General features: G+C 33.9%; 2 protein-coding genes across 4 annotated transcripts; one reads left to right on the top strand and one right to left on the bottom strand.

Moving 5' to 3' along the window:
• The first annotated feature begins 2,121 nt into the window (after positions 1-2,121).
• Positions 2,122-12,022, top strand: MS3_00007886 (uncharacterized protein). Of its 2 annotated transcripts, XM_051216228.1 has the most exons (10): positions 2,122-2,168; positions 2,214-2,269; positions 3,288-3,365; positions 3,408-3,444; positions 3,477-3,589; positions 3,626-3,751; positions 3,783-3,878; positions 8,663-8,934; positions 9,606-9,956; positions 10,954-11,072. In XM_051216228.1, exons 8-10 carry the CDS (start codon positions 8,686-8,688, stop codon positions 11,020-11,022), a joined length of 669 nt encoding a protein of 222 aa, XP_051066797.1. In that variant the 5' UTR covers positions 2,122-2,168; positions 2,214-2,269; positions 3,288-3,365; positions 3,408-3,444; positions 3,477-3,589; positions 3,626-3,751; positions 3,783-3,878; positions 8,663-8,685; the 3' UTR covers positions 11,023-11,072. The 2 variants fall into 2 exon arrangements, with proteins under 2 accessions (XP_051066797.1, XP_051066796.1); XM_051216227.1 differs by having other exon boundaries at positions 2,122-2,269; positions 3,794-3,878; positions 10,954-12,022.
• On the bottom strand, positions 11,986-32,511 carry MS3_00007885 (uncharacterized protein). 2 transcript variants are annotated; one of them, XM_051216225.1, is made up of 7 exons: positions 32,270-32,511; positions 24,645-24,732; positions 22,507-22,610; positions 18,405-18,481; positions 16,095-16,203; positions 13,186-13,287; positions 11,986-12,252 (listed from the first exon to the last, which is right to left on the bottom strand). In XM_051216225.1, exons 2-7 carry the CDS (start codon positions 24,718-24,720, stop codon positions 12,043-12,045), a joined length of 678 nt encoding a protein of 225 aa, XP_051066794.1. In that variant the 5' UTR covers positions 24,721-24,732; positions 32,270-32,511; the 3' UTR covers positions 11,986-12,042. The 2 variants fall into 2 exon arrangements, with proteins under 2 accessions (XP_051066794.1, XP_051066795.1); XM_051216226.1 differs by having other exon boundaries at positions 11,986-12,249; positions 32,270-32,363.
• Between the last annotated feature and the right edge of the window lie 28,437 nt (positions 32,512-60,948).

Raw genomic sequence — 60,948 nt, 5'->3', positions numbered from 1 at the left:
GAGGCAAATTGGACAACAACGACTAGCTTCAAGGGAGCTTCTACTATACTCCTGCCATGAAAAAGAAAATGTCCCACGCACACAAGGAGTTACATTGATGTTGTCCAAGCAAGCACAAAATGCACTTACAGGATGGGAATCCCATTGACCCAGGAGCATAAACCTACTTACTTACTCAAGCCTATTACTCCCAATGGAGCATAGGCCGCCGACCAGCATTCTCCATCCCACTCTGTCCTAGGCTTTCCTTTCTAGTTATATCCGATTCTTGTTGATTCCCCTCATGTCTGTCTCCATTTCTCGACATGATGTGTTGTTTGGTCTTCCTCTTTACAATGAACATCATCTAATGCTATGCGCCTACCAACGACAAAAATGAAGACGTTAAAGATTAATTCTACGATAGGCTGCGGTCAATCATCGAGAAGTGCTCAACAAAAAACCTGACCATTCTGATCGGAGATTTAAAGGCCAAGGTTGGGGGTGAACAGCAACGGATATGAAGACGTCATGTGACGACATGGACTGGGAGAAAGGAACGAAAATGGTGAGAGATTTGCAAACCTTTATGCCTTCAATAAACTGGTCAGTGGAGACACTATATTCCCACATAAACGCATTCACGAAACCACATGGACTTCACCGGATCACTCTACACAAAACCAAATCGACCATATTCGCATCAACAAAACGTTCAGGAGGACTATAGAGGACGTGAGAACCAAGAGAGGAGCTGATATAGCATCAGATCATCACTTGCTGGTCGCCAAGATGAGATTGAAACTCAAGAAGTATTGTAAAACGGGGCGGACAATATCACAAAAGTTCAATACGGCCTTTCTTCAGGATACTGACAAACTCAACAAATTCAAGATAGTCCTCAGCAATAAGTTTCAGGCCCTTCACGATCTACTGAATGGTGAAGAAACTACTATGGAGAGCAACTTGAAAGGGATAAGGGATGCAATCACTTCAACATGTCATGAGGTCCTAGGCCACAAGAAACACCATCACAAGTAATGGATCACTGTTGATACACTGGATAAGATTCAAGAAAGAAGGAACAAGAAGGCAGCAATCAATACCAGCCGAACAAGAGCAGAAAAAGCCAAGGCACAAGCTGAATACACAGAAGTAAACAGGCAGTTGAAGAGGATAATCAAAACCGACAAATGTAAATATGTGTAGGATTAAGCAATGACGGCAGAAAAGGCTGAAAGAGGAGGAAACATGAGACAACTGTACGACATAACTAAGAAACTCTCTGGAAATCACCGTAAACCGGAGCGACCAGTGAAAAACAAGGAAGGCAAAGTAATCACCAACATTGAAGAACAACGAAACAGATGGGTAGAACACTTCGGAGAACTCTTCAATCGACCAGTCACACTGAACCCATCCAACATTGAAGCAGCACCCACGGACCTCCCAATCGATGTTGGCCCACCAACAATTGAGGACATTAGCATGGCCATTAGGCAGGTCAAGAGAGGCAAAGCAGCGGGACCGGACAACATTCCAGCAGGGGCACTGAAAGCAATCGAATGTCGGAATACTTTTAAGTAACGAGTGATCATTAATTTAGTTGTCAATTTGTATGGTACTACTAAATTGGAAGGGAATGGCACAGAATGCTTTATTCTGAAATTTATGTATTTTTCGTGTCACGCCTCAAGGTGGGACAGATCACGCTATTGTAGTTGAGATTTTTAATAGATCTTCAGATTGCACTGTCATGTGCATTACATATATTGGCACTCTGAATACACCGGAGTACTTTAAACACTTTTGGGTAGATATGATCAATTAATTTCTCAGGTTTTTTTGTAATTTCGGGATAAAATGTTCTGGAACGCTGATCAGGTGTTGTGGATAGTTTGTGTAAAGTTAATTTCCACCTGACTACTCTTTATAATTAGCACTGATGACTGCAATGGAGTTCATATAAAAACTGTTAAGGTCGTTAAAGTTGCATGCAAACTTATCATAAGGTGTTTTTTGTGAGGTAACTTGGTGTATATTTAGTTGAGGGAAGAGTCTAGTGAATAACTATTCTATTTACCGTAGGGTTAGGTAGTTTTAGCTGTGTTTAAATCTGTTGTATCAACACAATATAACTTTACTCTGCGTATTTCGAGTCTGATGGTCAAGGCCATTTGGGTCTAGTGGTATTTAGTTAGACTATTTGAAAATGACAGAAAATATATCTTTAGGCAAACAGTCAAGGTCCACGCTGTTCAATCGTTTAGTGTCGACAGACTTGCATTCTGTGAGTTGTTAGATTGGATATATATCCTAGCAAATATCAATCTTTGCCAATTTGCTTGAAAGTTTGCTGAGTATTTAGGACCGAAAGTTTTATGTGTGCAGTAATGGTTTGCAATTTGACTGTATAGTCACTTATAGAAACAATAATCGTTGCACATTCACGCGTGGACATACTTGCGAAATCGTGAAAATTTTCACGATGAATCAATGTTAACATTGACTCATTCATCAGGAGATAAGCTTACATTGAAAGTACAGCGTGATAAGTGAAATGCTTAAAAAGAATATTTTCCGGAAAAGAAGACTCATATAACAGTTTTAACTTGACACAATTTGCCATGCATCGTTCAAAAAGATGTTCTTGAGTTGTAAATATTTTGTCTAAAAAGCAGAAATAAACTTCGTGACTTAAATGAACTGGCTAAAAGGACTATGATATATCAGAATGCAGCATGTCGAAGCAGAGTAGTTTCTCAGAACCACCTCATTCTGATCTCAATATATAAAACCGAAATGTTTATGTGGCTGTACTTAGTAGAATTGCTAATGAAAACATCGAAGTATCCTCTACAAGATCACTGAGTATGGGTCGCATGGACCTGTGAAATTCACAGAAGCAAGTGTCATTCTTCGGGATCTACAACACTTCCGCTCTTAACAGGAGTTTCACTATAAGAAGCTTACATGCATATTACAAAATAAGCTGAGATAAATATCCTTGCATGTCATATCTTCAAAAGTGATTACATGAAGGTAATACGAACTGTTGTAGTGCATATTGGTTTGCATTGTGTACACTAAAGATAACTTTACGTTGAACTAGTAATATGATTATTAGTAAGTAAATCAAAGAAAAATATTCAAAGCAGTGTGATGTACATGGTTAAAAAAACTATGACAGGTTCGGGAGTATACTATTTATATTCTAGACTACTAATCATAGTCCTCTTTTAGAACAATTCGTTTATTCGAAGTAAACATGTTATTTGTTCAAAAATTAATATTTTTTCGTTTTTCAGCAACGTTAAAGGATGTTCCCCAAAGGCATACAATTCGCTAATAAACCTTGGAAGTGTGCAGTTGAACTACTTCATCAGGTATCTCGTGTCCTAATATATGTGTATTAAGAAATTACAAAGATACTTAATCACCACCCCACTATCATTTCTTTAAGTGGTAATTTCTTGATAAAAATAATATATACATAGGTGTTCATGATATACCGAGTCTGACAAAGTTATGGGAAGGTTTTATCACGGATGTGAAACCTAGAATGGTACAACCGTCGACCGTGTACAAATTGATGCGGGAATTTTTAGATGTAGGTTATATTTTCTATGAATTAAGTAACTTCTAGACAAATTTCGTCGAGGCAAACATTGACTTTCATACCTGTTTATCCTCCCTCTTATCAGCAAATTTATTCATACGATATAATGAATTGGACACGTATACTCTGGGATTATTAATTTCGACTATCAAGGTTGGACTTTATGTCGTTTTGTAATTAATAGATTATTTAAAGGAAAAGTGTGATCATTTTGTAGCTCGACGGCTTTTCTCGCATTTCTATGAACCTATCCTATCTTTGAAGTTAAATATTTCAGAGGGTAAGCTACTTTGAGTATGATTGTAGATCTTTTTGTATATGCTTCTAAATATTTATTTCATTAAAACTATTTGACTTGAAACGCCTTTTAATACTCAGGTAGTTTCTCCTCCAAATCTATAATTCTCCAAAATTTCTACTGGTACTTTACGTTCCCTTCCCTCAGAAACCCAGTCTTCAGTAATAAGGATAGTAGGTTGATGAACCTGTATTAATCCTGACACACTGCTTTCCAGTGAAGGTCCAGCTTCTCCTTGAAAGTATTCACTGATGGGGCTGATACCACTTGTTCGGGTAAGGCGTTCCAATGACTGACTACTGGATGAGAAAAACGGGACCCCACTTTAAGTTTATTAGATCTTGGTTTATGAACCTTCTTGCTATGACCGCGGAGATTGTTAGTGCTGGAGGGAGCAAAAAGATAAGACATATTAACACCCAAATCATAATTAAAGATACGAAATGCCAGTATAAGGTCACCTCGTGTCCTACGATACGAGAAGAGGAAAAGATTTAGCCGTTTTAAACGCTCATCGTAAGGGAGTCTAAAAAGACCCTTCACTAATTTCGTTCCTACACGCTGGACACACTCAAGGGAGTTAGTATCCTTTACCAGACTCTCCCCACTCTCGGTCGTACCAGGGCGTTTGGGGGCCCTTTACCAGACACGGGCTAGCTGCTTGGATACAGTACTCTAGGTGTGGTCTTACATAGGTGGGATATAAAATTCGAAACGTTTCCTCGTCAAAAGATTTGAACGCTCGGCAAAGTGACCATAACGCACGAAAACCTTTGACAGGCTGCTTTGCAATGCGTAGTTGTTTTTAAATCATGACTTAATACTACTTCTAAGTCTTTATGCTCTTGAACGCATGGAAGAGGTTTACTCTCAATAGTGTAACGGTAACTATTACCGTGACCGATGTGCATTAGTACACTCTTCCTAGCATTGATTTCTAAGCCCCACTCTCGAGCCCATCTAACTAAATCGTCTAAGTCAGCTTGAAGATCCAGATGATCAGGCGCACTTTTTATTGTTCTCCAGATTTTTACATCATCCTCAAAAAATAATGTCGACGACCTAAGTAACAGCGGTAACTCATTAACGTAGAGAAGGAAGAATAGAGGGCCTAAGATGGTGCCCTGGGGTACACCACTTTTGACTGGCTTCCAATCGGATAGCGTTCCATTGACCCTCACTCTTTGTCTGCGGTCACATAAGAAATTTCCTGTCCACTCATGTACAGTACCTATTATTCCGAAGCTCGTGAGCTTCTGCATGAGACCTACGTGTGGAACCTTGTCAAATGCTTTGCTAAAATCTATGAATATTACATCGACTGACAGACCGTTATCTAGGGCTGCTGTTCAATCCTCCCTCGCAATAAGCAAGTTTGTCAAGCATGAACGCTTGTTACGAAATCCGTGTTGCTCAGGAGCTAACAGATCGTATGAATCTATGTGACTTAGCAACCTAACCCGAATTAACTTTTCAAGTAACTTAACGACTATGCTAGTTAGACTAACAGGCCGGTAGTTAGATACTATATGTCTCTGACCGTCCTTAAATATAGGACTGACTATAGCGTCCTTCCAATCTTTAAGGAGTTGAGCGAGTGAAAGGGACATGTTGAAGAGTGTCGCAAGCGGTTTTGAAATAATGTCCGCAAGAGATGACAGCAACCGTGGATGTAACCCATCAGGGCCCGGTGCCTTACCAGGTTTGAGGTTAGTTATCAACGGAAGGACAGTTTCGTCAGTCACCTGTACAGATTCCATGGTTGGTATCTCGGTGTGAGTGGGACAAATATTTGTTACAATAAACGTAGAGAAGACTTCGCTAAAATAGTTTGAAAAAGTCTCAGCTTTTGCTCGATCTGATTCAGCTAGTAATTCTGAATTTTCGTGTAACAGTAACGGGGAATACAATCACTACGTTTCGTCCGCCGTTTAACATACGAAAACAATCGTTTCGGACAAGTACGGCTATCATATACTAACTGTCGTTCTTAAGTGGTACGGGATTTGGCTATGGTTTTCTTACAGATATTACGGGATTTTTGGTACTCACGCTTAAATGGTTCATGACCTGTCAACAAGAATAAGTCCCAGAAATGTTTCCTACGCTTTAACAGATTCTGGGTTTCCTTATTAATCCATGGAGGGCAGTGTGATAGCTTACGTGCTGACCATGGGATAAACGGCGACGTTACGGACTCGAATGTAGCCTTAAACTTATTCCATTCATCTTCGATCAATCCATCCGCGTCGATCGACCAATCAGTCGAGATAGCACAGTTTCTGATCGCCGGAATATTGGCTCGCCAGATATTGGGACGGGGTGGAGCAGAAACAAATTGTATACCATGTGTCCTAAACTTAAAGTGAATTACAACGTGATCACTGTTCACAAGTGGAGGAAGGTGCTGGATATCAAAGACATCCTCACAGTGGTGGGTGAGGGCGAGGTCCAACAGTGACGGATCATGATTGAAATCAATATGTGTCGGTTTTGTGATACATTGTACAAGTGCACACTGAATAACGGTAGATAAAAGGTCGCTATCGAAACTACTACCTGGAGCTGTAAGCTCTATCCACTTGATATGCGGTGCGTTGAAGTCCCCAATGATGAGACAACATTCTGCCATACTCCAAGAACAGATGTGTCTTAGGATAAAGTCGTCAGCAAGACAAAACGGACTACGGTATATTCTTCCTATAGTCACTAACCCACTTCTAGATTTAATCTTACAATATGCAATCTCACATGTGCCACTGATACGAGCCTCCGATATTGTTGATTGTATGCGAAAGTGATCCCTAACATATAATATTATACCTCTCCCTTTGCGACTTGAAACTCTATCAATTCTAATACAGATATAGCCTGCAATGAACGGAGAACAGTCTATATCTACTGTGAACCAAGTTTCTGTAACAACGATTATATCGGGACATAATTCTTCCACCACCAGACTTAGCTCGGACGTTTTATTTCTAAGACTACGAGCGTTCGTGTAGCACACGCTTAAGGTGTTTTGGCAATCAATCGTTCTACCCATACAGGCCTCGGAAGCATTGGCTTTCAAGACCTGACTACCCGAAAACCCTTAATGGTAAGGTTATTTTCGCCAATTAATTTGCGAGTCCTCAACTCCGTAAGAGCATTCTTCGATCCTCAAGCGGCCAATCTGGTCGAATACGGATATTTGAGTCACGAGTTTTTGGTGCGTTTTTCAATAATATGTCTCTTTCTTCGAAACTCCCGAGAACCAGCTTCAGGATTCTTCTTGGTTGGGTCTCGCCCCCAACCCATTTACCAAGTCGTATTACTTTTGTAATATGTACCCCTGAAACCTCTTCAGGTAGCACATTTCTTACCACAGACTCCACTAACTGCAGGTCATGTGCATGTCTTCTAGCAGGGTCGTTATCTTTCGACTCCTCTAGATTCCAAATAATTAAACTAGGAAGGGGTTTAGCTTCCTTTGAAATTGTGTTAACAGCTTTCGACCGTGACGATAGATCCTGTATATTAACTACTGGTATCTTACGATTAGCTTTTATTGTAACAGAGTCCTGTAAGTGACTCACAACAGTGTTAGACGAAGCTTTACTTTGGAGCTTTGGCGGATTGGTCTGAGAGTCCACCAACGACTTATCAAGTAAACAGTCATTAGTTTTAGCTGTTATTTGATTTTTCTTCTCAGTCACGCCAGGATGGGTTTCACTCTCACCATCAGATTTTGGTAGTGTAGTATGTGACTCACAGTGAGAGTCCATCAGTGAGTTACTAACTACCTGTGTACTGCCTACAGCTTTTTTCCTTTCGTTTCGTTTCCTACGTACCGTAGTCCATTTTTCATCCCTCAGGACATTGGGACTATTTGGAACGGTGATGGTTTTATCCAGTTCGTCGGTTCGCATTAAAGATGCATTGTTATCATTGTCAGTACCAGGTGGTATTACTCCCCTTGTTAATGTTAATGGCGATCTCACTTTTGCGTCAGTCAGAGTCGGTTGTTTGAGGTGTCGCGTAACAGCAGGTACTGCACTGACGCAATCGTCAGTCAGTGCCGGTGTTGTCAGCGCATGTGTCATCGTTTTTCTTGCAAGACAAAGCCAATAGGCCCATAGCCTCCTGAATTAGTACCTTTTTATCCGTGCAGCAGAACATACAAAGCCAATGCGAGTTAGGCTTCGAGCATCTTTTGTATGCCATCGGACTTAGGCATGTACACATTTTGTGGTACCACTCTTTACAGTCATCACACTGCATTCCCTCCTCAACGGCGAACAAACAGTTTGGTTGCCCACTAAAGTTCCTCGTTTTTCTTAGATTCTACGCAAAATCCGTATTTCTCGAAGCTTTCTAGATTTACTGTTCAACGACTAGGTTCGTTACCCAGCTACTGAAATTAAAGTAGGTGAAGTAGGATTTGTGTATTTTATTCAATATTTAAGGGTTGAGTACTTTGACAGTAATGTTTCATGCTACGCTTCTCTCCCAACATTAAGATTAAAAACATATTCTGTAGGAACCTAATCCCTCATGTTCCTTCACATTAATTATTACTGTGTTACTTTTTGGCTGTGAATCTTAGCAATTTTATTAATTGGTGACTGGGATTTAGAATTAAGCATGAGGCTGAAATTACATCGTGGCAAGAAGAAATCTTCATTGAGCTACCCTATTTCTAATGGTTTTGCGAATTACATGTAGTTTCGTTGAATTATAGTTTGTAATTAGTATAGTGATTTTTGTCATATACTTTATTATAGACGGCACATATTCGATTTCTCAAATGGAACTTATTAATCGACTCGAACAGTTAACTAACTATTGGGTAACATATTTATCTAGCGAATTTCCCTGTAATATATCCAAATTCGATCCAGCTCACTTTTTATTCGATTGGATTAGATTGGCATATTGTTTAACTGTTAGTGGCATAGTTCATAAGAGGATGAATTATTTCAATGTTGGCGTGCAGTTTTTAGTTGTAATAAAATCAAAGAATGTGCAACAATATGACAGTTTTATAAAATATCTTGTAAGTTATCGATATTATCTACGATTTATTTTCTATAAATGTTGTCTTGGTTATATCCTTGTTTGTGTCGAAACCTTGTAATAATATTGATGCTGCTTAGTTAATCATAGTCATGTACTGCTACTCCACTATAACAATATGGATCTAAATGATATAGGAATAAACTGGTTGTTCTCCCCAAACCTTCTGGTAAATAGGAAAGTGGGAAGAGTCATTCCCTCCTCTCGAACTGTTCTCACACATTGCAGAGTCTATAACCTCTTCTCAAGAGGTACTACTTTCTGGTATCATATGGTGGTGTTTCCTGACGATCGAGAGCGTGGAATTGAACACAGCTTAGGTCAGTTCGATCAATGCAAAGGGTTCATCCGAGAGCTGTGAAACTATGATATCAAATTGGTGAAACAAGTTTTTAGTGAATTCACTGTAGTTACCAGTTACCATGCGGACTCATCTTGACGTCTCTTCACCTGTAGTTTGTAGCTTACTTTTTTCGTTATTATTTAAAAGCTACTTGTCTATGGTGCTTCTGATTACCCACCATTTGTCTAAAAATTTCTGAAAGTTGTATTTCTTTTGGGTGTGGTCACAAATTACCGGTTTTGGTGTCGTAATTTGTTTCTAAGCTTTGTTTTTTCACATATCCCTTCCTTGGTTATTATACATTCCAGATTGACGAATTATGGAATTCATTGGCAAGTTTATATCTCCGAGCAACAGATCTTTCCTCAAAATCACCTTTATCTGGTAGTGAGGATTCGTCCAATTCTGCAAACATTAGCTCTTATATTCAGGGTTCTGCAGATCAAGATCTTGTTGACTCTTATTATCAGGAATTCGGCATACTTTTAAAACTCTCTCGTTTAACTTCTAATTTAAATTGTTCAACCAAACTTGTGATCGACGATCAAACTCTTGATAAGCTGACTTGTCTCATTTTTGACCGTCTAGCAACTCTTTGTTTTTATCAAAGTGATATCACTGTGTACAACCATCCATTCGTCTACCATGCTTTATTCAGCGTAAGTACTTACAAGTTTTCATTTTACCCGCCATTTTCATTAGTGCGGATTGTGAATTAGTGTTATATTTAAGGTAGAGTTCTCATCATATTATTAGCTTAACCGACTCTTTAATTTAAAGCTCGTAATATTTTGAACCTCAAATATGTTGGAAGACGTTAGACTCGCTGGTGACTTTACCTCAAGTTCTGTTTACGCATACACCCCAGGGCCTGTGAATATGCTTGCAGATTTTAGAAAGTCTTAGATGCCAAAATCAATTAGGCAAATGTTTTTCTGGTTCATCCATATTTGGAGAGGACATGGGTTTAATGCACGATTAACCGCTTTTTGAGTAAGAAGTCCTAATTTTCTTTTGCAGTCGGTCATTTTTTTCACTAGTTTTGATCATTGTCTTTAATGTATGCCTAGTATGACAAAATAAATGTCTCTTGATTTATGTAAACTGCACATACTTCCAACTTCTTCGGACATCATACTAATCGCCATTTGTTTACTCTTCTCTATAGAGTAGGGATTTACTAGGGGATCAAAAATGTGCTCTACAACTGAAGTGATAATGTTGTGAGAAAATGTAAGAAGAAAAATCTGTATACTTAATAACCACAAACAACTGAAACCCTTTTTTAAGAGGTGTATTTCCGTTAAAATTAGTCTGTCAACAAAGTTCATCTAACGTTTTTGAAATATAACTATCGGAAACTGCAACGGCATGTCCACTGGCTTTCATCCTGAGTCACACCCTATGGCTTAACTCGTCATTCGGTTGAAGAATCTCTAAAACCACAACTGGAGAGTTGAGATGGATCAGCGGATGCCAGTCATATACAACTACCTTTCATGTCATGGTGTCACGATATAAACTAGACAACTGTTAGCCTTTTCCATCAAAATAGGGGGAGGGCAGACCATTTTATTCATTTTGTTATTCATGTTATGAAACATTGAGAGCGATTGAAACCTTTCCAAAAAACCATTATCTTCATTTTCTTTACAGGAAGAACAATCAGTATCTGTAAATAATTGGTCCGAGTTTTTGTTGAAGCCTTTGGCAAATTTTACATAAAGATCACTACTTTTCTTTCTTGTTTTATTAATTGTATATATATATTTGAAGTGATACTAATTTGTTACACGAGTTCATTTATTTCATATGCGGTGGCGCTTCCAGTGTCTGTTAACCATTTACCAAGGTTAGAAGTGAAGTGCGCATAAGGAAGTTTTGCGTTCTACTAGGATGTTAGTGAATAGTGAGTTTGATCTAATCATGTGTGTGATGTAGTTGTAAACGTCTAGTCACGTGTTTTGGTATCAGAGTCAGCTTTCAACATTGTGTAGAGGGGTATCAGTTGCTTCGTTTTTTGTCGAAGTTAAACTTTTCTGCATACAGTGTGAAATTAAGTCATCTTCCAAGCAGTTAATACTAGGTTTTGATATTTTCATGCTACTTACCAACTCGTGTCGAACGATGACTTATTGGTTAATTAATTCGAATTTTCGATCGGTCACAGGTTTAACTCTCTATCTAGTTTGGCTGATGACACTAGTCTTTACGCGACAGTTTGGCTCAGTACTGAGTACCAAAACATGTACTTGGTAAATGAGTATATGTATAACGGGTAATTTGAAAAGTATATTTATTCTCATTTGTATGATTGATAAAGTGGAACAATAATTCAGGGCTTAAGGTGTCCGGCTTTTAGCTACTAAGTAGCAGTTCTGAACTTCACTCTTCGCACTTCATTTTGGGCAACCGTATAGTATCACTAGCCCTAACACTTAAAGTATGGCTCTAATTCAATTACATGAATCTAAATGAAACAGTTGCTGCTTTCATCAAGTGTTAGAGTATGTTACGGGAATTACAAATTTGATAGTTCCATATAGTTAAATGTAGTATTCTGCTTACTACCATGCATAACCTGTGCTGTTTAGGGTTTTTTGCGCACAATCTCGAAGGTTTAAAAAAAGATCAAGTTCAATGCAATTGTTTAAACATTATTAAAGTGACTGCATAAAAAGTAAGACATTTATGTTACTAACATCGTCTTGAAGAATAACAGTAATTAGTGTACAGTTTTATAAATTATAATAAATGATGAAAGTCAGTAGTTTCTTTATTATATTCATCGTAGAATTTTGGCTTATCCGATAGACTTACATCACTTGAATAGGGTAATAAATTAAATTTAACCCAATTTTTCTGTTGATAGATTCTTCGAAATAATCCACACTTTACTTTTTCCATTTGACTGATGATATTCATGTGTAAAATTTGTTCATTCTTTATCTGCTTCTGTGTCAAATTAGTAAAATTTATTGGGAATGAAAAAATTCTTCATCTCTATATTTCAGTGAATTGAAGACTTTCGAGAAAAAGTGTTTAAAACTTAGTAGTCTACTGATTATATTGAGTTATTCGAGCTGTAAACGTTTCGCCTCTGAACAGTCGCCTTCGGTGATGTTCTAGTTTACCAGCGTTGATATCATATAGCCAACATACAAAATAACGTGACAGTCTATTTTGGATTGGATGCTTGTATATTTTTAGAATGGGAAACAGTTTATATGAAATAACTCTAACTTATAGTGACATACATTATAAGAAATTTGTACCAAGTATTTGCTCGTTATCTATTAACTAATTTTAAATCTCTAAGATTTGTTAGTCAGGTTGACGTATAGGAAAAAATAGCTTGAAACTTATGGGTAGTTGGTGTTCCAACGTCGTATACCTTAAAGTTTGAGTAAATCTACCAGAGCAATGATTGATCTCATGGTTTAATGTTACATGTACTGTCTGACGTGTTCATTGTAAGTGGTAGGTTTGAAACTAAGTGGAGTTATTGTCTTGTTTACTGTAGTAACCGGATTTTATTGATGAAGCTGACAATGTGATGAATAACGTAATGGTATTGACACGGTGTCGTGGTGCGCTTGTTATTTCCAGGTAGTTATAAATCTCGAACCTGGGTTTTATGCTTATCGACATTCAGCAACAAAGAGTAATCGAAACTGTGAGGAATCTCAGAGGTTTACAAGTTTCGGAGTTTTGTCTTTTAGCTCATTTAAATTACATCTGATCACTAGTTGGACCGAATCTCATTACTTGTCTAGTGTGACTGTAAACGTTAAACATAATTACCAATTAAGTGTACTGATGAGATGATCTTTGCCAAAAATAACCATCCTATTATTATAAATACTTTTAAGAAAGAAAAAAACTTACATCTGAATGTCCTACTAATCTCGTTTTTGATTCATCTAATGAATTATTACTTGGTTTGTGAGTGTTAAACATTCTTGAGTCCACACATTGTTGATAGCGTAACTGCAGAAATGAAATTTTAGACGTAGCTTTAGCTAAATCAGTTTCTGTAAAAATCAAGTTATCTCTCATTTACAACAATAATTGATAAATTAACTCATCCTTTTCATTTTTGATCGTTAAATTCTTATAGTCCTGTTATTGCATAGGACCAGAAGTGACATAGTTTAATCTGGTGTATTAGGAGATCGTTTCTTGAGATTAGAGAGCTTATAGTGCCAGAAATGATCATAATTCACTTCACAGTAATTTGACCAATATAGAATTAAGTGACTGCGATTCAGTACTAATTTAAATTCTCCGACTAGGATGATGTTAAATAATCATAAGTAATTATTAGGTCCGTGCAATTTCTTAATGACAACCATTTTCATACAATTGTAATTCATAAGATCATCATTCTCAGGAGATTTAACAATTTTATTCTGTTAAGATTACGAACTTAACTAGAACAACCGTTATATCCTGGTTGGTTAAATTATAACTGGTTATCGGATTTTAGTTTATTCAAGTCTTACATGCCATAGCTTTTGAAATATGGTCTTTGGAAATTCGAGATATTTTAATTATTCTCTCCTACGGTTTCAATCTATTTACACCAAACAAACTAAATGGGAAACGGGTCTGACTAGTTTCAGTGGTTCTTTTGAAATAAGTCAATTGTTATTAATGTGTTTATAGCAAATACTTATTAAACAATTTGAGTGGGCAATCTGCTTCATAGATGTAGTGTCCGCACTCCACAGTTCGAGATGATCATTGCACAACTTGGTAAAAACCTATTATGAAATTCCAGGGTGATATTTTAGGTTTAAAATAATTAGAGTACAGTGCATTGTCTACTTGATGTCATTCACTTGTGCCACGAATGTAAGGTAGACATATATTTGCATAGTATTAAACCTGGTACAAATATCTACTGATTTGATTTACCAATTTATTTAAACCGAATGAGCAGAAAGTTAGAGATTACAAAGTAATAATAATGATACTGATATTAGTGAGAAATATTGAAAGACCAAAAATCATTGTAAATGGATGAAAACAGATGAACAGCATGGAAAATGCACAAGAAATTAACTGTTATTGGTTTTAAAAGAATGTCTGTATGATATCTACTTCTGGACAGTTAATAAAAGCAACTAGGAATCACCGTTGGTAGTCAAAAGTACTTGCAAGAAGTAAACTTAGAGGGTAATATGTCATAAGATATTTCTGATTTTTAAAGCTTAGTCAAATATGATCGCTGGTTTTTCATTAATGAACAAGTCTTGTGAATGTTCGGTAGGATTCTGTGAATTCAACAATTTCTCAAAGTTTGAAATCGGCCATTATTAACAAATAGTGGATCGTGGTTTGATGACGAGCATAATTGTTAGTTTTTTTAATTTTCTCAGCTTTTCTATAATATGTACTTCTTTAAGATCAAATAATAGTACGTTTAATCCTAGGTGACTGGAAATAGTCGACAGGAAACGCGGCCTAGGTTTCGAGTTTGCTGGCAATGGTCAGCGTAGCATACGTGAAGCTCCGAGGGTATTGATGCTCCCTGTGCTATTCGAACCCGGGTCACTTAGCTTCACAATCTGAGATGTTACTGCTGAGCTATTCGGATCTCAAGTTACCTGTAGGATTGAGATATCTACAATTGATTGGCCACTTAGTAGTGAACATTCATGTTTGTTTAGTCCTTTAATGGTGATCGAATTTTAGATACGCTTTGTTGATGAGTGTCAAATGGCACCAAATTTATGTCCAGGGTTTCTTGCTCACTACCTTCAACCACCTAACACTTCAACATAATATCAAGTCACTCATACCAGTGGTCTTATTTCAACTTGCTCAATAAAATCCAGTCAACACTAAAGGACTAGAGTAACAGGCATTAGTCACTATTCAGTACTCAATCAGTCGTACACTAATTTTATCGATTACCTAGTTATTAAGTAAAGGGAGGTTGATTATGAATACAGTGGTCTTGAGTGCTGTTAAAGATATGAAAGCGGTTATCACTTTCCGGTTGCCCACACCGTGGAAAGGTTCTTCTGGAGTTACCTGAAAAGGAAGTTGGATTAGAGGTGGTCTTAGTAGCCTGAGAGCGTGACTGCAGTGCTCAAGGGACAACTGCTTGAGGTCGGTCACACACGACCTTTTTATGGGTAATTTTTGTGTTAGCTCCGTACTTTTTGGGACCTTACCGCCGGAACGGATATCCGTGGGATAAGGCGGGGTGTGCATTGTTCGGGTCGACCTTTTCTAACCCCACCTCTCCTTGTGGGAAGGCAGCATCACTGTCATGCCGGTTGTCTGAAGGAAACACCTTACTACTGTCACACCTCTGTACAGTCAGCAGTACGACTTCGCCTTCGGACCTTGGATTTGTTGCTTTTAGTCTTACCGCTCTTCAACCGACCTGTCTGGCATGGTAGGACCTTGAAGAACGGCTGTTCCAGCCAGTATAGCTTGGTTGCTTCATCACGGTAGGCAAGCCCGACCACCACGTCAAGGTAGCAACAACGGTTGTGAGTTATTAAGTAAAGTTGACTATTAACTAATGATGGAATCAACGACGCATATTTCGTACTATTTAGGACTTCTCAACTGAATGTACCTTCTTTCCAATTGTGATATTAATACTAAAACTCTAAATTTTGTAATTTTCGATGTAAACTTTAAATGAATTATCTGTTGAGCTACTTAATCTAAATAGTCACTAACTTATGAAACTGGAAGTGAATTTTATTTTATTCATAATGTATCTCACTAATTATTATAAAATTTATAAATAGAATCATTTTGTAATGGCTTACTTCACAAGCTGCTTTAAGTATTTTACATAATTCCATAGCATTTGTTGGACAAGTTAAAACATGACATAAAAATAAATTATCAGCTGTATGTTGTATAATACCACAAATTCTGAAAAGTAATTTTTTTAAAGAAAAGGTATATGAAATAAATAAAAGATAACAAAGAAATATTTCTATCCAGTTTCTCGTAACTTTTAAGTGAAAGAAGGTATGATGATTAGGAGTATTTGAATTATAGTATGAACTAAGAATCATTATAAATACTCAACTTAATAGAATGAGAATTGCAAGTCTTAATATTAGTTGCAGCAAAATGAACAGTAGTATTACAAACTGACTGAATATGTCCAATATCATCACATTTAAAGCACTTAGAATTATGAAATTTACATGAATTAAGAGAGTAGAACCTGCAACAGGATAAACATTTACCAAATTTGTGCCCATCTCCGTGAATTGCATCGCAACTCCTCAATGAATTATCTGCATAACCTTGAGTATGCACTGGGTTGGGATGACGTAGTAATGTAGTGGAATTTTTTATATCTTCATGAATCATTTTACAAAATCTTCCTCCTTTACCACATTCGAAATTTGTATACTTAACATAGTCTAGCAGTAGATCCTTGAGAGTTGTATAAGAAAGCGAAATGGGCTTTTCCGGTAAAGCCAGAGTTTTTAATAAGCTATATGCTGCTTTTCCGATGAATGTGAGGAAATGTGCTACAATATTAACATCCTCATCATCTTCCCTAGTCATAGCCCAGATTTCGAACCTTTCAAAGTAATCCTCAAAAGCATCAAAATCTGAATGTATGTCCAACCGTTCCATCATAGGCTCAGTCGCGACGCCACTATGATGATTGGGAGTATTTGAATTATAGTGCGAACTAAGAATCCCGGAAATAACGTAATCGGACCAAGAAGTACTAGATAAGCACGAACGGATGCACTGTATTTGGAATTCGAAATCAAGCATTGAACAAGTACAAAAGAATCATTAATTCATTCAAACAGCACTGAAGGTCATGTGAAGGGTTTCATAGTCTATAAGTAACTTTACAAACTTAAATATTATGTAATATTAATTGTGATATATTATAGTTTGAAATGTTTACAGAAAATTTAAAGCTTTGTCAAAATGTCAATGTTCCTACTTAATACAAACAGTTGAATATGTTTATTTTTTAATGTTGTATGGATGAATGATTCTAGAATTTGTATTTGTTCAACTAGAGCTAAGATCAAATGAAATCATAATTTTAGACTTTTGATTGTTGCAAAATCATGACTTTATTAAAGATTCTTGTATTAACTTGTCAAATTAATGACTATCTTGTGATTTAGTTAAGTATAATAATATCAGGTGGCCTGTTTGAATATCTGGGTTACCTGTGCCTGCCATATGGATATTTCAACAAGTTTTCTGTTTTCTTGTTTATTTTAACACATCATTATGCCCGTTAGTCGCATAAGCTATTCAGGAGCGTTTGTGAAAGGTTTACGACATTTCACTGTACAAGTTAGGAAAGAGCACAATCAAAGACATTTTGGTTACTGACAATATCCATCGAAAAAAATATACATTATTCAGATGTTGATTCCTCAACTGCTAACATCTAACTGGCGACCACTCAATATTTATCGCAAGGATCGATCAAGAAATAAGAAAAGGAAACGTGTTGGAATTCTTTGCTCTGAGAATTCTATATTGTACCAAAAATATAATATTGAATAAAGGCACTACTACTAATATTATTATTATACTAAAATTCTTTCAAATTCAAGTTCCCTAGTGGCTTTGATGTTTGGTGAAATCAGTGTGTTAGTCCCGCCCAACTAAATCGGATAAGCCATTAGGCCCTTAGGGAAAAAAACATTAACAATGAGTGCGCAACTGAAGTACTGGAGAAAACAAGGTAAACGGATACGTTACAGTTTGCTTTGCTGTTTTTGTGTCCACATTGGAAATTCGAGGTGTAATCAGTGTGGATTACAACAGGTAGTCTTCGCTCATATTAGTACATCGATAATCAGAGAAGCATATTTCTATAAACACAGAAGTAGTATTAAGAACTAACTACTTAAGTATTGATTTGATGAGGTGATTTTAATTGATCTTGAGTGCTTGAGTATGATATCGATCGTAATCATCAAAAATGCTTAGATACGAACCAAAGTTCTATAAAATTATAGTTTATCATTTCTGTATGAATCATTACATACATGAACTACAGAATTTTACTGATTCTCTTGTTTAAACGTCTATCATTTTATTCAGATGCAACAAAAAAGGCGCAGTATACTTACTTTTCATCTTTATTGTAAATCCCAAAAAATGGAACTGAGCAAACGCGAAGATTTACAACAATATGTTTTTGATAATACTAATACAAGAGAGAACAAAATGATATAAATTAAATTATATAGTTCTATGATACAATATTCTGATGTTCATATTTAAATTGTTTTGGGAAAAAGTATGCATCATTCAGAATATGATTATTCTAAGATTTAACTTTAAACAAACAGAAAGGGGACTAGTTCTTACCGATTCACGTTGTCAACACAAATTGTTTTAGAACTATTAGGCATCTCACATGCTATGCAGTCACATGGCTTCATTTATGCTTTATGATTGTACACAAAACTCTTTCTCATCGATTAACAGAATTTTAAATACTCCATAAAATTATATTAAAGTTACTTTTCAGGATTGGAATTACATGACATTTCTTTTTGAGTTTTGCTTCAAAAAGCTAAAAAGGCACTATTTGGAAACCGTTTGGTTGAGTAGTAAAACGTAGCTTCACATTCAATTCAAAATAACTTAATTGAAGAGCTTTCATTATCGTATTGAAGAGCATCATTAGTGTGGTGTGTACTACTTATATTAACATAAGTAGTATATGATGTTCGTCGTGAACAGAAGGTCTGACAGCAGAGAGACAAGAGGATCGAACAGTAAAGAATGGAAACAGAATGCAATTTATATGAAAATGCAAGAACAATGAAGTCTGAGTCATTTTACGACAATTGATGGACATTTTGCAAATTAAGCATTTACTTTATGATTGTTAGATTTTATTAACAAGTCCTGTAGTTTTGCGTCAAACACATTCGGTTGTTCCCAATGGTGTTTTTGCTCACTACAATTAGCACTTTACTTCATGACTTCTATGTGAAGTAAGGTCTGATGAGGTTGACCAGAACAACAGTCGAAGTTCTACAGTTAAGCTATCTAGCTCATGGAATAAAGCACCTCCAAGAACATCCATTTGGGCTGTAAATCTTCATTATTTCAAGATAATGATTTGAAATATCTTTTTATCAAGTACATTAACAAAACAATAAATAGTTTACCGAAAAATAATATCGTTTAGGCTATAAACAAGTTTTAAAAAATCTATACTAAACTAAATGTTTGACTTTCATATCTGCTAATATCTTTCAAATCAACATTTGTTTTTGGAAAACGGTTATACAACTATTTTATACTTAAATGTGTATTAACAGTTTACTAATTACCAAGCAAACGGTCGATGTTTTCATATCTATAACAGTTTATAAATGTGTTTTAATAGTAAAATTAAGTGAAAAATCTCAGTTCTGCGAAGTCTAATATATTTTGACTTCAGAAAGGGAGAGAAAGAGTTCTTAAAGTTATAGCGACAAATCATGATTGGTGGTTTTCAACCACATTTTGGATGAGACGGCTATCATTGATAACATTAAATGATAGCTCGAAAATATCGTTAATCGAGTGTAGCCGGAAATACGAATCATTGAATGGTGACTCAGAGTTACCGTGTTCCCTGTATGAATTTTAGTCTTAATCATGACCCCTTTTAAAGTCATTAGTGTAAAAAAGCTTTCAAATAGCTTTATTGGTGAAGTCGGTTCATGGTTAAAGCTATTTCCATGTTGAATAAACACATTTTAATCAGACTTTGGTTGTTACTGACAGTTACATTAGGATTATGGGAACTATAAAGTTTAAGTGTGATTACATTCAACAAGAAAAAAACAAAATAGCATTTTTTGATTGAGATCATGAACCGATTGATGTTAGACCATCACAATTGAAAACCTGGAAGCACTGGACGGCCGTTTCGTCCTATTGTGGGACTCCTCAGCAGTGCGCATCCACGATCCCGCGAGCGGGGTTCGAACCCAGGGCCTTCGGTCTCGCGCGCGAACGCTCAGTGGTCCAGTTGGTTAAGCGTTCGCGCGCGAGACCGAAGGCCCTGGGTTCGAACCCCGCTCGCGGGATCGTGGATGCGCACTGCTGAGGAGTCCCACAATAGGACGAAACGGCCGTCCAGTGCTTCCAGGTTTTCAATTGTGATGGTCTAACATCAATCGGTTCATGATCTCAATCAAAAACTTAATAATCTCCACAACCCCTATACTAGTAAAATAGCATTTTGTCGGAGAAAGACATGGGGTTGATTAAGTGATTTATGAACAAGCTGAAAATAAGATATCAATGAAATATTCTATGCATGATGTTAAGTACTTGGTCTTTAGTCTAAGTTTTATTTCTGTCACTGTTTATCAATAATGTTTTCATTACTTTAAGAGGAGTGATGTCTTATTGTGGTATTTGTACTAAATGATGATTCTTTTGTATTTGATTGGGTGCTTTATTGTGAATTTCAAATATAATTTGTCTAGTTGTGTTTATTTAGTTCTACCTGTCTTAAATTGCACTGTTTTGAGAATCCTTAATTAAAAAATCAGTTTGAATACTCCTTATTATCATATTTATTTAAGATTTAGACCTGTAACTTATAGTGATAACTTCTGCGAGGTTTCGGACTTTGATGGAGTTTTGTTCTCGGAGCTGGATGGTTTATAGAGAACAAATCTCCACCAAAATCACTCACCTGAACTACAAATCTTCACCATCTCAGGTTTCGGACTATTTATATGTACTGAAAACTAACTTAATGTAGATTTAAATAGTGTTTTCTTTATTCGCTTGATAGGAGAGTATCGATGAATTTGAGAAATCCATAAAATAAGTTTACTGCAGTAATTTGAATGTATTTTCATCTAGCAAACCACAGAATAACTTTTGTTGATTACATGATCTTTTTTATTATAATTTTTAACTTATAGGAATTTCATTAAAATGTAATCAAGACGTTAACTTTTGTTTTATGTCAACTAGTTCCTTTGATCATTAAACGTTTTTCAACAATTAGTCCGTTAGCAACAACGTAGAACTTCGTACGTACGTACATCGGTTTGAGTTGCCATATCACATTAGCACAGATATACAATTGGCGATTCAAATCCCATAATTGTAGATATAGTAAAAGTATAAATATTAGTCGGGAAGATTAGGGTTCGAAGATGTTTTTCAACAATCTTTTTCTATTTGTTGTTTCTTCATAATTCTTTGTAACTCGAACCTCTTCTTTATATGGTTTCGTCTTCAACATGTAAATACCAGTTAATAGTAACCATTGTGATAAGTATGTTGTGTTCCTCTCCCAATTTCTTAAGTAGTTTTGATCTAAAGTTAAATGATTACTGTGAAACTTTCTATAATAATGTTACCAATGTAAACTTAGATCATTAGTAGCTGATGAGAAGTTATCAAATATAATGAATTCATGTTATTCTTCGAATCTGGTTCTTCTCGCTTTATTTAGGCTTGTCAAGCGATCAGGATGTATGAAATGACCAAACGATTACTACAGAGTGGTAGGCAACTTTTTCCACATTATGAAACACTTCGGTGAATAATTATATTCAACTTATTTTTCAGAGAAGTCTTTAGAACTTATTTTGTGTGCTTGTCTTTGTATTTGAACTACTGAACAAAAGATCAGGGACTAGGATAATGAATTCCAGTCAATAAATTACCAAATCTGGTCGGTTTTTGAAGATTCAACCCAGAACAACTTGATTTTAGTCTGTTTGAGTTATTCCACAATCAAACAATTTCTGTTTATAGGATCTAACGTAATTTTTACAATGTAAAGTACTTATGAATTTTCGTTCTGATGTATTGATAGTTCTCTGCACGATAAAATGATATCATTCAGTGAAATATTTAAATTTGAGAACATCAGACAACATATCGAATGGAACCCGAGATAACCAGGTTCCGTAGTGAACAGAATGTTTTTAAACAACATTTATATCTTCCATGCATTCACAGCATAGTTCGACTATCATGATAAGTCTCATCAAAAGGCATTATTTACAAAGAAAATTAGGTGAAGAGAGTCAGTGCGTCAATCAAATTTTTTTTGCAAATTACTTGCATAATTATGCTTAGCAATAAGAACGTTTTTCAAATTTAAATAAGTCCCTAAAGCCACGATTTGGTTTAAGATTGACTAAACTATTTATTCAGAAAAAAAGTTCGTTAGGTTTTAAGTTGTAAATTTCTTACGAAATTGACTGTTGATGGAGATATTGAAACATATACTGGAAGCCATTGATTTGGATGTACGTTCTTTAGTACAGTTTGAATAGCCTGATTCATTGTTCTCATACCTTGAAAAGAACAACCCGTTTAAGAATACAAGTTAAATTAAGGTTGAGTGGAGTAAATATAACTACAAAGGTGGATTTTTAAAGTGGGTGCTGAGGAAAATTAAGTGATTTGATTACACTGTTAAGTGTAAAGTAAACAAGAATATCTGCGCTGTCGGAGTTTGGGCTTACAAAGCTAAACTATTCAGTGTGTATAGCGATACAAAGTTCTTATAAAAATGCAGCAGTACTGTACATGGTTACATTTCTCTGAACATACGATGTTTGTCGTCGTTCAGTAGTAGGATTCGCTGTCGTTCGAAGTGATTTCTATATGCTCCGAAATCTTCTTGTGAGCACCAAATATCTATCGGTTACTAGTAATTAGAAATGATCATTTCAAAATAGGACAAACATGTCATTTGATTCATGTTTGAAAGGATCAACAGATTTAATCAAAACCAATGATAGTTATCTGAAACTATTCAATGTGTAGAAGCTAGATTCCGTAATCGTTCTTATATTGCCCAGTTGATCGGAACACTTGATTATAGAGTTTACTTCTTACTAGTTCACCTTACACCTATCATACTAATGACCTTCACTTCGATCAATAGTAGGAATAACAGACAACAACCAAAGGACTTTTTTCCCAATAGCCAGTCAGAAGACCTACATAAAACCCTATAAACTTATAAGTGTGACGCAACCGCAATAAGTTTACATACATTAATCACACGAACGCAAAGTACCAGAAATGAGAGATCATAATTTGTACACAAGTCATTAGTGATGCAAAATTGCGGCAGTAAGTGAATAACTAATCTACGATAATGACTCTAAATGTTACATCACTCTCTAATTCTCCTCTCGCATCTAACAATAATGTCCTCTTTAAGCCAGAAAAGTTTAAAAATATTCTGTTGGTTGATAATTAACTTATATTTTTTATAATGTAGCATTAATTGTAATTCGATTCTCATACAGTAATTCGTAATTTATTAGTTGACAGTTATTATGGCGGTCATATGCTTTAAAAAGACTAGAATGGTTAATTTATTAACAAAAACACTGTCAAAATAATCTAAATTATTATTTGAGGAAGATGTTGCTTATTAACTGTCCAATAAAAAAATATTCACCATTCTCTGTTTACTTGTCAGATTTTATTACTCTAGACATGACCCTGTAGAATTAAGAAAATTGTTAAATATGAATTCATTCTAATCAGATAGGGAGGGTGTTCGTAGACATTTTAGTAATTTCTAATAGTTAATTCATCAGTCAATTGAAGCTAGACCACCATGGAAAACCTGGAAACACTGAATGGCCATTTCGTTTTATTATGGGACGGTGGAACGATTTCGTGGATTGGTTGAAGTTAGACATTAACATTGTTGGATTTAGGCTCAGTGGTCTGGAGGTTAAGTTCTCACGCGCAAGACCGACATGTTCTGGGTTCGAATCTCGCGGGTTAGGATCGTGAATGCCTACTGTTGTGGAGTCCCATACCAGGACGAAACGGCCATCCAGTGCTTTATACATTAAGAAAAGTTTCCTAATTCTCTTCATTTCGCTAAAAGTAATACTTTGAAATAACTGTTTATGTGAAAAGTGTCAAAAATGCAGATTTTTTAATTTCATATCCACATTTCTATTATACACTAAAGTAAACAAAATGGCTTTTCGATCATTTTGACTTCATTCAATTTAATTTCATCTCATAAAGAATGAAACGATATAGGACTATTACTGTTTATACAGTATAACTGGTAAGAAAACTAGCATGCTTCATTTAGAAGCAAATATTTCGTACGATTATTATTACCATCTTGGTTTTGAAAACAAACAGAATTTCTGATTTTGTTTTGATTGACTATAAATACCGATTTATTAAAAAAATGTCCAATCGTTAGTTTATCAGAGTATCAGTTATATAAGTGATGTTAAGCACACTATCATTATTTTGCTAAGGATATAAGTAATTTGACATGGAATTTAGGTGTAGTTGGAAATGTCTTTTTATCTATAGAAGGGAAGAGAAAAGCAACTTACCGAGTTTAGATTCGATACATATGTATCCTGCATAGAGACATTTCAATTTTCTATGTGGTTCATTTAAAGTTGGCATATCAAATCAGTCCTATTAAAAAAATAGAAATTGTATTTAGGTGTTTTAAAGCATAAAGGGTTTATTCATTTTCCAATACTTAAATTACTCTACCTTTCTTTGAAAAACAAGAATCCTATGGATATTATTGAATGGCTAACGTACTATGTCACAAAGTGATTAAATTCGGGTCCACTAACTATTGGGATTTACCTTATTTACTGTACCAAATTCTTATTCACTTGTAATTAAACTCCTAAGATGTCTTCTTTTCTTTTATTCAGATTGGTTGTAGAAGGTTATATAAACATTGTATGTGGACTGGAATAAGCTAACATTGCTTTTTCTTTTAGTACAGGTGACGTTGTAGTCTTCCAGCCAAAAAACCTAAATGATTTATTCCATGTTTAACAAGAACAGAAAAATCAGTTACAATAGGAGTATGAGTCGATAGGTTTGCTAGGCCATATTACCACCATTAATGTTGATTCAATGAAATCGGATCTCTTCTACAATTTAAGCGCATTATGTAGCCTGTCAATGAAATACAGGCCTAAACAGTAAGAATAGAAACGTTTATCATAAGTGAATAAATTGTTCAATATACCTTTCATAGTAAAGCAATGGTAAGTATTATTTTTAAACGGTCTCCATCTTGTAAAAATGGCGTCTCTTGAATGTATTCATGTTTTTTATAAACTGATTATTCGAAATAACTCTATGCTTGCATGATTGACTATTTTTACAGTCTATATCCCAAAAAATAATACGCTGTACTTTAAAATGATTCCCTCTACCACGAGGTGTTTTATTCAGATCTTATGCTTTACATAAATGACATATCTGTAACGGATATTCAGTAAAAATCAATTTTCAAATGTTGTACCGTTATTTTTTGAAATTTTGACTTCCTTTTGTATTAATCAGATTACAATGATTGAAATCATGAGTCAATTGAAGCTAGATCACCATAGAAAACCTGGATGGTCCTGTGTTCGAATCTCGCGGGGTTCGGGATCGTGGATGCGCACTGTTGAGGAGTCCCATACTAGGACGAAACGGCCATCCAGTGCTTCCAGGTTTTCCATGGTGATCTGGCTTCAATTGACTCATGATTTCAATCAGTGAAGTTTCTAAAAAATCTCCACAAAACCCCTTCTGATATTTATCAGATTATATTTGTAAAATAGTTTTGTCCAGTATTAGTTAAATATTTAGTAATTTGTTTGTTGATATCAGTTCTTGATGAAGACTTATGTAAAAACATATTGGCGATAGATTACAATCTCTTGACTAATGATGTTTTTTTGATACTAAAAGGGTTATGCTATAAGTCGAAGTGAATAGTTTAGCAAATATTGGTGTCTAGTATTATTTGAATGAACTATACCCTAGCGTCTAACTTTGAAAGGTCATTCTCATAGTTCGAATGACTTCTTCGACCAATGGGCTTCAATTATGTCTCACTAGTGACATATATCACCGGTGAGAATCGACGGTAGTCGCACGATATGGAGAACTAACTGCAATTAGAGATGAAAAATAATAAATTCCAACTCAGGTTAAGCATTTATGAAACTTGAAGGTCCTGTTACCGTTCTCTGGAGGGCCATAAGTGGCCACTGTTGTGAAGTATTAAACTTGGATGTAATAGGTGTTAATTGTACCCTAGTTTCGAATGGTTGTCTAACCAAGGTCAGTTTACTGTGTGAAAATCTAAATTTAACAATTTCCACAACACTTTATAATAACTACATATATACTTAGTGGTTCAGACCATCAAAATGAAAGACTTATTTCTAATAAAACTATGTTAAGCTCGCTAAATTTATTAGTTATCTAGTAAAAATGAACTAATAATGATTAAGGTAGATTTCAATTCGCTTTAATGTTTGATTCAAACGGTCAGTTATCACATTTTGTATACTACAAAATGTTTCCGTTCATTCACCATGTAACACTAAATGATTTATTGAATCAATTAGATGGAGTTTGAAATCAATCTTTATAATGTTTTCTCGATGATACTGTTATACTTAATTAAGATAATCGGTTCACTAGTTGTTTAGAATTGTCAGATACATTGAAATCAATAGCATTAAGAAAAGTAATTTGTCGTTTAGTCTAAATATACCCGGATACTTAGATATTGAAGTTGGTCTAATTATTATATATTTGAAAATATAGAAGATACTAGTTTCTATTTTCAAAACATTTTTTGACAATTAACTTTTCTTAGAAATTAAGTTATGACATTAAGTGAATGTAAGAAGTGTCTATGACAAATGATAGTTGGAAAATGAATATTTATGACAATGTCATGACGTTTATGCTTTCTATCTTTCAATCGTTTTAGTTATTCAAGTTACATATTCCTATGATTTAGCTTATTTTGCAATGCATAATAAAGTTGGGGGGGGGTATGAGGGAACTGTGAAAAATCATAGTCAAAGTTAGTTCTACTTGAAAACCTTTTAAACTAAAAAAAAATTACAGTTAATGAGATATTACTAGAAGACTTTGAAATGAATGTCAACAATAATTTATGTAAATTAAGAAGATTCTGTTTAATATTATCAATTAGTTAACATATATGAAGAGATATTTGTCATATCTAGAGCTTAGATTCATAATAAACCGCGTATAACTTGAGAACTCGAACGTTAGAACCCTCTAAGTCGCAAATAAGAAGACGGAAGAAGACTGGAGAAAGTGCTTGTTGGGCAAGAATCAAGACGTACAGAAAATTGTGGGTATTTATAGATATCAGGATTCATTAAATCAACACTATAATTCAGTCAATGCGCAAAGAGGCATGTGATGCTATTAGTTAATAGTAGCATGCCACGTCGACATTCTAGAAAGCTCCATTACGTTCTGGTTGGATGAAACTCTCTGGCTCCTCTAGGGCCTCTGGAGGTTCTGTTGTAGTTCTCGGAAGCTATCACAACAATATCCTAATCACATTCTATTTTAATACAAGACTTTCAAATTCATCATTCATCACTTTATCACATATAAGTTATTAATTTGTATCTGTAAATGCTTTCGAAAGCTGGTTTAGCTCCAACTATGTTTAATTTTTATTATATAAAATGCATCTGATGTATGAATTTTAAATAAATTGCCTCTCGTTTTCCAAAGAAAAATACATCATTTCTGTAGTAGTAGTAGTAGTAGTAGTAGTAGTAGTAGTAGTAGTAGTAGTGTAGTGAAGGAGAACACAGGTGAGGACAACTGAATTATACTTAGCACAACATTACAGAGTTACTTGGTAAAATAGAAAAACCATACTATAATACCTAATTTGCAAAATGTTCAATAATTGTTGTTGTTGCATTTCTATACTAATTGCTTTCTATTCTTGTTCTTCCTTTCTTGATCTTCCCAATCTTCTGCTGCCAGACATTACACTCCTGACTCGCATCATATACTACTTATGTCAATTTAAGTAGCATGCACCACAGTAGTAGTAGTTCCTAATGTGTTTTGTATTAATTATCTTCACGATAGATTGCAATTTTCTTATTCAAACGCATTGGTACATGTACTCAAAATATAAATGAACTAAATTTAAAACACATAAGTTTGTTACAATATTTTTTCCTGACAGTTAGAGGACTGATGGCTCATTAATGTAAACAAGTTACCATATTGTTTATAGCATTGAAAATAGGGATTTCTATTTTGTAAAAACTGACAGATTGTTCATATCTGTTACAAAACAAGGAACTAAACTAAAGCTAAATTTTGTCTTATATAAAGTAATTATTTAAGTAAAACAATATTTATATTACATAATGTGTTGTCTGGATGTTTTTTCTTATGAGAAATTAACTAAATTTTGTGTTTTACTATCAAGAATCTATAAATGGCGTTTTTCTTACAATTTACCATACGATTAGTGAAGTTTAATCCAGATAGTATTTTAGTCCTTAACTAAAAATTCTATGTGTGGTGTTGTGTTTCTAAAGTTTTTGTGTGCTCAGACTGAGGGTTTATTCATGGTATATTAAATAACATAGTTTTAGTGTAAAGAGTTTGTGGAGATTGTTAAGTCTTGGTTTTAACAACACTACAATAGCCTTACATTTATAATAGTCACTAAGGGAAAAATTTGAGACGCATTTGTTAGAACTCTAGTGAGAAGCTGTGGCCACTGAGATCAAACAGTGTTGGGTATGAGGTAGTTACCCGGTATTGATTACACAATATCATGAATTCGTTGGACTTAGAAATGTAAACCAGTGAATGGCGACTAAGTGATTTGAAAGGTTGAATGTTCGCAGTGAGGTGTTAAGGTCTTGTGTTCTACACCCAGTGAGGTTGTAGATAGGTACTTCTGAAGAGTTCTGCACTAGGATGACATATCTATCCGATGCTTCCTGATTTTCAGTAGTTCTCTTATTAAAGTCAGTTCGTTATGTGAACTACAAAATAATTATGTTAAATAGTTTTCAAATAGTACATGATTTCCTTACATTTCAACAAGACGATTATAAAAATTTATATTTTCCCGTTGATGGTATCGAGGGACCATAATTGATCAATCTTACTGAGATATGTGTATGCTGTGCAAATTGCATCGATATTTTCACTTAGTTTCAAGTTTTTGTGAAGTTGGATTGTGGCTAGTAATGGAATTTAGAATGAAGGTTTTACCCCTATTTGGAACTCATCAGATGGATGTACTTATACGCAATCCACTAATTTGAAGGTAATCTAACATCTGCTGAAGTGTCATTAAAATAGCTATAATGAAAGAATTAACTGATTTTTCTGTCTGTTTAAATTTATTTTATGAAAATTGTTTATCTTAATATTCCGTATATCAATAAAATAATGTTTATAGAAGAATATGGTAAAGTAAGATGGTGGAAGGAAGCATGGTAGTGATATATATATATATATATATATATATATATATATATATAACCAGAAAGTTTTAGTTCCTAACCTAAAAAAGGAAACTTCTGAAAATATTGATATGGATGAAATTTATATTATTGTCTGAAGTATCGGTTTGTTGGGAACATTTTGGTATATAAGTCGTATATCTTCGTTTCATTTTGACTGATACTTATAAGCCAGATATATTTGAAATCATTTTGGTGAAACATTCAGAACGAGGAAATTCTTCTTCTGGTTTTGGACTCTTAAAGTGTATGCATAATAGTATGAGTTCGAACTAATAACCTGCAAACCTTTCTACCAATCTGAAACGTTGCATCAGAATTCTGTGGTTTTTCGTCTGGCGAGATCTGCATTTGATGCCAAGTATGGGTTACTAGCTAACTCTCAACTCAATTTTTCAGGCAAATCATGACTTCCATTACTTTCCTTTCTCTAGATCATGTGACCCAGTATTCCTTCATACATACCTTTAGATTCCATCTTCTTGAACCATATTCCTAACACTTAGTCCTTATCACTATCATTGTTAATGAGGTTGTTTGGACACTTTTGGTACTCATTTTCCTGATTTGATCCAGTTGCGCTCATGTAATATACTAACATAAGCTAACACATATTTGTATCAGACTCCACATTGATATTTGCCTAAGTACACAGCTGGAAGTATACAAGCGTTGCCAAGAAGCTTAATATGTAGATTAAAAATTCGTGTAATTAAACCTTATTTTCCCAGTCATGGAAAATTATGGGAATCGAAATGCAAAAAGACACCAAGCTGAACTCAAAATTAAATTTTCCGCTATTTGTGTTTAGGCAGTTACAATTAAGATCTGAAATAAAGCTAGTCATTAGTGAATGGCTTAGAGAGGTACATAAATCTTGGTCTTTTTAGAAGAAAACATACGGTTAACAAGACCAAAGGTGTGAATATTATTCTCATCAGTAAAATATTAAGATAATCAAGCCATTACTAACCTAATTGAATTAAAAGATTATGACTAATATATTTTGAAGTAATTAATCATTAATAAATTACACATTGCAAGTTGCAATTTCGATTTTAGAAAAGACTGAATAAACAATTAATTAATTTCACAGGTTGAAATCATGAGTCAGTTGAAGCTAGACCACCACTGCTCACTAGTGACTGACTTCAGGAGAACCTCCTGGAGTTCTAGTGAGAAGCCGTCACCAGTGGAGTTCAACCAGGTCTGTTGTGATATATCAGCTCACTGAAGACAATGGTGTTCGGTGGCGCAACTTCGTGGATTGGTTGAAGTTAGACATTAACACCGTTGGATGCCGGCTCAGTGGTCTAGTGGTTAAGTGCTCGCGCGCGAAGTCAGTAGGTCCTGGGTTCGAATCCCGCGAGGGCGGGTTTGTGGATGCGCACTGCTGAGGAGTCCCATACTAGGACGAAACGGCCGTCCAGTGCTTCCAGGTTTTCAATGGTGGTCTAGCTTCAATTGACTCATGATTTCAACCTGTGAAATTTACTAAAATCTCCACAAAACTCATTCTGAAAATTAATTAATTAATAATGAAGCACTTCAAGTCACAACGGAATACTGAGTAATTGATCAGCGAATATTCATTCACTATTAGCTGACCCATAAACTATTTTCTTCCTTACCCTTTGATTAGTACGTTACCTTATTTGTTATTTAGTCTTGAATCCATTTTATCATTCAATCTTTTCTATCCTCCTATAGACATATATCTTATCAGATAACTATGTATACGAATGTACAGATTAAGTAAATGATTTCGTCGAAAAAAAATTTTCTTCGCTGAATTCTTTTTTTCTCATTTAATGACACTATGGGTTATTTGAATATTCATTTTTTTTTGTGAAAATCATGATTAGATAAATCCTGTCTACTTACAAGCATATTTCAGTGATTTAGATCATGAGTCAGTTGAAGCTAGACCACCATGGAAAACCTGGAATCACTGGATAGCCGTTTCGTCCATGCATATTTTCAATGATAGATTTTCATACAAATGAATATGATTAGTTTTCTGGAGTTTTGTGGAAAAGATTTTGTTCTGAACTATTAAAAAGGATAAAGGATTTTGGGCATAAGATATTTTATGATGAAGTCACTGATTAATGCTATTCATGGGATTACTGTTAGAACTAGAAAATCCTGAGTTAATTAAATAATTTATTTGATTTTGATTAGGTTTAATCTGGATACGGTTTTACTTCTTAGTTTCACAATTTCTATTTACTATATCAAATTGAATCAAAATACAAAATAACCCAGTTTACACCTTCAGTTTTTTAACTTTCATGTAAAGACTGAGACAGATATTGTCTGTGATACTGGACGGTGGTAGAACTATATTAAATGTTAACTGAATCTAGAAATGTTAACCAATGGATTCCAACTTAATAGTCTAAAAGTATCATACTAGGTACAAAATATTAAGATCATTTGTATGTACACTACTGAAGAGTTGCAAACTAGAGTGATCTCTTTTTTTCCAGTGTTTCTCTAACTAACATCATTCTGTCATGAAAAGTAATTTCGAATTGAGGAATTTACCTAAGTATAACCTCTACATTGAAAAACGGACCAACTTAAAAAAAAACATATTATTCAAAAACAACTATATAAGAATATTTGATCAATATTGATACTAAACTCACTTTTAACCAGTTTTAAATGGTCCAAATGGTAATAAATGGGATAAACGCCATCCAATATACTGTTTATAGTCCTAACAACTAATATGATAGAAATAAGAACCTTCATTATTGATTTCCCATTATATGAGAGCTCAAGGTCGACTAACAAGATTGTCTGTCTACGATTGTTCTGTCTTCATTACATTAAAACACATTATAACCAATCTAATATTAAAGAAAGTGTGACAGTTTTTACATTTATTTTGTTTACATTTTATTGAGAGACTCAGTTATTGGTTAGCATTTGATTGCCATATAAAATGTATAATACCTAAATGAAATAAATAATTGAACTATATTGTTGTTAGAGGGTAGTCATTTTTCTATATAATTGACGATTTGAAACTTGATCCAATTATAATCTGATTGGGATATTTAACTATAGAGACTTTAAATACATTAATTGTGGTTTCTTGATATTTGAATACAGTTTGCATGAAAGAAAATCAAAATGTGATTATACTTAATAATTTGATAATAATGAATATAAGGTTCTAGAACTATGGTTTTATACTTTTCTGTACTACAAATGGTAATGAACGGAATAATATAAGTTCACTTGGTAGTGTTTAATTGAATATTCTCATTAATATTTAGGAGTGCTGTTGACCAGTCTCTTATTAGCATATGTGTATACTGTGCATATTGCCTTGATATTGCGGTAATTTACAAGCATTATAAGCAAAGATGGATAGCGGCTAGTAGTGGGAGTGAACGGTACTGGGTTCGAGTCCCAGAGTGAACATCAATCACAGGATGCAGGTCCATCCACCTGACGAGTCCCAAATAGGACAAAATGCGCGGCAAACTAGATTCTACTGCCAAATACTATTCATCTCTGCTTATAGTCGAATAATATAAGCTTTCGTTTAACGGGCCACCGGCTAGTAGCATTGTATCACTGATGGCTTCAGTTAGGTTCCTAGGTATATTAAACAAACAAAAGAGAAATATTAGTAAATTAATATGAAATACTGTCTTAAGTCTTTGAAGATCTTACTCTCAAAACATTTAGTAAATTTATGCTTTCATTAGAATCCTTCAGAATTAAGGCTGGATATATTACGGTTACCCGATATGTGTTTGAATCTGAGGGAATATCAGATTATTTAAGTTGCATTAAAATGAAAGCCTTAGTTCATGGCTTTTTGTTTCATTATTTCAATCAGTGTGGCCAAATACATCACAATGATGGTTTCATAGTATTTAACATTGTGATATATATTAAATTCTATGTTTTATAGTTTTCGTGACCATTTATTGCCAGAATGGACAGCTTTACTTTCATTCAGGTTAAAGATAAAAATAAAGAATTAATACCTACATAAAGTAACAGATTGTTTTTTCACAGTTAAAATCACGAACTGATCTTAGCTAGATCACCAGTGAAAACCTGCAAGCATTGGACCGCCGTTTCACTCCAGTATGGGACTCTTCAGAAGTACATCCACGGCCACGCACGTGGGAATCGAACCCATTTGATTGCAGAATAACGATTAAGCAATCAAATGCTGTAAACTAGGGACTGACAATAATTACTAAAGTCCAAATACTCAGACGCATTAACGAGCCTAAAATGAAAGTAAAGATGGCTGGTTTGACTGCTTCTGAGGAAGATTTGGACTTAATTAGCTTTTAGAATGGGTGAATAGAACTATCGACAATTTTTATCACTATTTTCAACGGAAGTCATGGAAGCTCAAAAACTCACTAGTTTCAGGCGGCGATGGTCATCTAATAATGAAGGCTCACTTTGAGAGTTCCTTAAAACCCATTAATTAGTTACATTGTCTAAAATACAGAGAATTGAATGTCATGTATGACTATTTCTAACGGTAAGTGAACAATTATATTTCTAGTTTATAGGATAAATATCACTTAACATAGTCGGATTTTGATAACAAAAAATAATCCAAAAACCATTCATGGTTAAGGTTTGATTAGAGGTGTATTGACTGAATCACTGTCTTTTCTCACCAGAACTTATACCCTTTAGTCATCATCATGTTAAAATGTTTTGCAAAGTCTATGTATTTGGTGACTTAAATAAGTGTTGCTGACATCAGTATCCAGAGCGGCGCATTTCAGAATAAGTTCAAACTGTATGGTATATAACTCATCAGTGTTTTAATTTATGACACACATTTTCAAAATTAATCCAATGAGAACTAAGTATATTCAATGGATTTATTCTCAGTCATCGGCATGATTGTAGAACTGACTGATTTTGATAACATTATGTAATTAATTATGATGTCTGGTAACATTTATATCTGTACAATGAGGGATGGGGACGAGTTGTGATTCCGTGAGTGAATTATTTTTATAATGTCGTCTTTAGTGTCTGGAGCACTTATATATTTTGTTATAGTAACTTTAACCCTATAAATTACTCATCGTGGTTTATAGTTGTAGGAGGAATGGATAGTCAAGTTACAATGTAATGCTACTGAATAAAGGATAGTTTTGCCACGCTACTATCTACAACCCCATTATGGGTTAGGTCTTGTAGACTATGAAACTTATTGCCTCAGTACTTTATCAGTTACAACTTGGAATCCAAATCGGTTTAGTGCTTTCTGCTACATTGACAGAAAATTTATCTAATACATTTTTAACTGCTGAATATAAAATTAAGAATTTTTATCTGCAACTGACATAAAATGCTAAAATTCCTTATTTCGTTTATTTTATTCATGAAAGGATGTAATGAGTGTTTGTTTCGGAAATGGCGAAGGAATAAGTAGAACAGGTAAATAACTTTAAGCAATACACATTTTTGAGCTGAATAGTTTACTGTCACTATCATCAACATTCGGGACGATGATTTCAAAGAAACTGAGTGAATATTTGAAAATCTTCAGGGTCATGACACTCAATACAGTCTCCGGTCATTAAATACACTGGAATAGACCTAACCATTACATTTTAAGTCTATGGTTAGTTAATCCAAAATGGGTTTTAGATCCATCTAACTAAACAATTAATGTTTCTGAAAATAATTCTCCAGTGATTTGTGTGATCATGAGACAGGATTGTCTCATTCTTATAGTGTAAGGTCATAATTTGCTGAGCTTGTTCAGTTTGTTATTTGATTGCTCATCAGTTAATCTAATAAGTAAGTTCAGATGAGGTTACGATCATTTCCATTCGTTATATTTCCCTACAGAACCTAAAACTAATTTTCGTCATTTAAAAAGTTATCAAACATTATAAATGTTTTTTTCTAGGCGATAACAGTAGGTCAGATGGACATCAAATAATCCCAGTAATCTTACCAGTTAACTTACTCGTAAACATGGCTGTTTTCATTAGTCATTATTCATATTCATCAGGCGTAATGTATAAAGTATTAGTATAATGGTTGAATGCTATAGAGATCATGAACCGACCCAAGTAGGATGACCACAGAGAGCGGGGAAGCAGTGTACAGCTATTTCGTCCTAGTATAGGGCTCTTAAACAGGGGGTATCCACAATCCAAGACGAGATCGAACAAAGAAACTTCAGGTCTCCATGTGAGTGCCTAACATTTAGACCACTGAGATGTCAATCAGTGGTTTACATGTCTAATTTCAATCAATCCACGATATTAGGGGCTTAGATCATCAATGTTGAACAGTCTCGTAGTGGGATTAAACCGTAAGTATTATCATTAAGTTACTATTAATAATAAGGAAATTATTATTTCCACACTTTCTATGCGTATTAAAATTATGGAAGTTCAATTTATATGTATTATTTATTTGATTGTTCGAATCGGTGTTCAGAATTGAAAATGGTCAGTTCCTTCCGGGGATGATTACCTCGTTATTACCACCAAGGTATAAACATTTTTAAGCAGAGATGAATGGTGATTAGCAATGTAATCCAGGACACGTATTTCGTTCTATTTAGTACTCATCATCTAAATAGACAACAACCATGTGGTGCAGTCACACCCAGAAAAAGAGTTTGAAATAGGATGGAACGCGTGTCCCGAATTCCACTGCTAGCAACCGTCCATCTCCACTTAAATGTGAGTGTAATTTTTAAGAGAATAGGTAATAATTCATAGCAATTGAAAAATACGAGATGAACTAGAGTCATATTAATTGAACACGATCGCTAGATAAGAACCACCATTTGAAAGAACCTTTTACTGTGATGATTTTACTTACTTCCTTGATAGCTAATTACACTAGTTCATCGTAATTATGATTCATCACCCAGTATTGAATCAACTTATTCCTAGCAATTACTCTACTTAAAGTTTACTACTTATAAGTAACATGTTCAATTAAACTAAAATACATTAAAAGACAATAGCAATTCGTAAAAAGTAAACGAAAGTAAGACATTAGATGGAAGAAATTTTATGCCATGGATTTAATTGCACACTACAAAGGGGTTTTTAATGGCATATACAAAACAGAATAGTGATATTTGGTTCAATAACTGTAACGCTAAAATTAGGAAATCGTAGTACTATTTTTTGACTTTGCTTAGTGGCATTTCAGTCCATAAAATTCTTTAAAAGAGAACCTACAAGATCGAGGACAGGTGACTGAGCTATTTGAATAAGGTAGAAGATTCAAAGAAATACAATACAGCGGTTGGAAATCAGGCAGTTTAGATGAATGTTATCAGAAGTAAATGTTTGTTAATTTCAAATTTTATCTTCGGAAAAAATTTCAAGTTTTCAAAGGTGAAAGCGAACGGAAAATCTTAATTCATACTGGAAACGTGGCATGATATTTTTAAAATTCCTGGTATGAATTCAGAAATTCTTCAATTTCATGAACAACAAAAATAAAATCTTCAGATATGAATATAAGTTACTTGTGAGTAGTTCATACCGATTGACTAAATATTCTGAATTAGTTATGATTTTTGTTTTCTCTAAACAATATTTAAAACAGTGATGAACCACTTCACTGTAATTCATCAGTGTCTTATAAATAACAATGCTTTAGACACAAAATTCTACGTTATGTTGCACAATTTATATGAGGAATGAGAGATTCTACATAGAAATGAAGCCTTCAATGACAATCATTAGAAAAATAAATACGAATTTTAAAGTCTTAGTAGATTATTAAACCTTACTAAGAAGATCCTCACATAAAGTAATTTATCTAGATAAGTGACTGAACCAAGGGTTTTAAAAGAATGATTTTGTAGAATATTTGGAGTGCGATCACATTAACAAATTATGCATATGTTTTAATGAATATGCAAAGTCGGCTACTTCGTTAAGCTCACATAGCTTATTCTAGCTTCTGGACAGGACGATTTACCTATTCTTCTTGAGTCACTATTTGACCTTGTTAATTATTCACTTATCAACCCTGACATATATGTATACACTTGTTTCCTTATTCAACACACTTATGCAACCTATTTTTATCTGGCTATAAATATTGATTAACGCTCAAGTTGGTACACATGTCTTTTCCACCAAGCGTTATTTGCTTCGCTCTCTTTCTTTTCGTCCATTTTTCTGGATCAACAACTGTATGAGATACACGTTCTGGAAATTTATCCTCGTTTTTGGCTTATTTAATTCCGTCATTCATTAACGCGAGTTAAGCTGATAACTTTATACGAGGATAGCCAAGATGTGTATTTTGAAAACAATCATTCATCCGATCTGATTGGAGTCAGATATCGGGCCATTGAAAATATCTAAATTTATGGATTAGGACAGAGGGTATTTTAGTATAATGTAAACCTTTTATTTATAAGACTCGCGAATTAGTTGAAGTAGATATTGTGTGAATTTCAAAGAATAACCTCTACAAACACATCTCATACTTTGAATTCATCGGAATTTCTAAAGAAGAAGCAGATAGATATGAATTCTTATCTATAGAATTAATTCAGAAATTATTTTATTATTTATTGGGTTTATACGTTTTTATTGTTGATATTGAAGACTAAATTTATTGGTTTTTGCTAGCGTATAGGCCCATTGATGATTCCTTCTCAGTCATTGTTTACCTGATCTTTAGTTTGTTAAGTTACCTATTTTTCAAATTTACCCATATGTCATATATATACATAGATGAGTTATGTTTGAATTTCGCCTTTTTTTCTTTACAAAAGGTCAACATTCTGTTCCTCTTATTACTTATATCCAGTAAAAGTTGAATCTTTACTTCAGAAGCTTATAAAGATGTTTGAATATTGATAACACAGATAAAGGAAATAATCTATTTTAAAGGTATTAAATAAACCCACCAGCACTCTTCATCCAACCCTGTCCTGGGCAATCCTTCCCAGTTCTTTCCAGTTGCTATTCGTCCTTTTCTTATCTGCTTCTTTTTCCCGACGTATTGTGTTCTTTGGCCTTCATCCTTTCAGTTACCCCTCAGGATTCCAAATTAAGGCTTGTTTCATAATGCAGTTTGCTGATTTCTGTAATGTGTGTCTTATCCACTTCCATTGTCTTTTCCTAATTTCCTCCACAGCTGGAAAGTGGTTTGTGTTCTCCCATAGTAGGCTGTTACTGATGATATTCGGCCAATAGATGTTAAGTATTTTGCGCAGACAACTATTTATTAATACTTATTCCTTCTTGATGATGGTTTTAGTAGTTCTCCAAGTTTCAGCTTCATATAGTAAAACGGTTCTGACGTTCATATTGAAGATTCTGACTTTGCTATTGGTTGACAGTTGTTTTTAAGTCCCATTTCCATTTTCGCTATATTACTATTCTACTAATTGTGACTAGACACTTTATTCCAAATTATTCTGACCTTTATTAAATGATCTTCCTAATTTGCAGACAACACAATTTTGAAGTATATATGTCGTAACAGATACAAATGTCCATCATTTTTAACAGATAACATTGTCGAATTCATCAGTCATTCATTGGCCTCTGTGAAATATCATAATTATGGACCTATAACTATGATAACTATGATGATAAAAACAATCATCCGCTCAAATATTCTTCTTTTTGTTTTTGAATATTCTATGAGGAGTTTTTAAACTGCTAATTGTCATGATTTCTAATATTCAAATAAAAATTTGAATTTGTCAACAACAACAACAAAAAGAAAACCCGCGAAAATTCTTCATTCTCGAAAAATTGAAAAAGTGGTTATTTATTAAAACAAGACGTTTAAAACAAAATAATTTTTAAACCACACGCAAAAATATCATGAAATATACATATACAAACAGAATTATGTGATAATCAGTAGTATTACCCATTCAAGATAAATAAATCATGATTATGTCATTATTAAAGAAAATTATATTAGACATGATCATTACAATTACTATATATAATGACATTTCAATTGTCCTGATAATTGGAAATAATAAAAATAGAGTCTACTTTTTCGTTTCTTTTTGTGTTTGTTTTGAATTCATGATTGTTTAAATTTGATAAGCATATTTTTATTTATTTTAAATAATGGAGAGAATAAAAAATACTGGGAAATATTTAGTATCTTATTGTTTAAGTCTTAAATTATATATTAAGATTGAATAGTTGTTCCTAAATTCTTTTCATAATTTCTATATATGAGAAGTTTAACCGGGTCTGTTGTGAGATAGTAACTCACTGAAGACAATGGTGAACGTGTCACTCAATTTCGTGGATTGGTTGAAGTTAGACACTAACACCGTTGGATGCCAACTCAGTGGTTTAGAGGTTAGGCATTCGCGTGCGAGAATGGAAGTCCTGGGTTTGCTACTCGCGAGGTGGGATCGTGGATACGCACAGGTGGGTAGTCCCACAATAGGATGAAACGGCCTTTCAGTGCATCCAGGTTTTCAATGGTGGTCTGGCTTCAATTGAATCATAATCTTAACTAATGAAATTGATATAATATCCACAAAAACCCTTCTAATATAAGAATAGGTTTATTTATTTACTGAATAGAATTTGAAGAGGTGAAACAATGTTGTTACGATGGATCTGTTTTCAGGTATCAAGTAACAAGTAATATCATTTATAAACCTGTTCTTGGATTAAAAATATATGAATGATATTTAGATTGAAATTTTAAAGCTCATATAGTGTATTTTGAATTAATTTTTCTCGTTGGCGTTAGGATGCAGCTGGAGGATGTAGACTTCGCAGATGATCTGGCCCTCCTATCACACACAAAACAACAAATGCAGGAGAAAACGACCAATGTAGCAGCAGCCTCAGCGGCAGTAGGTCCCAACATACACAAAGGGAAAAGCAAGATTCGCTGATACAACACAGCATGCAACAATTGAATCACACTTGACGGAGGAGAGTTGGAAGATGTAAAAACCTTTACATATCTGGGCAGCATCATTGATGAACATGGTGGATCTGATGCAACTGTGAAGGTGTGGATCAGCAAAGCAAGAGCAGCATATTTACAAACGATGAACATCTGGAACTCAAAACAACTGTCTGTCAATCAACACCAAAGTCAAAATTTTTAATACAAATGACAAGACAGTTCTATTGTATGGGGCGGAAAATTGGAGAACTACGAAAGCCATCACTCAGAAGAATGCAAGTTTTTATTAACAGCTGTCTACGTAAAATACTTTGGATCCGTTGGCCAGACACTATCAACAACAACCCACTGTGGGAGAGAACAAACCAGATTCCAATGGAGGAAGAAATCAGGAAGACTGGCTGTAAGTGGATAGGGCACACATTGAGGAAATCACCCAACTGCATCACAAGGCGAACCCTCACATGGAATCCTCAAGGTCGAAGGAGGAGTGTAAGACCAATGAACACATTACGTCGAGAAATGGAGACAGATATGAGTGGAATGAATAAGAATTGGATGTAACTAGAAAGTAATACTGAGGACAGAGTGGATTGGAGAATGCTGGTCGGTGGCCTATGTTCCATTGTGAGTGACAGGCGTCGGTAAGTAAGTAACGTCGTATATTTTGATTGTACGATTTATTAAGGAGTAAAATTACAAATAGAGCAGTAATTATTATGTACAATGGAACTTTGTGATGAGTTAATATAGATTGGATGTAATGTTCTTCTGTAACAAACATCAACTGAGGAACAACTAAATTCATGGATAAATTGGGTAGCTATTGCTTCAGATCATTGGAAATAACCATTTGTTTACACTTTTAAGGGTACATGGGATTAGGTCGCTTGATTTTAGACCTAACATTAAGCGTGATACATTTAGACAACTTATTTCGATTACATTTCTGGCATAAATTTATTTTTTTGTGTTATTCGCATGAAATATCATCATCATTGAGCCACTAAGTTATCGTTAGGTTACATGTTCTCTTTTAGTGCAGTTATTGTATTTAAACTGGGGGCTGATTTTTATGAATAGCTACTTGATGGTGAAAATTAATTTTGTATTTCAGAGAGTTTCATGTTTTCTTCTCTATTCCATACTAATATCTTGAGAATTATTAGCTTTATTTAGGGCGTGATAGCAATTATTACTTGTATATTGAGATATTTTATGTGCAAAGCTCTGATAATTGAAGCTAAAGTGTTCACTTTTTAAAATTCGGTTTTATCAGTTGCATCAACAGAATTTGGAATATTATTACCGTTTTTAGAGTTAAGAACTGAATTTCGATTAGTGGATTACCTCGGTATTACCATTAGTTCAGAATTATTTAGGTAAAAATGAATTGTGGGTATCAGTGGATTCCAGAACATACGTTCTGTTTTATTTGGAACAATCTAAGGACTACCTGGACTTAATAGCTCAGTGGGTAACAGGTTGATATTTGGAGCGGAAGGTACTGGGTTTGGGTCTCGAAGTGAAGATCGACACACATGGAGATATATTTAGCTGACGATCCTGAAATAGGGCATACGTCCACAAAATGACTGCCAGCCTTTATTCATATCTATTACTATGTGATAACAATAGTTCGGATATTATTCAGAGTAAACAGACGTTTAATTAAATAAATTATGGAAAATACATATCATCCAGGAAAAGATATTTGATATAATTTGAAATCATTTAAAACATCATCGAGATCTAATAAGTACTGGATAGAGATTTCGTCCTAATTTGGGATTACTCAGCATCCTCTATCGCTAAAACTAAAGATCTAGGTTTGAATTTATTTCGGATTGTGAATATATACCACTAAGAAGCTCCAACTAAGAAATAAATATTCAACATCATTTAAGTTGAAAAACCGATCTGTTCCAAAGCTGTTACCATCGTTTTATCAGAATTACTTAATAAACTAGTCTGAGTATTTGCATTGAATTAGTAATTCAATAACTAAAATTTTACATGGATATAAACTTTTAAAAATCAATTACCTAGTTACGTATACCCTTGATCTAACAATCATTATATTAGTGGAAGTTAGACATTAACACCGTTGGATGCCGTCTCAGTGGTCTAGTTGATTAAGCGCTTGGCGCGAGACTGATAGGTCCTGGGTTGAATCCCGCAGGGTGTGGGGTTGTGGATGCGCACTGTTGAGGAGTCCCGCAGTAGGGCGAAACGACCATCTAGTGCTTCCAGGTTTTCCATGGTGGTCTTGCTTCAGTTGACTCATGATCTTAAACTGTTTAAATCACTATATTATCAACCTTTGCAATATGAGTTAAGTACTAAAAACTATATTCAATACTATCCATTTAGAAAATTATGTAACAAAGATTTATTTGTAAATCTTAAACAGGAAATAATCAAAAAATTCTTATTATTTCTATTCGGTATTTCAGTTTTGTCTCGTTTCACAAAATTGTTAGTCCATTAAAACTAATGGCATAATTAACAAAAAAAGTTTAAACATGTACTAAACATCTCTGACCGTTATAATTAAGTGTATCATTTCAACAAAATCATTGTATTTATAATGAATTTGAAAAAAACAAAACAGAAAGATTCAGTAAAAGTACTAACCATATCAACATCATCATCATTACCGTCTAACAAATGATTTCACTGAATAATCTTAAGAGATTTATGACATTCACTAGTTAATTGTACCGTAGGATTTTAATTTCCTTTTCTTTTTAAGTATTCTTATATCGGATTGTTTTTAGATTTTGTCGCTTTTCTACTATTTTTGTTGTTGTTTTAATTCAGTATACATTTGGAGAACATTGAAACATTGATCAACGCAGTCTGTAATGTACATTTTCTTTCTTCCTTTTTTCTTTTTCTTTATTCTTTTTCAGTAAATTACTTCAGACTAAAGGATACAGACATAGATATAGACATTAGTTAATATGTTGGATTATGACCATTATTATTATAATTTACATTAATTGGTTGTCATTTTAAATTTATCAAAAGTAACGTTACAGTTTTGTAAGAATTTTGAAAATTCAATTCTGATTTTATTGTTCTGATTGAGTTCAATAGTTAACATCAGTAACATTTTAGTTAAGCCAGATAGTAGTAAGATTTTTGGCAATTGTTGAGTTTAGTTGATTATTCAATGATGTAAATTTAGGGTGGAATTGTTAGCTGTTGCATTACTAGTATTCAGGATTTACAAGCACTTTCTTTTTACTATTCAAAAAAGTTTATGTAGATCTTAATGATGAAAAATTATTCTTTCTTGAATTATTGATATTGCAGACACCCTAATTTATGCACATCCAGATATTTAAAAACCAAAATAGACTATCTGCTCCTGATAGCTTGTCTTGAGATTAAACAATGGCTAAGTTTATCCGTATGGAGTTGTGGAGATTATTACGTTTTTTTTGAGATCATGAACCGAATGATGTTAGACCACCATTGAACACCTGGAAGCACTGGACGGTCGTTTCGTCCTGTTGTAGGACCCCTCAGCAGTGCGCCCACGATCTCGCACGCGAACGCTTAGCCTCTAAACTAGTGAGTTGGCATTAAATGGTGATAGTGTCTAACTTCAACCAATCCACGAAACTGCGCGACCATCCTTTATTGTACTGAGGTAGATACCTGTCTCTACCCGATACGGACTAGCTCCACTGGTCACGGCTTCTCACTAGAACTCCGAGAGTTCCCTCACAAAATTAGTCATTAGTGAGCACGCGGTGATTATCCTTATGGGGTTGTGAAGATTATCATGTTTTTGATTGAGATCATGAACTGATTGATGCCAGATCATCATTGAAAACCTGAAAGCACTGGACAGCTAAGTTTCTTTCGCTTTTGAATTATGTAGTTCTATTAATATTAAGTTCGTAATCTTGATGTGAGGTCAGAATGTGTGATATTCTGGCAAACCAGGAGGATTCACTTCATTATTTCGTCTTAGCTGAATCAAAAATCGTCCAGGTTACCTGAATGTAGTGTATTACATATTCGATCCACAATTGGATAAGACTAGAAATTACAGTTGAACCAGTCTGAGTCTCAACCCAGAAAAAAACCACCTGAAATACTGAATTTATAATAATTCTAAATTTCAGTTATTAAAACAGTATAACACCCTCACACACAAAAAAACTACTTTCTCAAACTGTGAATCAAAAAACGCAGTCGTTTTTATTTCACAGATTGTAATTTACATGAAAGATGTTGTTGTAACGGCATATAGACTGGTACTGACGTCTAAGAAATCGGGATTTACAAGATTCAAAACAATATTCGATTAGGGTCTAATAACAACCAAGTATAAATAAAACTTATCTTTAAAATACACCGATTTTTATACATTTTAATAACACTGACAGATGGTTAGATTTTTTTATGAATTGAATTAAGCACTCTTTGACATTAATTATTCAATAACTTATTGTAGAAATATTAATGTACAATACCATAAAATTAAACATCTATTATGAGTAGACATAAGTAATATAACGATTCATTCTAAAAATGTAATTATGTATCGTGAACAATTGAAAAAGAAATTAATCATGTCAGTCAAGGATTTTTCAATCAGTTAAATCCTACTTAGGTATATTACATGTTTTCTGTAACTCACAAAATAAGGTTAAGTAGTCATAGAAACATACAAAACATTTAACATATTGATTTTACAATGAATAACATTTTCTTAGCATAAAGGTAAAGATTTTGAGTTTTGGATGATAGGTAGATTTTTCTTCAGTGTGATATTAAACAACCATATAAAGCTGTATATGTTCACTAATAATAGAGTGGTTTAGTATAAATATTGGAGATTACATTACTGAAATAATTGAGCTCATTTTTTGGTTATTTATGATTTATACTAATAATAGTTTAGTTTTTCAATGCATAATCGTTGCCTTCATTGATGTGAAACCGACATATTCTAGTAAGTGTTTGAAGGCAATTTATATGAGACCCTTGTAGTGTCGGTTGCTATGTTGAGCACACATAGCTTATTATAGATTCCGGACAAGCCAATTTATTCATTCTTTTCGAGTCACATTTTTGCCTTTGTTGATTATTCGCTTATCAACCTGGACTGTATTTAGGCAAGCCTATATGTGTACATTTCTTATCCTGTTCATCACATTTCTGTAACTTATTTTTGTCTGACTATAAATATTGATTAACATTTGGTTAAATTGAGTTGGCTTACATGACTTCTCCAGCACGCGTCATTTCTCTTGTCTCTCTTCTCTTTGCTTCTCCGATCGTTTGTCTGGACCAACGATTGTATGAAATACATGTATTCGAAATCCATTCTCGTATTTGACTTATTTCATTGTTACTCATTAACACGATTTAAGTCAGTGATTATATACAAGGATCAGCAACTTGTATATTTTGATAACAACCATCATACGATCAAATTTGAGTTAGATATAGAGCCACCAACTCCTCAACATAGAGTTTGTTCAAGTAGCTGTTAGTCACTAAAGTGTATCTGTAATGTTGATTAAGATTCTAACTATTGTCTCTTAATAGCATGACGTGTATATGTTCCCTGAAAATTACAATCATAGATTATCAACAGATAGTAAGAAAAAGAAGAATCCTCTTCAATATCTAGATGAAATAACGATAAGTGAAAACAATTAAACACTGAACAATATCCATTTAAGTTAATTAGTCATAAACTAAAACATGACACTACAGAATTCTATACTGAAAAAAAAAACAATTATCCATCTCTCGCTTTAGTGTTCATCAGTTATTTACTTGAAGTCAGTTAATAATGTAAACAATCAACACAAATTTATATGCCTATTCACTTGATATTTGTTTTTATAAATGACCAATATAATTCCTAATATAAATAAATATTTCACAGTTTGAAATCATGAGTTTATTGAAGCTAGACCACCATGGAAAACCTCGAAGCACTGGACAGCCGTTTCGTCCTACCGTGAGACTCCTCAGCAGTGCGCATCAACCCCTTCTGAAAATAAATATTTATTATAATTATTTAATATTGAATAAAATCAACAACAAAAATCTAGATGAATTTAAAGTAGTTGTCAACGGGAAGAGAAAAATCGTCATCACTATTATAAAATAGAATAATAACAATAATAATGTTTAGTAGATATTGAGTTGAACGCTGAAAAAATGTAGCATTTTGAAAGAATAAAGAAACTCTTAATAATGGAAAATCTGAAAGCACTGGACAGCCGTTTCGTCCTAGTATGGGATTCCTCAGCAGTGCATATCTACGATTGATTCATGTATTCAATTATTAAATTATTAAAATCTCCATAATACCCCCTTCTAATAAAAATCTTAATAAAATAATTAGTAATTTCTATACTGTTTATTTATTTTATTTTATTTAGATGATACAGTGTAGTTCTATTGTGGATTGAAATTGAGTTTCATATTTCTGTATTACAAACGATTGAAAGATTCTTCTAATATGAAAACGGGATTTATGTTAATTGAATAGATTGGATAACTAATATACCATACTTTGAAGATAGGAAATTCACTGGAAATCAATGAACGGAATTTTACCTTGAATTCATTAATACTGTGGTGTGTGTTACTTATATCCACACAAGGTAGTATATAACGGTGGTCAAGCATAGAATGTATTTCAGTAGAAGGTCGATAAGGAAAGAACGGGAACGGAACGCGACTGGTATAAAAACACATGATCAATAAAATCTGAGACAATGGATTGATGTTTGCAACAGGAACAGTCAAATTTGATATGATGGATTGATAATATGCAAATTAAAGGTTCACTATATGGTTCTCAGATTTCATTGAGATGCTCTGTAATTTCATGTCAAATACATTCGATTGTTCCCAATAGTGTTCTGTTCACTACAATACGATCCAAATACATTCAAAGTTAACTGAAGATAAAAAACAACAACAACAGTAAATCGATATACAAATTTTACTACTGATTTTCTTTCTCAAAGATTGTTTTAAAATTTAATCCTTCCCAATAAATTTGTCAAAGATCTATCAGATATAAATGTATATATTATTGAATATAGTATTAATTGCCTAAAAAATAAAACCCAAATTGTTCTCCATTAAAAACAACTCAACCTTTATTTCTATAGCTTTATTCACAGTTTTTTGTTGTTTACTTAGAAACGTATAGTTAAGCAGATCTACCATTTATCAGCGCACCATTAGTTTATATATCTACATTTTTTTATTTTTTATTCTAGAAAAAAATGGGTATCTGGTATTTAATCACTTCGACAATAAAGAAGATTAATATTTCTAATTAATGGAATAGAAATTTAATAGTCATTTTATTATGATTATAGTCAATGTTGACTTACACTCTATGAATAAGAGAGATAAGAAAAATAGATAAAAAACATTAATTTTAATAAATCGTCATTTATTTAATTTCGTATTTTTGTTGTTGTTGTCGTTGTTATTCCTTTCTCAAAATTGAAAATAAAATTAACAAGAAAAAACAAACAAACAAATAAATAAACAAACTGATAAGCCTTGCGAATTGAACGACATATTCTTTTCCTAAGCTATTCTGTAACCCCTAAGCTAGAAATATACAGCGACCTGAACAACGAGAGAGAAGACGCAATGCATGCGAGAAGTACTTTACTCCAAAGTTCATTTTTGTACAGAAAACATGGGTATTTATAGACGTTAACATTTGTTAAATCAACATCATATTTTGGCCAATCCGCTAAAAGGCATATTATGCTATTGACCAATAGTAGCACACCAAATTGACATTCTAGAAAGCCCCATCATGCTCTGATTGGCTAGGACTATTCGGCTCCTTTAGGGCCTCTGGAGGCTCCGTTGCAGTTCTTGGAAAGCCAACTCAACACAAACAAAAATGGATGATGGTGTTCTATTTGGTTAGTTTTTCTGAAATTTTCGATATATATATTCAATTTATATTCAGATGGATTTTAAATGGATACAGAATGATGAATTTTAACCGTAGATCAAATTGTTCTCAGTAATTCTATTATAACTTGTGCCTTGTGTCCTATTAATGTAGAACGTAGTGATACCGTCAGTTAGAGAACAGTGATTTATCTATCGGTTCAATGACGTATGAACCCATACGAGTAGTCAAGAGTCGTTATCGTTCCTGCTTCCTGTCTAGCCCTGCTTGTTGAATCCAGAACACCAATCTCAGCCTCTGCAATATGAATCATGTATTCCGAATATACTGGGTTTATATACCAACCAGAAAAACCACATTATATCATAAAATAGGAAACAACATTTATACAAGATTTAGCCAAATAAGGCAGTGAATGTGGGAGATAGTAAATGATAGGCAGGGCATAACTCAAGACTGATAAATCGTATAATAGTAATCTATGGGTCAAAATAAAGCTTTTAATAAGAGAAACATGAATATGCATAATTTATCTACTTAGGAATTATACAGTAAAAAATATATGTATCGAATTGGTCCTTCCTTTAATACTCAGTAGTTCTTAGCATAGATTGGTTATTATTACTTAAGTCTATGATTTAAGTACAGAAGTGATAAAGTTTGATGTCAAAAAATGGGGTTTCTGATCATTATTTCTAATGATCTAAAACCAGTTTATCACCAACGTGTGACTAATTCAACCATCTGTAAATGATGAATTACAAAATTTAAAAACTAAATGAATAGACTTCAACCTTTACAATTTTTTTTAGGATAATAAAATCATTAGAAGCATTTGAAATTTCGATGTCATTTGGACGCTTAAAGCTTGAATAGTGACCCGCGTTTATTGTGATTTAGATCAAATATGTTATTCGCAATTTTAAGTGGCTGAAAAATGAGTCTGATTTCAATTATTTCGAATGTATCTAAAAAGATTTATCGATCTTTACATGTTTACGGTTTTTGTTTGCAAACTAGCTTTAAGGTTTTAGTTGTACAACCGTCTTCTTACTTTATAAGTAAAGATGGATAATGGTTAGCAGTGGAATCCAGTTTAACGTGCGTTCCGTCCTGTTTGGGACTCGTCAGGTAGATGTACCAGCATCTCACGGTCGGTTTTCACCCTGGGACTCGAATCCAGTACCGTCCTCTTCAAACGCCATCGCGTTATTCACTTAGCTACTGAGTTCAAACCGTCACTGAATTGTGCAATGAGGTGAAATTCAATTCATATTACATTGGCAGGTACATCTAGCTTACGAGTCTCAAATAGGACAAAACGCGCGTCATGGATTCTACTACTAACCAATATGCTTAAAATGTTTCTAAATTAAGGTACTATCGAGGCGGTCCTCACAGGATGCATATATGCCAACAAGTGACAGATTAAATACAATCCTACACAACAATCGGAAGATTCGAGCGAACAATACGAAGTGAAATTAAATCTTGATCTGTTTGCAAGTAATGCATTATAACAAAAATTTCTATAAAGATGAAGAATGTATTTGTGAAATCTCAAGGAAATATATTTCCATGAAAAAGCTTAAACCAGATTGTCAGGCGAAACATTGGATTTACTTCAAATTCATTTGATGAGAGTTTACAAATACACTGCTTCCTCTTTAATGTTTCACATCAATTCACTGCCCAAATACTGTGAAACTATTCAAGCAGACTTCTATAGTTTCTCTACTATTTTCTTGTTGTTGTTTTTCCTATTGATAGCCCTCAAATGAGCTGGTACGGCCGAGAGTGGGGTGAGTCCGCTCTCCCTCTCGAAATGCTCTCACATGGCCACGCGTATACAGCCTCTGCCAGGGAAGTCCTACTCACCGCCTTCTCGTGGCATTACTATTGTTTACGAAATTGAGAGGACGAAATGTGAATGTTCGGAGCTTTAACCGGGCTAGTGGATAATAGAGAGTTCACCTAGGGGAGTTGGAAAACCCTCATTCCAAACCAATGGTGCACATGGGGTCCAGTATCCTGAAGGAACAAATGGAGTATGAACCAATCGTTGGTCACCGTCTTCCATGGGACTGCATCTCCTTACGATGACCCACTGCCTTGTGGATCAGACCTTTAGGTCGAAGGCTCCAGGTGTGGCCCCCTAAGAAAACCACCTGCTTCGGTTTGGGCACCCAGGCAGTATCAGAGCCCTCACACATATCAAACGAGATTTGTGTGGCGCATGTGTATTTGATGCCTCCTTGTACCAATATCTATGTGTTAAATTATTGATATTATGAGAAAGAAATTGATTTATTTATTAATTGTAGTAGAATAATTATTTTGTACTGTAAAACAATGTTCAATTGTTAGAATACTTAGTTTCAAAGTGTTAGAAATTCAAGTTCTTCATTTTAATATTGAACAAATCTACTTTCTCTCATTTGAATTCATGGAGAAGAAAAATGGAGAATTTATTTGAAACGATCTCTTTTTATAAACTTATGATAAAAACATAAGAAGAGTTAGAAACAAAAAGAAAGAAAGTGGTTTATAGTCGTTTTACAGAATGAAATAAATTGAATACCGACATCATGGTTACTAGTAGTGTTATTGATTAGAAAAACAAAAATTAGATTTAATTTTATGAATTAAATTTTATTGAGTAAAAGAAATTGTTTAACTAGTTTTTCTTTCGAATTTGTGAACTGTAAAGTTTACTAGAAGAATTAGTGATATGAGAAGATTTTGTGTTTTTTAAAGTTTAAGCATTTAAATAGATAAATGTTATACTATATATGTGAAACCTATCAGTTTAAGCTATGATCGAAATACCACTGATAATAATCATCATCTACTCACTAGATACTGGTATATTCTGGAGTTTTAGCGAGAAGAAGTGACCAGTGAAGTTCAACCGGGTCTGTTGTGAGATAGTAACTCAATGAAGACAATGATGGAGGTAACACTGAATTTTGTGGATTGGTTGAAGTTAGACATTAACACAGTTGGATGCCGGCTCAGTGGTCTAGAGACTAAGTGCTCTTGCACGAGACCGACAGGTCCTGGATTCGAATCTCGTGGGGCCCACTGCTGAGTCCTGTATCAAGGCGAAACAGTCATTCAGTGCTTCTAGATTTTTCATGGTGATCTAGCCTCAATTTACTCATGAATTCAACTATAAAGTTACTAAAATCTCCACAAAACCCCTTCTGATAATTATTTTATCGTTCATAGTGCCAAAATCATTGTGATAAAATATCACTTATTCTTTAAGTCTTTGAACTCATTTTAGAATTTCCAGTTTAATTTGCAACCATTTTATGTAAGTATTGTCTCAATTTAAAACCTACTTCAGATAGTTGATCATTATCAATTCATTCGCTATAATGGCTTTTATATTGTATTGTTTTTATACTTTCCAAGTATATATCTACCACAACTATGTAGTTTATGTTTACAAATCGTATTGACTTTATTTAAATTTCATGCTTTTTGTTAAAGCACATTACATAGTTTCTATCTTTGAGCAAAACTTCATAATGTTCTCAGATACTACATAAATATTGACATTTCAGACGTATTTTTTTTAGTTGACTAAATCATCTCTATGCGGTTTTAACTACTGATATTCTAGGCTACTTTTAATCAGTCTTGGTTTAAAAGAGAAGAAAGCCTATTTTAGATCTCCTTAAACAGATTCTAGGAGTCATGACTTTCAAAGTAATAAAAGTATTATTTATTACAATTTATAAACATCATATTGACAAAGTACAGAGAAATCATTAAATCTGTTGAACAAACAATCAGCTTTCTAAAGTTAAATTCTTTAACCCTCCTCCCCCTCCCCTCAAGAAAAACGGATTCATATTAGTCAAAACAATACAAAAATCAATCTTTCCTTATTATTCTTTGACCGAAATTCATTTCTCTCAACAACGAAAAAAGAAATAGAACTCTAATTGTGATCTTGATATTTAATTATTATTATTATTAGCTGTAATATAACAAAATGTCATTCTACTCAAATCATTATTTATTCTTACTTTTTTTCAAGTTAGTAAATAGTGACAATGTTTTCTTCTTTACTATTATACCTGTATACATTTTATTGATGTATTATTTAAAAAAAACAAATCCACCTGGAGCCCTTCTGAGGATACTGTCGATTCCAAGCCCGGATAAAGGAGGAGGGTTGTGCGTGGAGTTAGCTGCCCCACCCCGTAGAAAACTAACTCGCCAAAAAAAACGCTAACCAGAAAAAGTGTTAAAAAAACTATAATAATATTTCTTATCAGAATTTATTATTGAGATATTTTCTTTGGTCAACGAATTATTCTAAAGGAAATATTGAAATACACTGACACTTGAAGTGTTTTTCTTTTTTGTTTTTGTTTTGTTTTCTTTGTTATGAATGATTGTGAAGATAATGGACAATGAAGTGTAATTAAATAGTCATTAGTTTCTTTTACTTTTTAATAGTTATATAAATAAAATGGAATTTATTAGGTCACGGTTTTTTTTCATGTAACTGTCATGCATGTAGTAATTTGTTTTAACTTAACTGATATAAAGAAATGAACACATGGTCCAGTAGTTCGAATGCATCCTTTTCTTGTTGTTTTTTTTTACATCAGCTTTTTGTGACAATGTTGATGATGAAATGATTTAATTAGAATTTTAACAAAAGACTTCCATGACACATTTTCGCTTATATTTCAATTGGAATGAAGATATTTGTTATTATTATTCTTGTAATCAGTATTAATTAATGGATTGTAACAAGAGATTATTGAAATAACACGTTTGATTTGTATAATTTAGTTGATAAATTCAGTTTCTCACTTTCTACCTGTCATAAAATATAAATTATTATCAGAAAGGGGGGTTTGTGGAGATTGTAGTAATCTTTGAAAACCTAGAAGCACCGGACGGCTGTTTCGTTCTACTGTGGGACTCCTCAGAAGCGCATAACCACGACCCTGCTCACGGGAATCGAACTCAGGACCTTCGGTCTCGCGCGCTATCACACAACCCATAGACCCCTAAACTGGCATACAACAGTGTTAATGTCTAATTCCAACCAGTCTACGATATTGCGCCACAGTCCGCCATTGCCTTCAGTGGGTCACTGGCTCAATGGCCATCTAGTGATTCCAGGTTTTCCATAGTGATCTAGATTTGATCGACTCATGAATTCAACTAATAAAATATAAATATTATTGAATAAAATAGTTTTGAAATTTAATCACATACCTAGATTACAGTATATATTAATTTAAATTGGTTTCGCTTACGTTATTGGATTCATAGCGTAGTCAGGCAAATAAACAGGATCATTGTTAATCTATTATTATTTATAAATAGCTGCGTTTAAAAACTGAAATATCAGTCAACTGGATTCAGTTACATTATTATATGTAGAATAGTAGTTGGAGGTAGTCAACAAGAAACCCTGGACCCGAGTTTCGTGCTAATTGGCACTCGTCAGCGAGGTATACCCATAATCTTCAGGGAACTGGTGATCCTTGACGGATTCGATCCCGTGTCACCAAGCTTCCGCAGTCAGTGACGTTACCACTGGGCCACGATCGATCCCCTGTAGGACTGAGATATAATCACAATTGATTGATCACTGAGTGGTGATCAATGTCATGTGTGAAGTTTACACAAAACATTTAAATTCCTGTCATGGGCTATGTTTTTGTTATTACGTCATCATTGATAGTATACATATTTTAGTCATATTCATCACATATATAATCAGATATTATTAAATAATTGAGCTAGAGATTTCATTATTTAGTTTTAATCAGTCTGGATTCTAACAGTTGATCAGGTAGTAAACTGATTAATATTCTTTCTATTTTTACAGTGAAAAATAGCATTTATACAATCATAATTACTTTATTATGAAGCATTTCAATTTTACCTAAGCAATGATTCTAGCAAAACAGCATAAATTCATTTTATTTCGTCGGTTCTCATCAGCTGCTTACAACCTGTGATATTTATAAATCATAATTACATGATGGGTTTAAATTACTTACATGAGAGGGTTTAGTTAGAAGTTATATTGAAGACATATTAGTATAGTATAGCAAGGGTGTAAATAAATTTAATAAACTGAATATTGTAAATATATACCTTATGTAAAAGAACATTCTATAACATTGATTGTGACAACAGTTCAAACGGCTAGAAACAAGTGATTATATAAAGAGTAAGCATTGATAGGAATAAAATGGGTCAGTCAGTTGTTAGAGGTATGAGGGCGATTATCACTTCCCGGTTGCCCACACCGTGGAAGGGTTCTTCTGGAGTTATCTGAAAAGGAAGTTGGATTAGAGATGGTATTAGTGGCCTGTGAGCGTGACCGCAGTGCCCAAGAAACAACTGCCTGGGGTCGGTCACACACGACCTTTTTATGGGTAATTTTTGTGTTAGCTCCGTACTTTTTGGGACCTTACCGCTGGAGACGGATATCCGTGGGATAATGCGAGGTGTGCACTTTTAGGGTCGACCTTTTCTAACCCTACCCCTCCTTGAGGGAAGGCAGCATCGCTGTCATGATGGTTGTCTGAAGGAAACACCTTACTACTGTCACACCTCTGTACAGTCAGTAGTATGACTTCGCCTTCGGACCTTGGGTTTGTTGCTTTTAGTCTTACCGCTCTTCAACCGACCTTTCTGACGTGGTAGGACCTTGAGGAACAGTTGTTCCAGTCAGTATAGCTCGGTTGCTTCATCACGATAGGCAAGCCCAACCACCACGTCAAGGTAGCAACAACGGTCGGGAATAGGATGAGTAGAGTTCAGTTTATAAAATAAGATTATTAATTTGGAAGATAGTTGAAATAAAACTCAATAATATAATAAATGCAAGAAAGAGTTTAAAGGAAAAGAAAAAAATATATATATACTAAGATACAGCGAAGGAATATTAGTCATCAAGGCTAGGAAAGATTAATAACCATCACCTTTTGAACACATAAATCAGATTTTTGGCGTCTGAAAGCAACGGCTTCAGCAAACTTCAGAAGACTGGAGTTTGGCTGCTTACTAATCACCTTGAATGATTGTAGGGTATTGACCTGATGTCCTTTATCAAGGAGATGTTTGGTGATTGCACTGTTTAGAGTCTTTCTCCCTCTTGTTCTGAGGCCTTTTGAAACATGTTCAAAAAAATCTAAGATATGTTCTCCTTTATCTTAGGCCAATAAATTCATGCTATTCTGCTAGAATGTTTGTTCTTGCTCTTTTCAAAATGATAAAGGGAACTATGTGTATGAAATTAAGCAATGATGTTAGTTATTTAATCAATAATACTTACAAGGTGAAGTAGTATCTTTTTAAAAAAATTTTATGACTGAATGCATTACGAGAAATATTTTTGAAAATTTTAGCAACACCATAAACATAGGATTGTTACAAATGGTACCTTAGCTTATAGTAGATAGTCCTCTGTTTTTAGTCATTGAATTAACATTATCTAAACAGTCTCTATAATGAACTATCTAGTTGAACAACAATAGACCAGTCTTTTAAATCTAGCTTTGAGATGATAAAGAGTTATAATTTGTGGAGTCAGTCAACTTAGGACTGTGATTAGTTATCCGTCGACAGAGTTGTCCTCAGTTTAGCTGAAGGAGTTGTAAAATGTAATCTATTACAATCTGACTCTATTGTTTTAACTTTAGTATGCAACTGGTTGAAAGCGAATATCCCCATTTCGATCTTTTATGATCTTATTAGTTCTCCCTGAAAAGTGGTCGCATTTTTGGTTTGAAACAGCTGTTCAATGCACTTTGCTTCAAAGACGATCTTTAGATGGTATCACTTAATGGTTGTATTTCTAAAGTAAACATCGATTCTCTGTATTTTTAATGTAATCTTTTGAAAGAAATGTTTAAAATTAAGAGAATCTTAATGAATCCCATATTAATATCTGCTTTGGAAAAAAAAATTGATTGAAGCGTAGTTTTTATCATAAATATTAAGTCATTTCAGACAGGTAAATTATGTCCAATAATAAACTTACGCAGACTTAAATATTAAAGTATTTCTCTGAAATTCACAACTGAACTGTATGAACACATCAAAAACCAAATTATTTGATGAGTTACATAAATCACTTGACCATGAATTATTTAGATTATTATGTTTCAGATTTATCTTTCATAACTGTAATTAGCTAAGTTTCGTTATGTAACTAAATAATGAATAGATTGAGACTATAAATTATGGATCAACCAATCAGATTTAAAATATTGAGTCTTGTATTCTGTCGTGAAACCCATTCGTTCATGTGACGAAATGACATTTTGATATTCTATCTGATATCAGTTCGTGATAAAAACCCTAACTTGAACTTCTAACTTCTAATCTACATCATTACACCAATTTATAACCCTCTTCAGCACCTAGTAGGTTGGTGAATTTTCTTAAGATCATTTTGGCGTCACTCAAACGTCGTCCAATATAGTCTTGGAATGAGTACTAAGAATTAAACCTGATAAACAAGCCTTAGTTTTATAAATTAATAAAAGATCCACAAAACACATAGACTACGATCATTTATAATTTCAGTAATATTTAACAGTAGTTATTTTATGTTAGATATTTGACATTACTTTTTGATTTCTTCATATGAAATGATTTGAATTATGTTAACAAGTCTTTTTCATCTTTGACGTCTGTTTACGGTGAGTAGTTTGTGCCAGTAATTTAGAATAGTGAAAAAGTACAACTACACAGTCTGATCACGTCAAGCAATACACTACACAGACATTAGACGATCAACATATGGAAGAGATAATTATAAGCAGAGATAGGTGGTGACAGACGGTGGAATCTAGAACATAAGTTTCTTCCTATTTCGGGCTCGTCGGCTGGATGTATCGGTATTCCAGAGTTGATGTTCACTATGGGACTTGAACCCAGTACCCTTAGCTTCAAATGCCACCCTGGATCCCGCTGCTAACCACTCTCCATCTTTGCTTATAAAGCTTTTGACTTCAGGCAATATCGAGACAGTTCGCACAGGATGTACATATGTAAACAAGAGACTAATCATTTGCAGTCCTAAATAAAAATGGAAAAATACAAGTAAAGAACATCAAGTGAATATAACTTTTCTGTATTAAATTATCCTGAACTCAAAAAAACAGTCCGATTCATTTAGAACCGTTTGAATATAGGTCAGTTATTCATGTTTTACGGTTACAGTACATATATGATTGATAGTTAATTCATGGCATGAAATATTTATTCGCTACTGTTTATATTACAACAAACTAAATTAGAAGGTTACCATCCCTATTATGACATAATATTGTACAGTCTATTTAGATACATGTGTACATTCATTTTGATGCAAATATTAAAACCACTTAATGTTGGAAAAATTATTATCCTTATCTCCATCATTTGATAGACAGAATAATAATGGAACTTTTTCTACAATAACAATTAATAACTTATATTGTTCTAATCTTCTTCTTTATACTCTGGTCATATATTATTATCTAGTTTCATATTCATCATTACTATTATCAATCTGTTTTTAATAGTATTTATTCATTCAGTAAATAATCAGCCTACGTTTTATTAAACCACAATAATAGATATTGAATAAAAACTAACTTGATATTATTTGAGTTATACATTACATGCGGACAGTCTTCATTTTGTATTCTATACCGTTATTTTCCGACTTTATGATTATTGAAGTTGGTAGTATTCATTCATGCTTACTTACGCCTGTTACTCACAATGGAGCATAGGCCGCAGACCAGAATTCTCCAACCCACTCTGTCCCCAGCACTCCTTTCTAGTTCCATACAATTCTTGTTCATTTTACTCATATCTATCTCCATTTCCCGGCGTAATGTGTTCATTGGTCTTCCTCTTTACCTTTGGCGTCGAGGATTCCATGTGAGGGTTCGCCTTGTGACGCAGTTGGGTGATTTCCTCAATGTGTGCTCTATCCACTTCCAACCAGTCTTCCTGATTTCTTCCTCTACTGGGATCTGGTTTGTTCTTTCCCACAGTTGGTTGTTGCTAATAATGTCCGGCCAACGGATCCAAAGTATTTTACGTAGACAAATGTTGATAAACACTTTTATTCTTCTGAGTGATGGCTTTCGTAGTTCTTCAGTTTTCCGCTCCATACAATAGAACTGTCTTGTCATTTGTATTGAAAATTCTGACCTTGGTGTTGGTTGGCAGACAGTTGTTTTGAGTTCCAGATTTTCTTCAGTTGTAAATATGCTGCTCTTGCTTTGCCGATCCGCACCTTCACATTTGCATCAGATCCTCTGTGTTCATCAACAAAGTATTGTGTTGGATGAAGCATTCATTGTATTATAAAAACATTAAATTGATGTTGGTATATTTTGATCAATGTAGTTTAAGGTTCTATTTCTAAAACAACATTTTTTTAATAGAGCACTACCTGAAGTTTGTCCTGATGATGTCGTTCAGTAGGACGATGAAAACTCCACGACCAAACCATCCATCTCAGAGAACAAAACTCCAACAAAGTTATCCACCTGAGCTACAAATCTTCTCCACCATCTCTAAAACAACATTCTTATCAATCTTTTTTATTTATGAATAATGGAACGAATTTAAAGTAAGTTGTTAATTGAATGTGAATAAAATCTGTGATTGTAGCATGTTATCTTGAATGAATATGAAATTGAGTTAATTATTGATTTAGCATTCTATGGAATGACTTACGTATTCTGATGTAACTCGTTCGTTTATCAGGGAAATTAAATTTCTAAAAATTGTTTAACTTCACATAAACTATTTGTTATAATATGTGCCAAGAGTTTTTCAAAAATTTATAGATTATTAAAATCAGACTATAGTTAAATATCAATCGATAATAATCCCTAAATTAAGCGAAGAGGAATAGTGGCTAGCAGTGGAATCCAGTTTGACGCACGTTTCTTTCTATTTGGGACTCGTCAGCTGGATGTGCCTTCATCCTGTGATTGATGTTCACTCTGGAACTCAAACCCAGTACCGTTCGCTTCAAACGCCATCGCGTTCTCCAGGTACATCCAGCTGACTGGTCCGAAATAGGACGGAACGCGCGTCAAACTGGATTTCACTGCTGGCTACCATCCATCGTTGCTTAAAAAGCTTGTGACTTAAGACTATGTCGAGGCCATCCGTACAGGAGGCACATATGCCAACATGAGACTGGTCAATTACGGTCCTAAATAACAATGGGAAACTACAAGTAAAACAACCCCAAGTGAATTTAATCCCTAAATTAGTTAGTAAATACAAAGAAAATCCGATTTATGAGTTTCTTTGAGATACAAAGGAACAACAATATAATAGCTCTCATTCTCATCATCACTAATCAATTTTTTTTAAAAACACACTAAGTATATACAAGTATTAATTCGTAAACATCAGCTGTAATCACGTTATAGTTCGTTTAGAACAAACAATGAGTTTGGATAAGTGGATATTGTTGTGACATGAAGTGTCCGAAATCTGATACTGATACACTGTGCTACGCGCTAACCTCTTCCTTCAAATGGCTACTTGATCGAGAACACAATAGTGAGCGAGAAAATGTATTAGACTACCGAATAATATGCACAAATACTCATTCATGTATATATACCATTCTATCCTTAGGAAATTGACTCATTGGCCCCAATGAGATGTACTTGACCTTTAGGTCACTTCTGATTGTAATTGACTAACTTTTGCTACTTCTAAGTGGCTCTCCATATCATATATGTTAAGAAAACCCAAGTTTTTTTATAAATTGAAGAAAGACAAATCATATCAGTCTTAGGTAGGAAAATTCATTATGACATAACACAACAAAATAAATAAACAAACATCTCATCATACAAAACCGATTCACTGTTCAGATAATGATCATGTTTGATTTTATCGTGAATCAAAAGTAAAATAAAATAATATAGACTAGTTAAATGATCGAATATATTTAATATTCATTATGATGAGAATGATAGATTAGCAAATGAATAAAGTATACCATTTGATTAGGTATTTTATCATCTTAAATCTTCAATAGTTATCATAGTATTTTGTTGTTTTACTGTTATACTAAGTTTAGATGATGTACATGACATTAAGACGTAACATATTGCTTTGTCAGGTAATTTATGGAGATGAGTTCAGTTCAATGATACATTTGTGTCACAGATTAAATCAGTCAACTCTACATAACCATTTTATTTCCTAAAGGATTTGGTCTCATAATTGTATGCTGTTGAAAGTATGAATTGTCAGAGTTTCAAAATAGAAAAAATATCAGTATAGGGTTGTGTAGATTACTAAGTTTTTAATTGAGATTATGAACCGACTGCTGTTAGACCGCCATTGATAACCTGGAAGCACTGGACAACCGTTTCGTTCTATTATGAGACTCCTGAGCAGTGCGTACCCACGATCCCGCGCGCGAACGCCTAACCTCTAGACCATTGAATCAGCATC

The sequence above is a fragment of the Schistosoma haematobium genome, chromosome 4 (genome assembly GCF_000699445.3).
Source record: "Schistosoma haematobium chromosome 4, whole genome shotgun sequence".
Taxonomy (NCBI): domain Eukaryota; kingdom Metazoa; phylum Platyhelminthes; class Trematoda; order Strigeidida; family Schistosomatidae; genus Schistosoma; species Schistosoma haematobium.
This window is presented reverse-complemented; position numbering and strand designations above follow the sequence as displayed.

Excerpts from the sequence above, each read along its gene's own strand:
- MS3_00007886 (XM_051216227.1), top strand. The coding sequence starts at position 3,300 with ATGTTCCCCAAAGGCATACAATTCGCTAATAAACCTTGGAAGTGTGCA. Across the intron at positions 3,752-3,793 it reads TATTAATTTCGACTATCAAG|GAAAAGTGTGATCATTTTGT; the intron begins GTTGGACTTTAT and ends GATTATTTAAAG. Across the intron at positions 8,935-9,605 it reads ACAGTTTTATAAAATATCTT|ATTGACGAATTATGGAATTC; the intron begins GTAAGTTATCGA and ends TATACATTCCAG.
- MS3_00007885 (XM_051216225.1), bottom strand. The coding sequence starts at position 24,720 with ATGCCAACTTTAAATGAACCACATAGAAAATTGAAATGTCTCTATGCA. Across the intron at positions 22,611-24,644 it reads ATGTATCGAATCTAAACTCG|GTATGAGAACAATGAATCAG; the intron begins GTAAGTTGCTTT and ends GTTCTTTTCAAG. Across the intron at positions 12,253-13,185 it reads GATTAGTAGGACATTCAGAT|AAGCAGATAAAGAATGAACA; the intron begins GTAAGTTTTTTT and ends AATTTGACACAG.